We start from the raw sequence: 72,089 nt of genomic DNA, 5'->3' as shown, positions 1-72,089 counted from the left end.
TAATTTTATTCAATTACAATTTTATAAACCCATTATTTAATGTCATTAAAAAAAATTAATGCTAAAATTGTGTTTTATAATAATATGTTTTAAATATAATAATATATGATTATTAAATCAAAACCCCTCTTGGCGCTCATTGTTTATCCTCACCTGTTGGTTTCTTTGGAAATGGAGAAATGATTGCATTTTCCAGAACTCTAGATTGCCCCTTGATTTTATCCTGATCTCAATCACGGGCTATCTGCCTCCCGCAGATTAATCTCCAATCCAGCTCTGCTTCTAATACAACTTTTTGGACCATCTACTCTCAATTTTGGTGTATTTACAGATTTTGGCTTGCTGTCTCAGCACCTTCTGTATAAAAAACTTTAATGGCGATCCTGCTCCTTCCCCATGAAGCGTTAATTGTGGAGGTTTATGTTTCTCTCTTTCTCAATCTTTTTTAGAAAGGTCTGATCTCTCAAGAAGCGCCACGGTTGTTATGTTGATGGATCCTCATGCCTATATGTTGCGCTTTTTTGCTCATGCTGGGCTTTCTCATATTAGTAACAATATGTTATATGCTGCCTCATCAGACACACTATTGGATCAGCTGTTGTTTTTCCAGCTGTTTCTCATAGATTTTGATCATGTATACAGATCTTTATATTTTCTTAATATAATCTATTATGTTTTTTCTCTCTGAAAAATGATTATTATTATTTAAATTTTCCCAAAATATAAAAAATTAATATTAAAATTGTGTTTTATAATAATATGTTTTAAACAAAATAATATATGATTATTATTATTTAAATTTTTCTTAAAATATATTTTCGACCGATTTTTCTTACTCTTAAATGATATACTTTTAAATATTAGTTTATATATCATTTAAATATTAGTTTAATTAAACTTTTAAATATTAGTTTAATTATATTTGAAAATTAAGTTAAATAAATATTATATGTTATTATAATTTTGTTATAATAATTAAATGGGTTTTATAAATATTATAATACATTATAAATATTTTTTCCATTCAATATCATTTATACATATATTTATTTTTATTAAATATATATTTTATAAATTTATTAAAATTATATTAACGTATTTTATAATTGTAAAATATGTGATAAAATGAATAAGTAAGAAACTAATATAATTAATTTAGATTTCATCTTAACACCAGATTTATCAAACTTAGAGACAGATCAAATCTCTTGAAATGGAAACATTTTTTAGAGTGAAGAAATTTAATGTCTTGATGCTTTGTAGTTCAAGAGTTTAATTTCACCTTTTAAATAAACTATAATCTACATGAATTTGTTCTCATTACCATATTTTTATTATTAATGTTTTTTATAAATTTGTTTTATTTTGTTATTTTTACTTTCATTTTTTATTTTATTTGGACTCTCTTAAAATGTTTACATTACATTATATTAATCTTTTAATTTGAGAGTTGAGAATTTTTATGAGTAGTAATTTTGTCTTAGCATTTCTAAATTACACATCAATATATTAATGTAATGTCTCCACACCTAATTAATTTTTTTTATGGTATTTGTTTTATAGGAATTTCCATGACATATTTACAGTTATATACAAACTATTGAAAACTATACAGTTTTATCACTGCACACATTTTCATGCGGCATTTGATTTTATGTATCCCGACGTACTAGCTATAACAATTCATTTATTACACAGTTTTGGTTATTACGTATGTTTGTCCACGCAGCAAATGAACAGGTGGTAACTTTCCCCTTTTGCTTTTGCCATCACATGGCTTGCCTTATCTGCTACGGGTGAAATTAACACTGCCCGCTCTGTTCTATACGAGGCCAGGCAGGCAGACCAGTCTCATCGCTCACTTGGGTAATCCCGCCTCATCAATGGTGAGGATCATCCTTCGCTATCCGACGGTGGCTACAGTTCGCAGGTTTTCGACCTATACTCCCGGATGCATTGTGACGGTGCTCATTTGGATGGGCAGCTCCTTGCGGAGCCTGCTCTAGTTCAATCCATGCATTGCAGCTCCAGAGAGCCGACCTACCAGATCTTTACTCAAATTGCTGGCATAATTGGTACCCAAATCCTACAGGTAATCAGATGTTAGCAAAGTTTTCATTCTATTTCATTTAGCTGAGCGCTACTCCAATCCACTGCGTGAATTATGACTTGCTCATGGGGCTTCATGCTATCGACAGGTTGAATTGGTATTCGAGGGCTTCCTACAGTGCCAGAATGAGTTGCTCTTACAGTTGGTGACTCAACTCCTTCCGGGTAAGTCCTTGTCAAATTGAAGGTGATTTCTCCTAATTTTTTGCCGCAGTCTTCATTCATATCCACAGTTATCTAACCATGATCATCGTGGCTTGTCTTCATGCAGGTTGGCCGCCATTCCCTCATGTGGTTGCCTAGCCTTATCTAATGGAAACCCTCCTTCAGCGTGACCAAGGGTTCCAGGTATGAAATGTCTTCCAGGCCAAGGCCCTCAACTAAAGAGTTTTAGTTAAGCGTTTCAGAGGTCCTTTCTGTGCCCATCAAAGGGGTTGTCCTTCCAGGTTTTATATTCTATTTGAAATTTGTGTGGAGGGTGATGCGTCCCCTCATGAGCTCCGAGTTTCTATTAAATGGAATGTATAACTTCTGTTTATTATTTGTAATGGAATTTGGGCATCCAGTTTGAGTTTGTGTTATATTTGGCCTTTTTGATTAGGTTATCTCATAGCACAATTGTGCTTATTATGCTCGTGGCACCTTTTTCTCTTTACTGTTGTGATGTAATACCGTGAAGGTCTAATGGATAAATAGACACAATAGTTTTCATTCATGTCTATAGACTGTTTGCGCCTATGAACTCACCTGCGTTGGAAGTTAAATGTAATTTTCTTTTATGGTGAAATGGTCTCGGCCAGCGTTTGACTCTAAAATTGTATTTTGTTTAACATTTAAATATGAGTTCAGTTTTTTGGGTGACCTGTGCATTCCGCACTTGGGTTGGGTCATATTTCCACTGTTGCACACAATTCTGGTTGAGAAGGTCCATGACCTTTCCCTCAGAGTCGCAGCCTTAAGTTCCCTCCCGACAATTCTTATGTTCTATTTGTTTCTTTTTTTTTTTCTTAATATTGGAGGGTTGTATTACTAGAGGGTTTCAGACTCGACCCAACCAAGGGTTCACAGTCATGCTTCGAAATCCCAAGTCTCTTGGGTTCATTCGTAGCTCAAACCCTGATCACGGGGCAGACAACCTACTGCACCCCAGTTTTGTTGACGGCTCCAGCCCGTAATAGAGGCTCTAACCCTATCTTTGATAACAATAGGAGAGGCATGCATTGCAGTACCTTATGTTCTTGCAGTAAACTCTGTTTTCGGTTGGTGTCGTCTTTAAGGTTGCTTGCAGACGAGGCAACCAATAGCATCCTCTGCTTTGTTTTATTTCTGTTAAAATGCTTAGCCTTAGCATGATGCAAGCCATCTAATATTTGTTACTTGAATTAGCCCTGCGTAAGAGTAAATTTTCTGTTCTCTTTTATTTTCTCAGGACTGACTATAATGTGCACAGTTTTCCTACAGTATTGTTTTATTATTGTTCATTAGATCAGACAGCCTAATTCGATTGTCTCCCTAAGGTCTTATTTCTTTCATTCTCCTAATGCATGGAACTGGTTAATATAATTTTTATGTTCTCCTTGCGACAGAATCATTCTGCCAGCACCTTAACAATTGATGATACCGCAGGTGTTAACTAAAACGAGTCTCAGTTTCCAATCTGAAGAAAATTATCTAAAATAGAGATAGTTAAATTTAAACTCTAAACTGAGATTAACTCTCTTCTTGAAAACTTACCACCTTATACCCTTTCAGTATTAAAGATCCTAAATATGTAGAAATATCTTATTCCACTGTGTCCTCCTTTTGGTTATAATCCTAGGAAACTGTAGCTTGCAGAGATAAACACTTCTAATTTCAATTCAGATAGTGGTGCAGTCTTGGTTGGTGCCTCATACCTGTGTTGCTCCCAATAAGTATCTCCAGAGAAAGAGGTCACCTCTATTTTCTGCAGCTAGTCAACCACTCGACCATGAGATTGTCTTTCAGGACCAAATCTCCCCCCTAGCTTGCTCAAAGACAAACAGTCTTTTACAAGTTGCACACGCTCTGCGCCCTTACCATCTGATCATCACCAGACATAGTAAGCTCTTTTTCCCTTTCCTTACTGCCTGTCCTCTACAGCACAGTTTCCCCCCCTTTCCTTCCTTTTCCTGGAAGCCATCCACGGTTAGGGGGGCAGTTAGGGTTTTGCAACTGTTTTTTTTTTAATATTAACTTCCCTCCTCAGAAGTTACATGATATCCCTGTTACTAGGAAATCATTTCTCATTTTCATTCACTAATATAAAAATATTAATTTATGCAACAGATAATAATCATCATCCTTCAGTTTGTTTCTTTTCTTTTTTAACTATGGTAAATAAAGTATTTACAATATTCTGGGGATATTACATCTCCCCCTCCTGAAATTAGACATCGTCCTGATGTCCTTCAGTTATGAACAGCCCTGGGTAAGCCTGTTTCATGAGTTCTTCATCTTCCCAAGTGGCCTCATCAGGCCCAAAGTGCTGCCACTGCACTTTAACTTGGGTAATAGCCCGCTTCCGTAGCATTACTTCTCTCCGGTCGAGGATGTTCAGCGGTTCGACCAAGATTTCTCCTTCCGGTTCGACCTGCAACATGCAACATCCTAAGTTTCTTTTAAAAGAAAACATTTAGACTAATCTATCGGAGATAATTCTCACCTGTATATCCTGCCATCTGATTACATGTTTAGGGTCATAAACATATTTTTTTAACACGGAGACATGAAAGACATTGTGGACTCGTATGTGACTTGGCAGAGCGAGCTGGTAAGCCACCGACCCAATTCTTGCTAAGACCTGGAATGGTCCACAAAATCGAGGTGCCAACTTAGCGCACCCGCTCCATTGTAATGTGCTCTTTTTTGCTCGAATTCTCACATACACATGATCACCGACTTGATACTCCTTAAACCTCCTTTTCTAGTCAACAAAGTTCTTTTGCCTATCCTGAGCTGCCTTTAGATTAGAACATACCTTTTTAACCAGTTCCTCCATTTCCTTAAGCATTTCAGGACCTAACATCAATCTGTCTTCCGGTCCACCCCAGCTTGAGGGGGTGCGGCACTTCCGCCCATACAATACTTCAAATGGGCTCATTTGCAATGATGTGTGGTAGCCATTATTGTATGCGAACTCAACCAAGTGCAGGTAGTCCTCCCACTTGGTTGGTTGCTACATCACATATGCTCTTAACATGTCTTCCACCACCTGGTTCACCCGTTCAGTTTGCCCATCAGTTTGAGGGTGATAAGCCGTGCTGAAATTCAGCTGAGTCCCCAATTCTTCAAACAATGTTTTCCAAAAGACCGATGTAAATTTTACATCACGGTCTGAGATTATTGTCTTTGGTAACCCATGTAGCTTAAATATATTTTGCATGAAAACATGGGCGATCTGCATAGCTCTGTAAGTAGATTGCACCGGTATAAAATGTGCTGACTTACTTAACTTGTCCACCACCACCATGATGGAGTCGTTATTTTTCTTTGACTTAGGCAAACCCGTTATAAAATCCATAGAGATGGTTTCCCACTTCCATTCCGGGATGGGTAATGGTTGTAATAACCCTACAGGGTGTTGATGTTCTGCTTTAATTTGTTGGCATTCTAGACATCGTGCCAAATAACCAGCCACATCTTTCTTCATACCCAGCCAATAATATTCTTTTCGAAGTGCAGTGATCATTTTTTGATATCCTAGGTGTCCAGCGTAATGACTCTTATGATACTCATCCAATATCAGATTTTTAATGCTGTTCTGATTGGGCACGTACAGCCTTTTCTTGTAATACAACATTCCGGCAGCATCCAAAGCATAATCTGGTTGTTTTTCTTTGCTGGTTGGTTGTTGAATTTGTTGTTTTATTTGCTGATAAACAGTATCTTGTTCTGCTGCCCTTTTAATCATTTCTCCGAAGGGGCTTTTCCCTTCACTGCAAGAAATCTCGTATAGGCATTGCAATTTCCGACTCAAAGCGTCTGCCACCTGATTCTCTTTCCCTTTTAAATGCTTGATCTCAAAATCAAAACCACTTAAGAAATCCACCCACCGTGCTTGCCTTGCATTTAAGGTGGGCTGGCTAAAATAATTGGTCAGACTGTGGTGATCTGTCAATAATAGAAATTTTCTTCCCATAAGGTAATGTCGCCACATTTTTAGGGCATGAATGACGGCTGCCAACTCTAGATCATAAGCAGAATATTTCTGCTCATGCTCTTTTAATTTTCTTGATTCGTATGCTATCACTTTTCCTTCCTGCATTAACACACCTCCTACCCCTTCCTTACTTGCATCCGTGCACACCACATAATCTTTGCTAGGATCGGCTATGCTTAGAATGGGTGCCGTGGTGAGCAGATATTTAAGTTGTTCGAAACTTTTTTGACATTCAGGGGTCCACCTGAAGGTTCTTCCCTTTTTCTGTAAGGAAGTGATTGGATAAGCTACTCTCGAAAATCCTTCTACAAACCATCTGTAATAGCCTGCTAGCCCCATGAAAGATCGGATGTCTACCACATCTTTGGGTACCGGCCATTCCATTATGGTCCTTATCTTTTCGGGATCCACTGCGATCCCTTCTTTAGTGATTATATGCCCCAAATATTGTATTTGTTCTTTAAAGAATTCACATTTACTGAACTTAGCGTATAATTGGTGTTCTCGGAGGGTTTGCAATACTAATCTGAGGTGCTCCTGATGCTCCTCCATAGTCCGAGAGTAAATCAGTATATCGTCAATAAAGATCAGCACAAACTTATCCAAATACTGATGAAATACACTGTTCATCAGACACATAAATGTTGTGGGGGCATTTGTCAACCCAAAGGGTAACACCACAAACTCATAATGGCCATATCGTGTTCTAAAAGCTGTCTTAGCTATGTCTTCCTCTTTAATCCTGATTTGGTGATACCTTGATCGCAAATCAATCTTTGAGAAAATTGTTGCTCCTTTCACCTGGTCGAACAGTTCATCAATACGGGGTAGAGGATACTTATTCTTGATTGTCAATTTGTTCAATTGACGGTAGTCCATACACATGCAGACGGTCCCATCTTTTTTCTTAGCAAACAATACCGAGGCTCCCCAGGGAGACACACTGGGGCGAATATAGTTTTTGTCCAACAGTTCCTGTAATTGCATTTTTAGCTCCATCAATTCTGGTACGCTCATTCTGTAGGGTGCTCGGGATACCGGGGCTACCCCCAACACCAATTCGATGGTAAAATATATGTCTCTTTTGGGTGGTAGTCCAGGAATCTCTTCCAGAAACACATCAGCAAATTCTTGTATCACAAGAATGTTCTCCAATGTTGTTGTTTTATCTTTCGAGTTTGCATAACCCACTTGGACGGCATAAATATAACATCATTTCCTAATGCATTTTGCTAACTCTGAGGCAGTTATGGGCCGAATCTACACTGGCCGCTTAATTCCCTGCATCTCTTGTTTTATTCCAAGCTCGTTTTTATAGCAAATAGTCTTATTTATGGACCAGTGTTTTTCTAACCAGTCCATTCCAATGAGCACATCGTACGAACCAAGGGGAAGCACATTTAAATCTGCCGTCACTGGCAGTCCTGCTATATTTAAAGAGCAGTTTTTGACCTTAGGAAGTACCAGTCTCTTTGCCCCTGTTGCCAACTATACTAGCCAAGGGTCCTTAAATTTAACAGGTTGCAATTTGCAATTCTCCACAACCCTAGGACTAATATAACTTAATGTATCTCCAGGATCAATTAAAACAGTTACAGCAAGGTCTAAGAGTTTACCTTTGAATTCCACCATGGTCGGCTGGTACTCCACCTGACGATCTTCCAGAGCAGCATTAATCTTTGGTAGACTCCATCCTACATCGCCAACTATAGATGCTTCATAGACCTGGGAAACCTGTTCAGTTCCTTTTCGTTGAGGATAGTTTTTCACGTAATGGGGTCCACCACAGCCCCAACATTGCACTGGAGGCCTTGTTGTCCCTTCGTTGTCTATTTTCCCGGGTTGTTCATTGATTCTGGACTCAATGGGGGGCTTTAATCGAAGCGGATTCTTCTGTATGTTTCTATTGTTTTTCCCCTTGGCAAATCATTTGTTACCACCACCTCAATTACCTTTAGTATTTCCAACCAGTGTGCTGCTTTTCTTATCGACCCATTTCTTACCCAGAATTTCACCCTTCTGTTTGTTTTGCTGGTAGCAAATTCTGGCTTTACGTATGGCCTTGTCCATCATCTTTGGGTTGTCAAATTCGATTCTTTCCCTCATGCTCAAGGGTAAACTACTGACAAACCTCTGTACTTTAGCTTTTTCCTCTCGAATATAAGGCACATAACAGAGCAATGAAGTAAAACGAGTGATAAATTCATCCATAGTTTGTTGTCCCAACCGTAGGTCATGGAATTCCCTTGCCTTCTCGTCATAGAAGTGCTCAGTCAGGTACCTTTCCTTAAAGTATCTTTGAAATTTTTCCCAAGTGATATTCTGTTCACTTACTCCTCTTACCATCTTAACTTCTTCCCACCACAGGGTGGCCTTTCCCTGTAATTGGAAAATGGCCAACTGCGCCTTGAGGTTGTGATCGTATTCATATAGCTAGAAGTATTTGTTCATATTAATCAACCAGGCCTCGGCTGCTTCCTCCTGTTCTCCATCAAAGTGTGGCGGTTTGATTTTACGGAATTCCCCTTGCAACTCTATCCGTTGCCTTTTGGATGTTTGCTGTTTGGAAGCATTATCAGAGCGTTCCTCCTCCCTTCCTTCTAACTCTTCGGGTTCTGTGTGGTGATTCTGCTCTTCTGACATTCTTTGCTGCTCAGCGCTGGGATTCGGTGGCTGCTGATTCTGTTTGTCAGATAGGCTTTTTATAATCCTCTCATGTTCCATAGTTAACCTTGCGTTATCCTCCCGCAATCGAGCCATTTCATTTTTCAACTCTTGTACTGTCTCCAAAATTGCCAAATTTGTATTGCGAGCCTCCTCTCCAAGCTGTACCCATAATTCGGGGTTATTCTCAGGACCAGTTGCAGGTCCCTGACCCACCACAAACCTGCGTGACGCACTGTCTTCTCTTCTCATATTGTCAGTCTTCTACTTTTCCTATACTTAACATAAGACAAGTAACAGAAGAAGGGTCAACGCATTAACTATTTTTCTTTAACTGCTCAATAGAGATGAAAATAAATTGTATGTACTCTATCTGTCTGTCAGTTTCAATTCCCAGAGGCCACAGTTTTTGTAACTTGGCTCTGATACCACTTGTAATGACTCCACACCTAATTATTTTTTTTTATGGTATTTGTTTTACTGGAATTTACATGACATATTTACAGTTATATACAAACTATTGAAAACTATACAGTTTTATCACTGCACACATTTGCATGCAGCATCTGATTTTATGTAGCCCAACGTACTAGCTATAACAATTCATTTATTACACAGTTTTGGTTATTACGTATGTTTTCCCATGCGACAAACGAACAGGTGGTAACTTCCCCTTTTGCATTTGCCGTCACATGGCTTGCCTTATCCGTTACGGGTGTAATTAACACTGCCCACTCCGTTCTGTATGAGGCTAGGCAGGCAGACCAATCTCATCGCTCGCTTGGGTAATCCCGCCTCATCAACGGTGAGGATCGTCCTTCGCTATCCAATGGTGGCTACAGTTCACAGGTTTTTGACCTAATACTACCGGATGCATTGTGACGGTGCTCATTTGGATGGGCAGCTCCTTGTGGAGCCTGCTCTGGTTCGGTCCATGCATTGCAGCTCCAGAGAGCCGACCTACCAGACCTTTACTCATTGCTGGCATATTCGGTACCCAAATCCTACAGGTATTCAAATGTTAGCAGAGTTTTCATTATATTTCATTTAACTGAGCGCTACTTCAATTTACTGTGTGAATTATGACTCGCTCATGGGGCTTCATGCTATCGACAAGTTGAATTGGTATTCGAGGGCTTCCTGCAATGCCAAAATGAGCTGCTCTTATAGTTGGCGACTCAACTCCATCCGAGTAAGTCCCTGTCAAATTGAAGATGATTTCTCCTAATTTTTTGCCACAGTCTTCATACATATCCACAGTTATCTAACCATGATCATCGTGGCTTGTCTTCATGCAGGTTGGCCTCCATTCCCTCATGTGGTTGCCTAGCCTTATCTAATGGAAACCCTCCTTCAGCGTGACCAAGGGTTCCAGGTATGAAATGTCTTCTGGGCCGAAGCCCTCGACTGAAGAGTTTTAGTTAAGGGTTTCGGAGGTCTTTTCCGTGCCCATCGAAGGGACTATCCTTCCAGGATTTATATTCTATTTTAATTTGTGTGGAGGGTGATGCGTCCCCTCATGAGCTCAGAGCTTTCTATTAAATGGCATGTATAACTTCTGTTTATTATTTGTAATGGAAATTGGGCATCCAGTTTGAGATTATGTTATACTGCTCGGCCTTTGTGATTGGATTATCTTATAGCACAACTGTGCTTATTATGCTCACAGCACCTTTTCCTCTTTACTGTTGTGATGTAATACCGTGAAGGTCTAATGGATAAATAGACACAGTAGTTTTCATTCATGTCTATAGACTGTTTGCGCCCGTGAACTCACCTGCGTTGGAAGTTAAATGTAATTTTCTTTTATGGTGAAATGGTCTCGGCCAGCGTTTGACTCTATAATGGTATTTTGTTTAACATTTAAATAAGAGTTTAGTTTTTTGGGTGACCTGTGCATTTGGCACTTGGGTTGGGTCATATTTCCACTGTCGCACGCAATTCTGGTTGAGAAGGTCTGTGACCTTACCTTCAAAGTCGCAGCCCTAAGTTCCCTCCTGACAATTCTTATGTTCTATTTGTTTCTTTTTTTCTTAATATTGGAGGGTTGTATTACTGGAGGGTTTCAGACTTGACCCAACTGAGGGTTCACAGTCATGCTTCGAAATCCCAGGTATCTTGGATTCATTCGTAGCTCAAACCCTAATCATGGGACAGAAAACTTGCTGCACCCTAGTTTTGTTGACGACTCCAGCCCGTAATAGAGGCTTTAACCCTATCTTTGATAACAATAGGAGAGGCATGCATTGCAGCACTTTATGTTCTTGCGGTAAACTCTGTTTTCGGTTGGTGTCGTCTTTAAGGTTGCTCGCGAACGAGACAACCAATAACATCCTCTGCTTTGTTTTATTTCTGTTAAAATGCTTAGCCTTAGCATGATGCAAGTGCCATCTAATATTTGTTACTTGAATTAGCCCTGCGTAAGAGTAAATTTTCTGTTTTCTTTTATTTTCTCAGGACTGACTATAATGTGCACAGTTTTCCTACAATGTTGTTTTATTATTGTTCATTAGATCAAACAGCCTAATTTGATTGTCTCCCTAAGGTCTTATTTCTTTCATTCTCCTAATGCATGGAACTGGTTAATATAATTTGTATGTTCTCTTCGCGACAGAATCATTCTACCAGCACCTTAACAATTGTTGATAACGCAAGTGTTAACTAAAACGAGTCTCAGTTTCCAATCTGAAGAAAATTATCTAGAACAGAGACGGTTAAATTTAAACTCTAAACTGAGATTAACTCTCTTCTTGACAACTTGCCACTACTTATACCCTTCCAGAATTAAAGATCCTAAATATATAGAAATATCTGATCTCACTGTGTCCTTCTTTTGGTTATAATCCTAGGAAACTGTAGCTCACAGAAATAAACACTTCTAATTTCAATTCAGGTATTGGTGCAGTCTTGGTTAGTGCCTCATACCTGTGTTGCTTCCAATAAGTAACTCCAAAGAAAGAGGTCACCTCTGTTTTCTGCAGCTAGTCAAACCACCTGACCATGAGATTGTCTTTCGGGACCAAATCTCCCCCCTAGCTTGCTCAAAGACAAACAGTCTTTTACAAGTTGCTCGTGCTCTGCGCCCTTACCATCTGATCATCACTAGACATAGTAAGCTCTTTTTCCCTTTCCTTCTTGCCTGTCCTCTACAGCATAGTTTCCCCCCCCTTCCCTTCCTTTTCCTGGAAGCCATCCACGGTTAGGGGGGCAGTTAGGGTTTTGCAACTGTTTTTTTTTATATATATTAACTTCCCTCCTCAGAAGTTACATGATATCCCTGTTACTAGGAAATCATTTCTCATTTTCATTCACTAATATAAAAATATTAATTTATGCAACAGATAATAATCATCATCCTTCAGTTTGTTTCTTTTCTTTTTCAACTATGGTAAATAAAGTATTTACAATATTCTGGGGATATTACAATTTATGGTTGATGTTTTGAGCCAACTAAACATGGCTCATCCTCATCTTTATAATAAAAATAAAAAATTATACATACATTTTATATATTTTAAATTTTAATAAAATAAATATTTTATTACTTATTTTATTATAATTTTATTTAATTACAATTTTATAAGTCTATTATTCATGTCATTAAAAAAAATACTCTCAAATATTTTAATACTAAAGTTATGTTTTATAATAATATGTTTTAAATAAAATAATATGCGTTTATTATTATTTAATTTTTTCCCTAAATAGATTTTGAAATGATTTTTTTAATATTAAATGACATACTTTTAAATATTGATTTAATTATATTTGAAATTTTAGTTAAATAAATATTATATATTTTTAAATTTTAGTATATGTTATTATAATTATGTTTTAATGATTAAATGTGTTTTATAAATAATATTATTATTTCATTAAAAATTATATATATATATATATATATATATATATATATATATATATATATATATATATATATATTATTTGTTAAAATTATATTAATGTATTTTATAATTGTAAAATATATAATAAAATGAAAAAGTGTGAAATTAATATAACCAATCTAGATGTCATCTCAACACTAGATCTACTAAACTCACAAACATATCAAATTTCTTGAAATGGAAAACATTTTTTTTAGAGTGAAAAGAAATTTAATGTCTCTATATTTTATAGTTGAGGTTAAAATGTTTACATTACAATATATTAATCTTTTCATTTAATTTTTTATTTTATTTACTTAGATATTATGTTACATCTTTACCATACTAGGTTGGTTATATATAACCAACCTAGATTTCATCTTAATGCAGTATCTATCAAGGGTTGAGATGGATCAATTCTCTTGAAATGGAAATCTATTCTAAAAATATTTGATCTCTCTCGATATGTTGTAGTTCAAAAGTTAAGATGGATCTATTCTTGTTTAATATCACCCCTTAAATAAACAATATTCCACATGAACTCATTCTCAATAACATATTTTTATTTTGTTACCTTTACTTTAGTTTATATTAATCTTTTCATATATATATATATATATATATATATATATTAATGTACCCACCTACATGAAATAAACTTACCAAATAATTTTTTTTACATATAGTCAATCCCTATTCTACCTCATACGTGCTTATTAAATATTACATGTTAATCTTACTAAATTTCTTAATGCCACATACATCATTCTGGAAATATCAAAGGGTATTGTTTTTTTTTTCTTTTGCGTTATCGGAAAATCTCTCCGGTGGATAGTTTATTTGATGACGGCTTTCATGCTGTGCTGTCGACTCTTTACATCTGGCTTTGGAATTTAATGTCCACCGGCTCTGTCACGTGATGGGGTATGGTCAGAGTACACTCTGACTTCACGCCCTCGGGCTTCTCCCCTCATCGACGGTGTGGGTGTATGGATGCCCATCCGAGGGCTGTGCTGGTCCGATATGCTCCACCCTTGTTTATCCGGTAGCGTGGAGTTTCCCAAACCATTTGCACCAGGCATCGCTTCAGCTCTGTCTTACCTTCCTGGCGCCGAATCGTCCAGAACTCCTTCGCGTCGAATGAATGCAGTTGGTCCATGGACACCGCCGAGCTCCGGACTGAATTCGACCTGGTTATTACAGCATTCATCTTCTGGTAAGAGTTTTATCATGCAATTTTTAAGCTCATTGATTTCTTTTCCTCCATTCAGGTTTTCTTTAGTTTTTTTTTTGTCCAAATCTCTGATAGTTCTCTTGCTTGTCTTTGTTCTATGGTCGAGGGTCATGATGTCGGCCTCCAGCAATCACCCGAGGGTTCTGGATGATGCTCCCCAGGTTTTCCAGGTTCTACCTCTTCTGCGAATGGCTAACGGGTAATTTTCCTGGAAATACTTCCCCTGATGGTTGTCGATTCTCTGGATCTATTGACAGATTGCTCATTCTGATGTTGAAAGGAAAGGGTTCTTCCTTTTTATTTTAAAATGGCCCTCCGGCCCAAGTCTTTATGACTCCTATTTCGTTTATTGTATCAGATTTATGGCGAAGTCTATACGCCGGTCAGGGTTACTCTGCTCTTTTCAGGGTTTGTGAAATCTTGTTCTCAGAATTATTCCTCAGAACTGTAGCCCTGGTTATCCTGGCGCATTGTTAAATTTGACATGCCCTCGGGCTTGCTCTTAATTTGCTATTACGCTATGTATTATATTTATTTAAAGAGGACTGTTCTGGTTATAAACCCTGGGTTGAATCCCTTTGGCTTGCTACAGTTTTATTTATTAGCTAAGCACAATTTCGTATATTTATTTTCCAGTTTTCTGTTAAGGTCCTTGTGACCTGAGTATATGTTAAGTTTTTAAATGCATGCCATTTCTGCCACGCGTTGCGACTCCTTTTTATATTGCAATGTTCTAACCCCTTCAGGGTTCCTTGAGTTATAGAAATATTCCTATGGTTTATACAGTGTAATTTATATGTTCAGTTTTGAACCCATGGAACGCTATTGTGTTTGTACTGCGTGTTTTCATGAGATTCTGTGTAAGAAATCTCCAGCACGGTTAAATGTTTTATACCTAGCAGGTTTGTTGAATGTTGGCATTTGCTTTCGGGTCTAGCCCTATGATACTGCTAGTCTTCTGTGCGTAACACATTTACGTTTTCTCTTAAGCTTCAATTCGCTCCTCAGCGCTCTAGTTATGTTATTATCTAACTTTATCATGAATACTCGCCTTCGTATGTTTATATAGCTACAAGATTCGTTCTGCTGTCAATATTATATAGTTACATGATTTGCATTGTTGTCATTTAATAATATAGCTGCACGCATGTAAGGAAAGAAAGGGTTCTGGATTTGGATTCGTTATGCTTGCGGAAACTGTTTTGCCACTCAGCATTTTCTTTAAAATCTTTCATAAATGTCTCTCCGCTGGTTGTGCTCCGAGGGTTTGAATCTACTCTCTAGATTTTCCTGCATTTCTTTGTGTTCAGGCATAATTAAGGAAAGAGCTCCTAAACGGTCATTCTGTTAATTATTATATGGATCCTTGTCTACTACATGGACAATCTTTTGCTAGTTCTGAGTCTGCTATAAATTTTGAGCTTTCTGCTTTTAATTTATGGATAATTTTTCCTACAGACTTCTCTTGCAGTTATTTCCAATTCATAAATAAGAAGAAAGCTCTTCACAGACTACTAACTCTTACATTTGTAAAGATATTCTTAGGAGGACACCCATCTCTCCTCTCGTATTTCCTCTACTATTCACTGTAGAGAAAACCTTCCGCACCCCCTTTTAACAGAAATATGATACATTATAAAGTTCACACAGCAGCTTTCCCTCAAGGGTTTCTTTACGTACCTGGTTCTCTGGCTGGTAAAGATCTTCTTGAAGGCTCACCCGAACCTGGGGCTTCTGCTACCTCTCAACCGCCCGACCATGAGATTCATCTTTCAGGACCAGAATCTCCCCCCTTGCTTACTTGCTAGACAACAGTCTTCCGCAAGTTACTTGCACAATGTGCAGGGCTATCTGATCATCACCAGACTTAGCCTCCTTTATTTTCTCTTTTCTTTTTTTCTGCCTGTCCCTACAGCGCAGATTTTCCTCCCCTCCCCTCCTTTTCTCTGGAAACTCTTCCAGTTAGGGGAGGTAGTTAGGGTTGCCCTCACAGCAACTATCTTTTTACCTCAAGAGGACCACTTCCTCCTTGAGAAGTTACCAGCTTTTAAAAGAAACATTTCTTATCTCTCATAATGAAAACAAATATATTTAAATTTCAAACAGATAATAATATCAAGTTCAGTTTATATTTACCACAGTAAACCAAATTTATATTTGTTAAAATTATATTAATGCATTTTATAATTGTAAAATATATGATAAAATGAAGAAGTATGAAATTAATATAGGCAATCTAGATGTCATCTCAACACCAAATCTACTAAACTCACAGACACATCAAATTTCTTGAAATGGAAAACATCTTTTAGAGTAAAAAGAAATTTAATGTCTCGATATTTTGTAGTTGAGGTTAAAATGTTTACAGTACAATATATTAATCTTTTCATTTAATTTTTTATTTTATTTATTTAGATATTATGTTACATCTCTACCATACTAGGTTGGTTATATATAACCATCTCTCTATATGTTGTAGTTCCAAAATTAAGATGGATCTATTCTTGTTTATTTTCGCCCCTTAAATAAACTATATTCCACATGAAGTCATTCTCAATACCACATTTTTATTTTGTTATCTTTACTTTACTTTTTATTTTATTTTACGTTTACATTACTTTATATTAATCTTTTCATTTAATTTTTTATCTAGTTTATTTAGACATTATGTTACATCTCTACCAAATACATGGAAAAACATCTCTTAGTGTAAATGCACATAATACTAATATGCATAATAATAAATATTCAAATTTATTTTATTTTATCATTATGATTTAATAATCAAATTTGAATAATAAATATAATAACATATGTATTTTTTTAAATATATTTTATAATAAAACATAGTAATAATTAACCATTATATTGGTTTATTTTTATAATTAATATAGAAAAAATGTTGTAAAGTCAACTTTTATATATATATATATATATATATATATATATATATATATATATATAATTTTATATTATCAATTTAAAATAATATTTAATAATTAATTTAAAATAATAATTAATAATTATAAATGAATATTTTAATTTATTCATTTTATTATCAATTTAAAGTGATATTTAATAATTAATTTTAAATATTTTTTAATATATATAAATTAATATTTTAATTCATTTCATTTTATGACACTTTTATTAAATTGGTATATTTATATGTTTTTAAAATAATAATATTATTATTTAAATATTATTAAAAACCTATTTTAATATAATGAAGTTAATGTTATGCTTTATATAAATTACATACATTATATAGAAAGCTCTCTTGGTTTGGGATGTAAAATCTTTACTAACAGGGTCAACCAAGTGAGAGCCTATATGACCCCAAAAATGGTCTATCATTGGTATGAGACTAACCAACACACACCCACACAATCCATTACCAACGAGGCACAATCACTCACATGCATACATGCAGACAACAAACATAAGGTGCCCACAAACATTACACATTCACCCACGTTAACATGTTCACACACATGACACTTGCTCTGAACTTTAGAATTACTAGTGTTTTGTGCATGTGATTAAGATTGAGTACAACTACATTTATTTTGTAAGTTAATTGATACAATATTAAAATTGATAAGTATTTATTTTCTTTATTATATTTAAAACAATGATTATCATTAACAAAATTTTAAATTAATATGTTTTCCATATATTTATTAAATTGAAGTATTATGAAAAGAAAATTATTAATTATTGAAATTAATTAAACTTTTTAAAATAAATTTATTTACTGTATCGATTTTAATATTAAATAATTAATTAATGTGTTATTACAAATTGATATTAATTGAGGTGTACTAGTGGGCACTTTTTAATGTTATTGTAACATGTATATTATTTTTCATTTTAAAATGATAAATTAATATTATCATTATTTAAAATTTTGATTAAAAAATAAAAACAAAATAATAAAAATAGAAAAAATAAATAAAAATAGTAAAAAAGCGAAGATAATAATAATAATAATAATAGAAATTTTTCATAAATATTTTAACCAATGTATTTACAAGTTAATATTTAAACTAATTTATTTGTGAGTTAATACTCTAAATAATATGTTTATATATAAAATATTGATAGTGTATTTATAATCATATAAATAAATATTTAAAAAAATATATAATTACTTACAAATATAACAAAGAAAGATTCATACAAAGAATACAATTAAACATGACACATACAAATGTAGGAAAAAATAGATTCATACAAAGAATACAATTGAACATGACACATACAAATGTAAAAAAGAATAGATTCACACACAGAATAAATTCACACATACAAATAATACAATTAAACAAGACATATACAAATGTAGCAAAGAATAAGATTTGAACAAATGTAGAAAAGAATAAGATTTAAACATACATAAAGAAAACATTCATACACATACAAAGAATACAAATAAACAAAATATACAAATGTAACAAAGAATAAATTCATACACACATAAAGAATAGATCCATACACACAAAAATACAACCACACACATATAAAAAATACAAGTAAACCATACATGCAAATGTAGCAAAGAATAGGTCCATATACATATAAAGAACACATCCATACACATACAAAGAATAAAAGTAAACAAGACATGCAAATGTAGTAAATAATAGATCCATATACACATAAAGAATACATCCATACACACAAAAAATACATTCATACATATGCAAAGAATACAAGTAAACAAGACACATAAATGTAGCCAAAAATAGATTCACACACACAAAGAATACAAGTAAACAATACACATACAAATATAGCAAAAAAATAGATTCATACACACAAAGAATATATTCCTACACATACAAAGAATACAAGTAAACAAGACGCATACACATGTAGCAAAGGATAGGTCCATATACATATAAAGAACACACCCATACACATATAAAGAATAGAAGTAAACAAGACATGCAAATGTAGAAAATAATAAATCCATATACACATAAAGCATACATACAAAGAATAAAAGTAAACAAGACATGCAAATGTAGTAAATAATAGATCCATATACACATAAAGAATACATCCATACACACAAAGAATACATTCATACATATGCAAAAAATACAAGTAAACAAGACACATAAATGTAGCCAAAAATAGATTCATACACACACAAAGAATACAAGTAAAAAATACACATACAAATATAGCAAAAAATAGATTCATACACAAAGAATATATTCCTACACATACAAAGAATACAAGTAAACAAGACACATACACATGTACCAAAGAATAGGTCCATATACATATAAAGAACACACCCATACACATACAAAGAATAGAAGTAAACGAAACATGCAAATGTAGTAAATAATAAATCCATATACACATAAAGAATACATCCATACACATACAAAGAATACATTCATACATATACAAAGAATACAAGTAAACAAAACACATATAAATGTAGCCAAAAATAGATTCATACACACACAAAGAATACAAGTAAACAATACACATACAAATATAGCAAAAAAATAGATTCATACACACACAAAGAATATATTCCTACACATACAAAGAATACAAATAAACAAGACACATACACACGTAGCAAAGAATAGATCCACACACATAAAAATACATCCATACACATACAAAGAATATAAGTAAACGAGACATGCAAATGTAGTAAATAATAAATCCATATACACATAAAGAATACATCCATACACATACAAAGAATACATTCATACATATACAAATAATACAAGTAAACAAGACACATATAAATGTAGCCAAAAATAGATTCATATACACACAAAGAATACAAGTAAACAATACACATACAAATATAGCAAAAAATAGATTCATACACACACAAAGAATATATTCCTACACATACAAAGAATACAAATAAACAAGACACATACACACGTAGCAAAGAATAGATCCACACACATAAAAATACATCCATACATATACAAAGAATACAAATAAACAAAACACATACTAATGTAGCAAAAAATTGATCCATACACCTAAAAAATACATCCATACACATACAAAGAATACAGGTAAACAATACACATACAAATATAGCAAAAAATAGATTCATACACACACAAAGAATATATTCCTACACATACAAAGAATACAAATAAAAAAGACACATACACACGTAGCAAAGAATAGATCCACACACATAAAAATACATCCATACACATACAAAGAATACAAATAAACAAAACACATACTAATGTAGCAAAAAATTGATCCATACACCTAAAAAATACATCCATACACATACAATGAATACAAGATACAAACAATACAAGTGAACAAGACACATACAAATGTAGCAAAGAATAGATCCACACATAAAAAATACATTCATACACAGACAAAGCATACAGGTAAACAAGACACATACTAATGTAGCAAAGAATAAATCCATACACATACACAGAATACAAGTGAAGAAGGCACATACAAATGTAGCTAAAAATAGATCCATACACAAAGAATACATCCATACACATGCAAAGAATACAAGTAAAGAAGACACATACAAATTTAACAAAGAATAGATCCAGACGCACATAAAGAATACATCCATACAGATACAAAAAATACAAATAAAATAGACACATACAAATGTAGCAAAAAATAGATTCATACACATAAAGAATACAAGTAAATAATATACACACAAGTATAACAAATAATACATTGGCACATATCCAAAAAACAAGTAATTAATACACATACAAATACAATAAATAATACATTCATATACATACTAGTAAATAATATCCATACACAAGACTACTAAAATAATATACACAAGCAAATAATGAAGAAATATTCAAAATAATATAAGCAACTATTCAAAAAAATACATTTGTATATACACAAACAATGAAACCACCAAAAGCATGCAAAATGAGACATCCAAACGCACGTAGAGAATACATCCATACAGATATAAAGAATACAAGTGAAGTAGACACATAGAAATGTAGTAAAAAATAGATTCATACAAAGAATACAAATAACAAGACACATACTAATGTAGCAAAGAATAGATCCATACACATACACAAAATACACATGAAAAAGACACATACAAATGTAGCTAAAAATAAATCCATACACAAAGAATACATCCATACATATGCAAAGAATACAAGTAAACAAGACACATACAAATGTAGCAAAGAATAGATCCAAATACACAAAAAAATACATCTATACAGATACAACGAATACAAGTAAAGTAGACACATACAAATGTAGAAAAGAATAGATCCATGCACATAAAGAATACAAGTAAATAATATACACACAAGTATAACAAATAATACATTAACACATATCTAGAAAACAAGTAAATAATACACATACAAATACAACAAATAATACATTCATACACATACTAGTAAACAATATCCATACACAAGACTACTAAATTAATATACACAGGCAAATAATGAAGAAATATTGAAAAAAAAACTCAAAATAATATAAGCAACTATTCAAAAAAATACATGTATATACACACAAACAATGAAACCACCAAAACCATGCAAAATGAGACATCCAGACGCACATAAAGAATACATCCATACATATACAAAGATAACAAGTAAAGTAGACACATACAAATGTAGCAAAGAACAGATTCATACACATAAAAAATACAAGTAAATAATATACACACAAGTATAACAAATAATACATTGGCACGTATCCAGAAAACAAGCAAATACATATACAAAGAATACAAGTAAAATAGACACATACAAATGTAGCAAAGAATAGATTCATACACATAAAGAATACAAGTAAATAATATACACACAAGTATAACAAATAATACATTGGCACATATCCAAAAAACAAGTAAATAATACACATACAAATACAACAAATAATAATTCATACACATACTAATAAACACTATCCATATACAAGACTACTAAAATAATATACACAAGCAAATGATGAAGAAATATTGAAAAAAACTCAAAATAATATAAGCACTATTCAAAAAAATACATTTGTATACACACAAACAATGAAACCACCAAAAGCATGCAAAATGAGAAATTCATTAACGTAGAAGAATACACACTCCAAAAAAGTATATACACATACTAATAAACACTATCCATACACAAGACTACTAAAATAATATACACAAGCAAATGATGAAGAAATATTGAAAAAAAACTCAATAATATAAGCAACTATTCAAAAAAATACATTTGTATACACACAAACAATGAAACCACCAAAAGCATGCAAAATGAGACATTCATTAACATAGAAGAATACACACTCCAAAAAAGTATATACAAGTAATGTAAAAATTTCAATACACACATCATATAGAAGTAAATAGCCTATTCATTAATACATACCAAAATATAAACCTCAATCAATAAAGTCTATCTATCTAAATACAACTAATAAAATCACTATTTCATTTCTCAAAATAATACATTCTTATACATACAAAATAAAGAATCAAAAGCATAGCATACATAAACACTCCAAAAAAGTATATACAAGTAATGTAAAACTTTCAATAATACATGCACACACATCATATAGAAGTAAATAACCTATTCATTAATACATACCAAAATAAAAACCTCAATCAATAAAGTCTATCTATCTAAATACAACTAATAAAATCACTATTTCATTTCTCAAAATAATACATTCTTATACATACAAAATAAAGAATCCAAAGCATAGCATACATAAACACTCCAAAAAAGTATATACAAGTAATGTAAAAATTTCAATAATACATGCACACACATCATATAGAAGTAAATATCCTATTCATTAATACATACCAAAATAAAAACCTCAATCAATAAAGTCTATCTATCTAAATACAACTAATAAAATCACTATTTCATTTCTCAAAATAATACATTCTTATACATACAAAATAAAGAATCCAAAGCATAGCATACATTATAACCAAACATTCATTAACATAGAAGAATAAACACTCCAAAAAAATATATACAAGTATTGTAAATACTTTCAATAATACATACACACATCATATAGAAGTAAATATCATATTCATTAATACACCAAAATAAAAACCTCAATCAATAAATTCTATCTATCTAAATACAACTAATAAAATCACTATTTCATTTCTCAAAATAATACATACGAAATAAAGAATCCAAAGCATAGCATACATTATAACCAAACATTCATTAACATAGAAGAATAAACACTGCAAAAAAGTATATACAAGTACTGTAAATACTTTCAATAATACATTCACACACATCATATAGAAGTAAATATCATATTCATTAATACACCAAAATAAAAACCTCAATCAATAAATTCCATCTAATAGAATCACTATTTCATTTCTCAAAATAATTCATTATAGCAAAATGATATATATATATATATATATATATATATATATATATATATATATATATATATATATATATATATATATATATACTCAAAAATAATAAATAATAAAACCAATATGATAAAAGTATTTAAATATTTACCAACACTATATGAGGAAAAAAAATATAATATAAATATCTTAATAAGATATTTAAGATAAAAATCTATAATTAAATGAATAAAAAAAATCAAAAATCAAAATCAAACACAAAAAAATAGAAATTAAAAAGTATATATAAATATAGGTTACAATTATTATATAATTTATGTGAATAAGAGTGATTTTTTCATTTGTGTGTATATGGAGAAAATGTTTAAAACATTAAAAAAATGTTAAATAATTTATGTGAATAAATGTTAAATAATTTATTATAATAAAATAATATATTTGTGTTTGTGCATTTTGGAGTTACTCTAAACTAAATATCATGAAAACCATGAGCACAAGGAACACAACTCAAAGAAGGGTTACAATTTAACCTTCCTAAGAGCCTTTTGGAGGGGTTGAATGCCCCTCCACCAAAAATAAAGCCTACTCTTTTTATTAATGATAGTTTGCGTTCATGTACATTCTTTGATGGCCCATCTAAACAAAAATAACATAAATAGTTCTAATTACAACATTACAAAGCATAAAATAGATAATGTCTTCCACTCGAGATCAACTTTGGTAGTGGAAATCAACTTTGGTATTGATAAATTTTCTGCAACATTGAAATGATATTGTTAGTATACAAACCCTTCATAACAATTGTTAGCATACAAACTCTTCATAACCACTTGTAATATAATTAAATGCACAATTCATAAAGAAAATCTATAAAAATCTATATATATATATATTATCATAAACACACAATACATTAAGGAAAAAACATTAATACAATACTATTATGCAAAGCATTTTGGAGTTACTCTAAACTAAATATCATGAAAACCATGAGCACAAGGAACACAACTCAAAGGAGGGTTACAATTTAACCTTCCTAAGAGCCTTTTGGAGGAGTTGAATTCCCCCTCCACCAAAAATAAAGCCTACTCTTTTTAATAATGATAGTTTGCGTTCATGTACATTCTTTGATAGCCCATCTAAACAAAAACAATATAAATAGTTCTAATTACAACATTACAAAACATAAAATAGATAATGCCTTCCACTCGAGATCAACTTTAGTAGTGGAAATCAACTTTGGTATTGATAAATTTTCTGCAACATTGAGATGATATTGTTAGTATACAAACCCTTCATAACAATTGTTAGAATACAAACTCTTCATAACCACTTGTAATATAATTAAATGCACAATTCATAAAGAGAATATATAAATATATATATATATATATATATATATATATATAATCATAAACACACAATACATTAAGGAAAAAACATTAATTAATACAATACTATTATGCAAAACAATACAAGTATAATTTAACATAATAACAATGAATTTTAAGGAAGAGGGAAGATCCTTTGCATAACACTTATTTAACCATTTGAAAGTGGTTAACACTTATGTAGATTTGAAAGTGGTTTGACTAAAAGGTTATCTGAAATAATAATTAAATAGTTTCATTAGAGCAAATCCAGTAGTCAAGATGTAAAAGGATGTTTGAAATAATAATTAAATAGTTTCATTAGAGCAAATTTAGTAGTCAAGATGAAAGAGCATCTATAAATTGAAAAGATGCAAGTTTAGTGTAGAGTGTGAAGTGAAAGTCACTAACAAAAGGTGCAAGACAAGGAATATCTGCATAAGAATAAGTTAGTGATTTGAAATGAAGTGTGAGAGTTATTTGCAATGATGTGTGAAAGTGGTGAAGAGCTAGAACAATTTGCACAAGTGTGGATATGGTGAGAAAACCAAATATGGCCAATATAATTTGCAATGAAATGCATAGTGAACTTTTTTACTAATTCATATAAACAATAATTAAATTCATAATTATAAATACGATAAAAAATAAAATAATGTTATATTAAAAGTCCATCGAGATGCTCAAGCTCTCCCTCGGTAGAGTAGATACACCAATAAATTTATTGACCTCTCACTAATTTCCAATTATCGTGGGAACATGGAGTCCTATGTAATTAAACACAACACTGAAATAAACCGCCATGGTTACTTTTAAAATAATCGGTCACAAAACACATTTCCAACTTTAGAATTCTAACAAGACACCCAGTGATTTGAAATGAAGTGTGAGAGTTATTTGCAATGATGTGTTAAAGTGGTGAAGAGCTAGAACAATTTGCACTCAAGTGTGGATATGGTGAGAAAACCAAATATGGCCAATATAATTTGCAAAGAAATGCGAATAGTAAATTTTTTTACTAATTCATATAAACAACAATTAAATCCATAAATATAAATATGATAAAAATTTATATATGTTATATTAAAAGTCCATCAAGATGCTCAAGATCTCCCTCGGTAGAGTAGATACACCAATAAATCTATTGACCTCTCAATAATTTCCAGTTATCGTGGGAACATGGAGTCCTATGTAATTAAACACTATACTGAAATAAAACGCCACGGTTATTTTTAAAATAATCAGTTACAAAACACATTTCCAACTTCAGAATTCTAACAAGACACCCACTTCTCACCAAAAAACATCGTCCTCTCGAATGAGCTCTCCTCCCCCTTTTATCGAACTTCTTGGGGAACCCCATCTCTTATCATGCCCAGATGTTTTGATGACTCAAAAGCAAAATATCTGTCCTAAAAAGTTATCAAGATTCGGATGTGAATGGACAATTCACATTATCTCTTCCCTTCTCCTTTCGGAGAGCCATCTGGCATATGGGGACTGAATCAAGGATGATTCAATCTTATCAAATTACAAAGTAGATGCTTTTTACTCAAAAGCGTACGAGAAAAGAGAAATATACAAACGAATATTTCTTAATAAACAAACGAACGTCCTTGCACCAATGTCGGAAAGAAAAGACATGACATTCTAGAGTACGAAATGAGTGATCTGGGGATGTGTATAGTGTTGATGTCGGAATCTCTGCAAAAAATAATTTGTGAAATATCGTACATGCACTTCTTTTTCAGATTCACAAATCTCATTCTCGTGATCTTCTGGAGGTTGAAAAAAGTTATTGGATTCGAAAGGATTTTGTTCTAGATCAAATTGCCGATGGAATTCATTGTATTCCATTTGAGTCCCATCACCATTGGTTGCCAGCTTTCTTGCAGTAAACTCATTAGTCACAAACCAATGTGTATGTCCACATCTTCTTAGTGCGCTGAGAAAATCAGCATCTTCTATCATGATGATATCTTGGACGTGTTTGTACAAGATTCCTATTAGGTGTGCATTTGGTTCTGTGAATCCATCAATCTTTAGCCGACTTAAAGCATAAGGCTTTATTAGAAGTGCACTGAGCCCATATACTTTCCACCATCTTAGAAACCATTTTGGGAAAGGATCTTCATGGTTTATTCTTTCCATTGGCCAATCTTCATACCTGAAATCAAACTATAGATGATAAAAGAAATTAGAGGAAATATTTTGTAAGTTCATACATTGGAAAAAGGCAGTCTCCTGTCTTTCTGGACAAAAATCAGTTCTCCTAAGAGGATTATTAAATTGTCTGATAGTGAACCTGCAGTTTCCAATTCTATTGTCCTCTTCGTAAAAAAGCTCATAGGAAATGTTGCCGATATGGACCAAGTAATCTAGCTCACTGATAGCTAGATCATTTTCAACCTCCCAAGTCCAAAGATTGGGAACCCCTTCTCTCCAGCGGATTTCTGATAGTGGATACCATGTTTCATCATGATCCAGAAGACTTTTTCTCTGATCATACCAGACCCATCCTTGCTTGCTTTCTATTTCAACATAATCTTCGTTGCTTCTTATAAAATTGCAGGATAAGGAGTGAATAGAATTTTTCTCTAGAAATTCTCTTGACAACATGTCAGCAAAAGAATTTTTATGTCCAGGAATGAATTCTATTTCAAAATCATATTGACTAAGAGTCATTACCCATCTTACCATAGCAGCATCCTCAAATTCACATTTGTGAATGGCAAACTTTAAAGGCAATGTTTACCAAAAATTTTGTATAAACGACAAAATCTTTAAATTTTTCTATTCCCAAACAAACGGCTCTAAGTTCTTTCTTGAGATTAGCCCAATTTGTTTGGGATGTAAACCATAATCTAGAAGCATACTGGCATATTTCAAGTAAGTTTTTCTTTTTTGGATCCTCTTGACAAAGAATAGCTCCCCACCCAATATTGCTAGCGTCTGTCATTATTATTTTCTTCCATTGTTCTTGAATTAGACATAATGGTTGAATTCTGTGAATCCTTTCTTTGATTTTTCTGACAGCATTTGTACAATTTACATCCCACAGAATGGGATTTTTCTGCAATCTTTTATTCAAGAGTTTTCTCTCTTGTGAGCAGTGTTGAAAAAACTTGGATACATAATTCAAGCTCCCTAGAAACCTTTGCAATTGTGTCTTGTCGAAAATTTCACCAGGAAAATTATCTATGAAATCTAGACTTCTTTGGATCACCTGATATGAACCATATTGAATATTGTATCCAAGAAAGTCTATCATGGTTTTGAACAATTTCATTTTAGTTTCAGAGAGAACTATCCCTCTTTCCTTAATTCTTTGAAGAAATAGTTTCAGATGTTTGATGTGAGATGGTACATCATCTAAATGAACTAAAATGTCATCTATGTATTTCTTTAAAAAATCCTCCATACCTTCAAATGTCTCATCCATAATGCGCTGGAAGGCTGATGGAGCATTGATGAGTCCGAAAGGCATTATATTCCATTCAAAATGGCCTTCGGGAACAGAAAAAGTTGTTTTCCATTTGTTGGACTCCTTGATACCTACCTGCCAAAATCCTGATTTTAAATCAAACTTTGAGAATACTTTTGATTTGGAAATCTGTGTCAAGATTGTTGATGGTTTTGGAAGAGGATAAGCATCATAGTCTAATAAATTATTTAGTGGTTTGTAATTTACCACTAATCTTGGCTTACCTCTTGCAATCTCTGCATGCTTGTTTACATAAAAGGCAAAACAAGCTATTGGACTCTTACTTTTTCTTATCAAACCTTTCTGTAAGAGATCTTTGATTTCTTTCTTGCAGAGAATCATTTGTTCTTGATTCATTGGAATAGCTTTCGATCTTCTCAATTTACCACTGAAGTCATTTTTCAAAGGCAACTCGACTTCATGTTTATGTATATGCCAAAAGGAATTTGGATCTTGAGAGAAACATTCCAAAAATTTATTTTTCAGATTGGCTATTTCTCTTTCGAGCTTTCCTTGTTCAATATTTTCATCAATTTTCAAAATCTCTTTTTTCTTTTCCATTTTGGCTAATAGAGTTTCTAGTCTTTTGATCCTCTTTATTCTATTAGGAGAGTTGGAATTTATAAAAGGGAAAAACAACTATTTACCTTCCAGTTCAAGAAAATAGCCATATTTCTTTGTTTGCTAATCAAACTTGGCTCCATGTTTTTGGAAGTTCTAGAAGAAAGGAGTTCCCAAATACATAGCACAATCCATTCCTGTGACAATTGGACAAACCACATTTATTCCAATAGATTCAGTTAGGAAAATATCTACTGGAACCTCTGAAGTAGTGATGATGTCTCCACTGGCTGTTGTAACTTTCGGACAGGTAGTAGGTCTTCTGAGATGAGTATCTACTACTGTATTATTTACAATATTTAATCTCGAACCAGTGTCCATAAGGACTTTCCAGTATTCCACCTTGGAACCAATCCTTATTTTCAATTTAATGCAATACATAACATCTCCATTAATCTGATTGCATCCTAATCCTATTCTTTCATCATCATTTTCATCATCAGTTTTGGGTTCTTGAATTTGTATACCTGGAAAAGGTTTCTGATGAAACGTCCAATTCTGGGCCTGGGCAGAAGTTGAAGGTTGTTCTGCCTTCATTTTTCTAAGTTGGCAGTCTTGGTGGCTTTCAATACAGAGCCTTCTATTCTCTTTGACTGTCTTCCTTAGCTCCTTTATTGCTTGATGGATACTAGGCAAAGTCTGTGGAAGATCTTCACCAAAATCTTCTTGCCTGAATTGCCTAGTCAGAGCTTCTACTGAAAAAAGAGAAGCTGGAGGAACATATCCCTCGTTAGGATTGCTTTGTTTGTCTGCCTTAGAATTTAAATTATTGAACAACAATTCTTTGTACATTTCTTTCAATTGTGGATCTGTTGCTACCATCATCTGAGTGAATAGATTCCTAGTCTGCTCATCTGTCTCTGATGTTTTCATCATGTTCAGAGAATGACATTGACAGACATCTGGGTCACTGCATTCACAATTGTCTCTGAAACAATCTATACAATGTGGATCATTGCAGTATTCTTCTTCAGAATCAGAAGTATCAGAATTAAATTTGTTTATGTAATCTGATTCTTCTTCACTTGTAAGTTCTTCACAACTATCAGGAAGATTTAAACAATTTATTTTACCAGATTTATTTCTATAAAAGACTTTCTTCTTACCTTTTTCTGGTTTTTCCTTATTCTTTTCTTTCTCCAATTCTGGAAAATTTGGAGAAATGTGTCCTTTTTTGTTACAATGGTAACATTTAGCATCCTTTTTTCTTGAAAATAGTTGTGTCTTCTTGTAATCTTTTGGCTTCTTTTGGTGTATGATCTTTTTGCCTGAAAAATTCTTTGTTGTGTGCTTCTTTTTTTTGTAAGCACGCGTATCTCTCCCCTCTGAATTTTTTGGAGCAGATAGGTGCCATTGTTTGCACAGTTGTTGATATCCATGTGGCTTCTTTGGATTTGTGGTTGCTCTGGCGATCTTCATTTGGGAGCAAAGTTCAACAATTATTGCTTTTACTGCCTGCCTGATTACTCCAAATTTGTAATCACCAATACTTCCTGGCAATTTGGTGACTATTGTTGCTGACACCCATAATGGTAAAGATGAAACAAATATTTCTTTCCATTTAGGTTCAAGGATGAGTTCTGGAGACAAAGTATGCAGTCTGTGTAAAAACTCATTGAAATATTCATCAAAGTGTTGCATGTTATGTAGTTTCATAGCAACAAGAGTAATAGCTGTCAGATCATTATTGATTTGTGGAAAACCAATAAAATTAACAGTAATGCCATAAAGTAAACAACCAATCATATTGTTTACCGGAAGTGTAGTAGATGGATCCATGTAGGTACTACCATCGGCATTCTTCACTTGTGAATTTTCCCAAGTGGTTAGTAATAAGGGATCTTTGATTGTTTCTGCTTTTAACCAGGAATCTAAAGATCCTTCAAACCCACCAATAATTCTTCTTGTAGAATTTATGGGTCCAATGTCATCAGCCAGATAAGTTCTGTAACATACCAACATGGAGTGCATGACTGATAACACTTCTGCCTCTGTGCAGTTATCAATATTCCAAGAATATGTTGAGGAAGCTGACCAATCTTTGTGGTATTCGGATTTCATCATATCCCTTCTGTCTGGAGCAGGAGACCAAGTAGAATTCCATGTAGATCTGGATGTGGTTGCATGCACTGCTTCTTCATTTGGAATATTAAATTGAGCCTTATCTTGAGGGGAAAAATTCTGTACATATTCTTCAAGACTTTCAAGTGATGGCTCATCATTATTTACATCAAGTTTATTCAAACCTGTTTCTTTGTCTTCTTCTTCATTTTCATACCATTTTTCTTTCTTTGCTTCTTCTTCTTCTGAAATATTTTTCTTTATCCATTCAGTGAAGGAAGAGCTAGCTGCGGAATTTGCCATGGATGAAGTTGTTGGATTTGGTTTTAAGTGACCAAAGAAACTGGGTGCAGCAAAAGGTGAATAAGGATATGAAATCCCTGGCTTTGGAAACTCAATTTCTGTTGGCTGTCTTATGAGACTGGATACAGAAGAGGAAATGGTGTAAGGCATCTGGGAAAGGGGCTCACTAAAAAGAGTAGTGGCTTTGTATGAGTCTGTAGAAGGTTTCTTTTTGAGTGAATCAACAAAATTAGAAACGTTCAAGACTTGTCTCTTGATTATATCAAGACTAGAATTAACCTTAACAATTTCCCTTCCATGCACAATCGTTACATCCTGAATTTTCTTTTCTGTGGATAACTTAAGTTTATCCAAACTTTCAGCTATGTGTTTGTCATTTTCTGCAAGAGTTTTAACATTCTCATTCAAACACACAATAGCATAGTCTTGTTTTTGAAGCATCCTAATCATCATTTCTTTCAGAATGCTATTCATTTCTTCAATAGAATTATGCTATGATCTCAAAAATCTTTCTAAACTGGAAAGGGCAAGATTTGTCCAGTTTGTAACTAGAACAAATTCTTTGGTAGAATCTTCTGTCTAGATTGGAAAAAGTTTATAAATTTTTCCATCTTGTTGTTTGATAACAAAATTTTTCCATGGGAGAAAATCATAATCTGTTTGATAGATCTATCCATCAAAAAGTTCCCATTTATGTTTTGGAGGGGACTCAGATTTTATCATATTTACCTGCAGACCGTTGCAGATTTCTTTTACCATTTTTTCTCCTTTTATCCTTATAACCTGCAGATTTTTGGGCAAGTTAGGTTTAGACAACATTTTCTGTATTTTTGGAGAAAAATCAGGGATTACTAAGGGAGATGGAATGATGACAGTATTAGATTCCATCTTTTCTTCAATAAAATTGTCAACATCAAGAATCCTTTTCTGTCTTGCCTGATTCTTGAACTGTTTTCTCAAGGATTCTTCAATCTGATTTGAGGAAGGGTAATACCATTCATAAAAAGAAATCCATTGATTATTGGATTTCATCCAATTTTTCCACTCCTCATTCTTTTGGTTGTTGAAGCTTTTCTTCTCAGATTTGGGAATAAGCTTTAACTCTTCAACATACCTATTTTCTAACTTGTGTGTGAAAATGTCCCAACGTCATTTTCTCCTTCCATACGTCTTATAAATTATATGCACTGATTCCTTTGAAGATTTTCAGGAAAGCAGTGATCTCACTGTCCGAAGGAATTTCCACATTTTTTGGAATCTTATTCTTAGGATTTCTTCTGTATGATGGAATTTCAGATCCATCATTAAATCCTAGACCTTTATGAGTGTTCTGCTGTGTTGACTGTATGATTATCTCTTCATGAATATTGAAGAGACGAGTTTTGGTATAATCCTCTTCTGACTTACTTTTATCAGGTATAAAAGTAATCATGTTTATTCTATTTCTGTCATTTTGATTATCACCATGTGGGGTAGGTGGCTGTGAAGAAAACTGACAGTAAGATTTGGAACAATGAGGATGATCACAAACAGCAGCTAAAGGATTGTTGGAGGAAGCAACATGATTGATAAACAAATTTTTAAATGTTTCTAAAAATGTAGGGTCTACTGAGTAGGTAGGAGGAGAAGTATTCACAGAGGTAGAAATAGATATAGAAGGTCCACCACGCTCAGCTCGTGACTCTGGAAAGATGGTATGAACATTTCCATCTTTGGAAGTAAAAATAGTGGAGGAATTGACAGGTGATGGCCTTATAGGTTTTCTGATAGATTCCCATTTAGTAACCCATTCTGCAGGGGGTTTTAGTTCTGCTCTAGGGATCATTTGAGGTGCTATAAGGTTCATTCCATAATCATGGGTGATCAGTGTAGTAAATTCAGACTGTGATGAAACTGATTTAACTACTGAGGGAGTAGTTTTCTTGTAAAATTTTACTACAGAGGACCACCAGATAGCAATATTTTTGCTATCGTCATCAAAGTCATCATATCCATGTGTTTGTAATCCAAGCATTAAAGAATTTATTGCATTAGGATCTGTTAGAGCTATAGAAAAGTCAGGGACACAAGACCATGATGCAGGGCCATAGGCAAGAGTGCCTTGGCAACCACCGATGAGAGCTTTGGGAAAAGCTCTCCATCTTCTATCAAATATACAAGAGAAAAATGCAACATCTTGTCCTTTCCTGTGCAGGGGCTGAATGCCTACTTGGACATGTCCAAAATGGGCGAAATTGTATCCTGCTTTCCTAGCAGCGTCAAACTCAGCTTGGTTGATAATGTTTAAAGAATGAAGGATATTATTATTAGAGGTAGTTTGCAAAACTTCCTCTTTTACCTTATATCTCCAAAACTGGATGGTGTCTAGTAATCCTAAATTCTTATAAACATTTTTTGGATCTATCTTGGGAAGAGACCAAGATCCTGAGGCAACAAGTTCTGAAAATAAATTAATTGACCTCTCTTGTATGACAGATGCATGTGCAAGGGAATTTTGTTTTTCAAGATTTACATCTTCATGTTCTTTTAGAAGTTCTTCAAATGATTTATCACCAAATTCATGACGAGAACTAGAGGAAGGGCGAGAATCCATAATAACAATAATGCGATAAGAAGAAATATACATAGTGCTAATTTATGCAACAGATCTAAATTCAAATTCAACAAAATACTGAAATTTTCTTCAAAAATGAGTACCGATTATCGCTAGAAATATGATCAAAATAGAGCTAGTTTTGCGGCTTCCTCTTAGAACAAAAGTTCAAGTTCTACATCCAAGTCCTTTAACGTCCTCAAGCACCTTCCACACAGCATAACAGACTACAGACCTATTCAGGATATCAACGAACTCAAAGAAATATGATCAAACAAAATACAACATGCCTTTAATACCATTCTTTATTACCAAACACATAATCGATTACAAAACACATTTCTAACTTCAAAATTCTAACAAGACACCCACTTCTCACCAAAAAACACCCTCCTCTCGAATGAGCTCTCCTCCCTCTTACCTATGGCCCTGATGCAATATGATCAAAACAGAGTTAGTTTTGCGGCTTCCTATTAGAACAAAAGTTCAAGTTCTACATCCAAGTCCTTTAACGTCCTCAAGCACCTTCCACACAGCATAACGGACTACAAACCTATTCAGGATATCAACGAACTCAAAGAGATATGCTCAAACAAAATACAACATGGCTTTGATACCATTCTTTATTACCAAACACATAATCGATTACAACACACATTTCCAACTTCAGAATTCTAACAAGACACCCACTTCTCACCAAAAAACACCCTCCTCTCGAATGAGCTCTCCTCCCTCTTGCCTATGGCCCTGCATCATGGTCTTGTGTCCCTGACTTTTCTATAGCTCTAACAGATCCTAATGCAATAAATTATTTGATGCTTGGATTACAAACACATGGATACGATGACTTTGATGACGATAGCAAAAATATTGTTATCTGGTGGTCCTCTGTAGTAAACTTTTACAAGAAAACTACTCCCTCAGTAGTTAAATTAGTTTTATCACAGTCTAAATTTACTACAATGATTACCCATGACTATGGAATGAACCTTATAGCACCTCAAATGATTCTTAGAGCAGAACTAAAACCCCCTACAGAATGGGTTACTAAATGGGAATCTATAAGAAAACCTATAAGGCCATCACCTGTCAATTCCTCCACTATTTTTACTTCCAAATATAGAAGTGTTCATACCATCTTTCCAGAGTCACGAGATGAGCGTGGTGGACCTTTTATATCTATTCCTACCTCTGTGAATACTTCTCCTCCTACCTACTCAGTAGACCCTACATTTTTAGAAACATTTAAAAATTTGTTTATCAATCATGTTGCTTCCTCCAGCAACCCTTTAGTTGTTGTTTGTGATCATCCTCATTGTTCCAAAACTTACTGTCAGTTTTCTTCACAGCCACCTACCCCACATGGTGATAATCAGAATGACAGAAATAGAATAAACATGATTACTTTTATACCTGATAAAAGTAAGTCAGAAGAGGATTATACCAAAACTCGTCTCTTCAATATTCATGAAGAGATAATCATACAGTCAACACAACAGAACACTCATAAAGGTCTAGGATTTAATGATGGATCTAAAATTCCATCATACAGAAGAACTTCTAAGAATAAGATTCCAAAAAATGTGAGATCACTGCTTTCCTGAAAATCTTCAAAGGAATTAGTCCATATGATCCAAAAGACATATGGAAGAAGAAAATGTTTAATTGGGACATTTTCACACACAAGTTAGAAAACAGGTATGTTGAAGAGCTAAAGCTTATTCCCAAATCTGAGAAGAAAAGCTTCAACAACCAAAAGAATGAGGAGTGGAAAAATTAGATGAAATCCAATAATCAATGGATTTCTTTTTATGAATGGTATTACCCTTCCTCAAATCAGATTGAAGAATCCTTGAGAAAACAGTTCAAGAATCAGGCAAGACAGAAAAGGATTCTTGATGTTGACAATTTTATTGAAGAAAAGATGGAATCTAATACTGTCATCATTCCATCTCCCTTAGTAATCCCTGATTTTTCTCCAAAAATACAGAAAATGTTGTCTAAACCTAACCTGTCCAAAAATCTGCAGGTTATAAGGATAAAAGGAGAAAAATTGGTAAAAGAAATCTGCAGCGGTCTGCAGGTAAATATGATAAGATCTGAGTCCCCTCCAAAACATAAATGGGAACTTTTTGATGGACAGATCTATCAAACAGATAATGATTTTCCCCCATGGAAAAACTTTGTCATCAGACAACAAGATGGAAAAATTTATAAACTCTTTCCAATCCAGACAGAAGATTCTACCAAAGAATCTGTTCTAGCTACAAACTGGACAAATCTTGCTCTTTCCAGTTTAGAAAGATTTTTGAGATCACAGCATAAGTCTATTGAAGAAATGAATAGCATTCTGAAAGAAATGATGATTAGGATGCTTCAAAAACAAGACTATGCTATTGTGTGTTTGAATGAGAATGTTAAAACTCTTGCAGAAAATGACAAACACATAGCTGAAAGTTTGGATAAACTTAAGTTATCCACAAAAAAGAAAATTCAAGATGTAACGATTGTGCATGGAAGGGAAATTGTTAAGGTTAATTCTAGTCTTGATATAATCAAGAGACAAGTCTTGAACGTTTCTAATTCTGTTGATTCACTCAAAAAGAAACCTTCTACAAACTCATACAAAGCCACTACTCTTTTTAGTGAGCCCCTTTCCCAGATGCCTTACACCATTTCCTCTTCTGTATCCAGTCTCATAAGACAGCCAACAAAAATTGAGTTTCCAAAACCAGGGATTTCATATTCTTATTCACCTTTTGCTGCACCCAGTTTCTTTGGTCACTTAAAACCAAATCCAATAAAACCAAATCCAACAACTTCATCCATGGCAAATTCCACAACAAGCTCTTCCTTCACTGAATGAATAAAGAAAAATATTTCAGAAGAAGAAGAAGCAAAGAAAGAAAAATGGTATGAAAATGAAGAAGAAGACAAAGAAACAAGTTTAAATAAACTTGATGTAAATAATGATGAGCCATCACTTGAAACTCTTGAAGAATATGTATAGAATTTTTTCCCTCAAGATAAGGCTCAATTTAATATTCCAAATGAAGAATCAGTGCATGCAACCACATCCAAATCTACATGGAATTCTACCTTGTCTCCTACTCCAGACATAAGGGATATGATGAAATCAGAATACCACAAAGATTGGTCAGCTTCCTCAACTTATTCTTGGAATATTGATAACTACACAAAGGCAGAAGTGTTATCAGTTATGCACTCCATGTTGGTATGTTACAGGACTTGTCTCGCTGATGACATTGGACCCATAAATTCTACAAGAAGAATTATTGGTGGGTTTGAAGGATCTTTAGATTCCTGGTTGAAAGCAGAAACAATCAAAGATCCCTTATTACTAACCACTTAATAAAATTCACAAGTGAAGAATAACGATGGTAGTACCACATGGATCCATCTACTACACTTCCGGTAAACAATATGATTGATTGTTTACTTTATGGCATTACTGCTAATTTTATTGGTTTTCCACAAATCAATAATGATTTGACAGCTATTACTCTTTTTGCTATGAAACTACATAACATGCAGCACTTTGATGAATATCTCAATGAGTTTTTACACAGATTGCATACTTTGTCTCCAGAACTCATCCTTGAACCTAAATGGAAAGAAATATTTGTTTCATCTTTACCATTATGGGTATCAACCACAATAGTCACAAATTGCTAGGGAATATTGGTGATTATAAATTTGGAGTAATCAGCTGTAAAAGCAATAATTGTTGAACTTTGCTCCCAAATGAAGATCGCCAGAGCAGCCACAAATCCAAAGAAGCCACATGGATATCAACAACTGTGCAAACAATGGCACCTATCTACTCCAAAAAATTCAGAGGGGAGAGATACGCGTGCTTACAGAAAAAAGAAGCACACAACAAAGAATTTTTCAGGCAAAAAGATCATACACCAAAAGAAGCCGAAAGATTACAAGAAGACACAACTATTTTCAAGAAAAAAGGAAGTTCAATGTTACCACTGTAACAAAAAAGGACACATTTCTCCAAATTGTCCAGAATTGGAGAAAGAAAGGAAGAAGGAAAAACCAGAGAAAGGTAAGAAGAAAGTCTTTTATAGAAATAAATCTGGTAAAGTAAATTGTTTAAATCTTCCTGATAGTTGTGAAGAACTTACAAGTGAAGAAGAATCAGATTACATAAACAAATTTAATTCTGATACTTCTGATTCTGAAGAAGAATAATGCAATGATCCACATTGTATAGATTGTTTTAGAGACAATTGTGAATGCAGTGACCCAGATGTTTGTCAATGTCATTCCCTGAACATGATGAAAACATCAGAGACAGATGAGCAAACTAGGAATCTATTCACTCAGATGATGGCAGCAACAGATCCACAATTGAAAGAAATGTACAAAGAATTGTTGTTCAATAATTTAAATTCTAAGCCAGCCAGACAAAGCAATCCTAACAAAGGATATGTTCCTCCAGCTTCTCTTTTTTCAGTAGAAGCTCTGACCAGGCAATTTAGGCAAGAAGATTTTGGAGAAGATCTTCCACAGACTTTGCCTGGTATCCATCAAGCAATAAAAGAGATAAGGAAGACAGTCAAAGAGAATAGAAGGCTCTGTACTGAAAGCCACCAACACTGCCAAGTCAGAAAAATGAAGGCAGAACAACCTTCAACTTTTTCCCAAGCCCAGAATTGGATGGTTCATCAGAAATCTTTTCCAGGTATACAAATTCAAGAACCCAAAACTGATGATGAAAGAATAGGATTAGGATGCAATCAGATTAATGGAGATGTTATGTATTGCATTAAATTGAAAATAAGGATTGGTTCCAAGGTGGAATACTAGAAAGTCCTTATGGACATTGGTTCGAGATTAAATATTGTAAATAATACAGTAGTAGATACTCATCTCAGAAGACCTACTACCTGTCTGAAAGTTACAATAGCCAGTGGAGACATCATCACTACTTCAAAGGTTCCAGTAGATATTTTCCTAACTGAATCTATTGGAATAAATGTGGTTTGTCCAATTGTCATAGGAATGGATTGTGCTATGTATTTGGGAACTCCTTTCTTCCAGAACTTCCAAAAACATGGAGCCAAGTTTGATCAGCAAACAAAGAAATATGGCTATTTTCTTGAACTGGAAGGTAAAGAGTTGTTTTTCCCTTTTATAAATTCCAGCTCTCCTAATAGAATAAAGAGGATCGAAAGACTAGAAACTCTATTAGCCAAAATGGAAAAGAAAAAGGAGATTTTGAGAATTGATGAAAATATTGAACAGGGAAAGTTCGAAAGAGAAATAGCCAATCTGAAAAATAAATTTTTGGAATGTTGCTCTGAAGATCCAAATGCCTTTTGGCATATACATAAACATGAAGTCAAGTTGCCTTTGAAAAAGGACTTCAACGGTAAATTAAGAAGATCGAAAGCTATTCCAATGAATCAAGAACAGTTGATTCTCTGCAAGAAAGAAATCAAAGATCTCTTACAGAAAGTTTTGATAAGAAAAAGTAAAAGTCCAATAGCTTGTTTTGCCTTTTATGTAAACAAGCATGCAGAGATTGCTAGAGGAAAGCCAAGATTAGTGGTAAATTACAAACCACTAAATAATTTATTAGACTATGATGCTTATCCTCTTCCAAAACCGTCAACAATCCTGACACAGATTTCCAAATCAAAAGTATTCTCAAAGTTTGATTTAAAATCAGGATTTTGGCAAGTAGGTATCAAAGAGTCCGACAAATGGAAAACAACTTTTTCTGTTCTCGAAGGCCATTTTGAATGGCATATAATGCCTTTCAGACTCATCAATGTTCCATCAGCCTTCCAGCGCATTATGGATGAGACATTTGACGGTATGGAGGATTTTATAAAGAAATACATAGATGACATTTTAGTTCATTCAGATGATGTACCATCTCACATCAAACATCTGAAACTATTTCTTCAAAGAGTGAAAGAAAAAGGGATAGTTCTCTCTGAAACTAAAATGAAATTGTTCAAAACCATGATAGACTTTCTTGGATACAATATTCAGTATGGTTCATATCAGGTGATCCAAAGAAGTCTAGATTTCATAGATAATTTTCCTGATGAAATTTTAGACAAGGCACAATTGCAGAGGTTTCTAGGGAGCCTGAATTATGTATCCAAGTTTCTTCAGCACTGTACACAAGAGAGAAAACTCTTGAATAAAAGATTGCAGAAAAATCCCATTCCCTGGGATGTAAATTGTACAAATGTTGTCAGAAAAATCAAAGAAAGGATTTGCAGAATTCAACCATTATGTCTAATTCAAGAAAAATGGAAGAAGATAATAATGACAGATGCCCGAAATATTGGGTGGGGAGCTATTCTTTGTCAACAGGATCCGAATAAGTAATATGCCAATATGCTTCTGGATTATGGTCTACATCCCAAACAAATTGGGCTAGTCTCAAGAAAGAACTTAGAGCCATTTGTTTGGGAATAGAAAAATTTAAAGATTTTGTCATTTATACAAAAAAAATTGGTAAAAACTGATTGTCAGGCTTTCAAGTTTGCCATTCACAAATGTGAATTTGAGGATAAGATGGGTAATGACTCTCAGTCAATATGATTTTGAAATAGAATTCATTCCTGGACATAAAAATTCTTTTGTCGACATGTTGTCAAGGGAATTTCTAGAGAAAAATTCTATTCACTCCTTATCCTGCAATTTTATAAGAAGCAACGAAGACTATGTTGAAATAGAAATCAAGCAAGGATGGGTCAAGTATGATAAGAGAAAATGTCTTTTGGATCATGATGAAACATGGTATCCACTATCAGAAATCCGCTGGAGAGAAGGGGTTCCCAATATTTGGACTTGGGAGGATCAAGAGATTGAAAATGATCTAGCTATCAGTGAGCTAGATTACTTGGTCCATATCGGCAACATTTCCTATGAGCTTTTTTACGAAGAGGACAACAGAATTGGAAACTACAGGCTCACTATCAAACAATTTAATAATCCTCTTAGGAGAACTGATTTTTGTCCAGAAAGACAAGAGACTGCCTTTTTCCAATGTATGAACTTAGAAAATATTTCCTCTAATTTCTTTTATCATCTACAGTTTGATTTCAGGTATGAAGATTGGCCAACAGAAAGAATAAACCATGAAGATCCTTTCCCAGAATGGTTTCTAAGATGGTGGAAAATATATGGGCTCAGTGCACTTCTAATAAATCCATATGCTTTAAGTCGGCTAAAGATTGATGGATTCACAAAACCAAATGCACACCTCACAGGAATCTTGTACAAACACGTCCAAGATATCATCATGATAGAAGATGCTGATTTTCTCAGCGCACTAAGAAGATGTGGACATACACATTGGTTTGTCACTCATGAGTTTACTGCAAGAAAGCTGGCAACCAATGGTGATGGGACTCAAATGGAATACAATGAATTCCATTGGCAATCTGATCCAGAACAAAATCCTTTCGAATCCATTAACTTTTTTCAACCTCCAAAAGATCACGAGAATGAGATTTGGGAATCAGAAAAAGAAGTGCATGTACAATATTTCACAAATTATCTTTTGCAAAGATTCTGACATCAGCACTATACACATCCCCAGATCACTCATTTCGTACTCTAGAATGTCATGTCTTTTCTTGCCGACAGTGGTGCAAGGACGTTTGTTTATATATTTCTTCGAAAAAAAATATTCGTCTATATATTTCTCTTTTCTCGTAGGCTTTTGAGTAAAAAGCATCTACTTTGTAATTTGATAAGATTGAGTCGTCCTTGATTCGATCCCCATATGCCAAATGGCTCTCCAAAAAGAGAAGGGACGAGATATTATCCGAATCTGGATAATCTTTTAGGATAGATATTTTGCTTTTGAGTCATCAAAACATCTTGTCATGATAAGAGATGGGGTTCCCCAAGAAGTTTGATAAAAGGGGACGAGAGCTCATTCGAGAGGAGGGTGTTTTTTAGTGAGAAGTGGGTGTCTTGTTAGAATTCTGAAGTTGGAAATGTGTTTTGTAACCGATTATGTGTTTGGTGATAAAGAATGGTATCAAAGCACTCTGTATATTTCTTCTATATGATCGAATTTCAGATCCATCATTAAATCCTAGGCCTTTATGAGTGTTCTGTTGTGTTGATTATATGATTATCTCTTCATGGATATTGAAGAGACGAGTTTTGGTGTAATCCTCTTCTAACATACTTTTATCAGATATAAAAGTAATCATGTTTATTATATTTCTATCATTCTGATTATCACCATGTGGGGTAGGTGGTTGTGAAGAAAACTAACAGTAAGTTTTGGAACAATGAGGATGATCACAAACAACAGCTAAAGGGTTGCTATAAATATTTAAGAGACGCTTTCGCTTTTCTTAGGCACCTAATGTGTATTTGTGAAAAAATAATCATTACCTCATCTTTGATGGGCATGCTTACTCAGCGTTAATTCAAAAGCATGAAATACTCTTGAGGATGATCACAAACAACAGCTAAAGGGTTGCTATAAATATTTAAGAGACGCTTTCGCTTTTCTTAGGCACCTAATGTGTATTTGTGAAAAAATAATCATTACCTCATCTTTGATGGGCATGCTTACTCAGCGTTAATTCAAAAGCATGAAATACTCTACTCTACCAGATTATAGGCATTACTTTTTTGGTACACATCCCTGCACGTAAAAGTAATATGGTGGCTTTTTTTTTGGCATAGGTAACTGCTAGACCTAATCTAAGGAAGACCCACGATCAATTCCCACGTTGCACTTAAAAGTAATATCGTAGCTTTTTTTTTAGGCACAAGGTGAATCGGTAATTACCTGACCTAATCTAAGGAAGACCCGGGATCAATTCCTGTAGCTGCCATTATAACACCAAAAGTACATCCAACAACCTGAAAGCAGATATACTAATTTCTTATAATTTTGGCAAGAGCCGAGACTCACGGATAAGGGGAGTCTACTCCTTGAGCCGCACACCATAGCACGATAATATACTCAATGTGATTTGACCCCTGACCTCGTGGGTTTCACCCAACGAACTCAATTGCCACACCAGACATCACTGTAATATCGTAGCTTTTGAAATACTCCACCAGATTATAGGTATTACTCTTTTGGTACATAGCCCTGCACGTAAAAGTAATATCGTACAAAATAAATTTCTGTATTTTTAATCATAAGTATTATTAATATTATAAGTATATTTTTTAATCATACTTCACGTATTATTAATATTATAAATATATTATGAATATTATATAGGAAAAATTGCAAACTTAAAAGCTGGTGAGAAATGGGGAGCAATATCATAGAGGAAAATTTTCATACATAAAAGCTTGGGGGAAAATCATTCTCAAGTAGAATAATAATAAGAAATTACAGCGTCATGGCATCAAAACCAAACAAAACAGGGTTGTGCTTCCTTAATTCTACTAGTCCACTATAGTCTGAACTGGATAGTGAAGTGAATTTTTTAGTTAAAGTAAAAAAAAGGTTATAACAAATAAAGCTCCGATAAAATTAAAAAGTTGTTTTATGTTGGGCTTCACGACAGTTACCTATCCTTTGGAATCTTCCTGGATATAGCCTGCAGGTTTCTACAGTGATCCGGGATTAAAAGGATTAAAAGACTGGACGCTGAGGCATCACATTATATGCAGGCTCCTATAGCGATCCGGGATTAATGAGTTAAAAACAAAGACAAAATTCCATAAAGATGGGAGAGTAGAGTTAATATAGAGATAATATATCATTGAAATATATATAAATATATAATTAATGCTTTTGATGGTGTGCAGTTGTAAGAATTAAATAGATGAATTTGGAATTTCTTTTCTTATTTATTAGCCATCACAATCCACAATCTAATTAGCAAACTAAAATATATTATTTTCCATATTTAAAATAATAATAATAATAATACTTAAAATCCAGAATCAAATAGTTAAAAGCAACAAAGCCATGTATTCTGTTTGATAGCTATATGAGCATTAGGTGCATCACGATTTGTATGTTTGGGATCTCTGGATTTTAACTTGAGCAGACATGACACATGCAGTACATCACGATTTGTATGTTTGGGATCTCTGGATTTTAACTTGAGCAGACATGACACATGCAGTACAAGTGAAGGGAGGGAAATTGTGCAGAAGCACAAAATCCAATAATTGCTTGACCAATGGGAAACTCATATTGCATTTTATAATTTGTGGTGGAATTTTGATTTGTATTGGTTAAATTTTTTGACTGTATATGTGGATTCAGCACTCTGAAAAATTGTGGTCTAACCTGGATTTGTATTGTTTAAACTAGTTTTTTTATTGTAGAAGTGGATTCACTACCCTGAAAAACTGTGGTATAATTTTGATTCGTATGATTTAAACTAGTTTTTTACTATATATAGATTCAACAACCTGAAAATATATGTGCATTCAACAACTTGAAAAACCCATGAGATACTTCCAATATACCTGGTCAAATCTATGATTTCAATTAAAAAATTCTAAAATTTTAAAATAAATCTGAACACTTAAAATAAGAAATAGTGTGGTCCATAGATACTGTTTAACTGTTTTATGATTACACTGTTCAATGGATACTGTTCACCCTGATTAATTAAACCTCTGAACAGAATGCATCGATGCGTATCTATGGATAAGAGTTAATAGAGTTAATGTGCAACCTTACCGCTATGATCAAACCGATTTCAACGGTGCCAAAAACAACGCCCAATAAGCCTCCCAAGAAGACGAAGAAGTCGATCTTGTCCAACTTCCACAGATGAATAGGGGAATGAATGTCGATTAGACCCAGCATTGCCTAAGCACGAAACCCAACAATTGCTTGACGAAACTAAAATGTCATACGGCACCGTTTGCCAGACGACTGGGAAAGTTCTCAGTGTATATAGAGACAATTTATTTCTATAATAGTGTATCACACTGCATACAATAAACTAAAAATAGAAAATGAAAAGTTGGCTTTGTTCATTAAAGATATCAAAGGCTTTGTTCATTAAAGATGTCAGAGGCTTTCTTCATTAATGGGAAACTCATATTGCACCGTTTGCCAGAGGAATGGGAAAGTTCTGAGTGTATATAGACAATTTATTTCTATAATGGTCTATCACACTGCATACAATATTGAATAAACTAAACATAGAAAATGAAAAGTTGGATTTATTCATTAAAGATGTCACTCCCATGATCCCAGCTTGCTCTGATATTTTTTTAATTTTGATTGACACGTCAACTTCAATCCTAAAGCCGTACTCTAACTAGTCGGAGGAATTGCCCGGAAGGTTATGGAAATTCCCTTCATAATTAAAGAAAATCTGGCAAAGATTTTTGTAAATCCAAGTTATAGTTGTTAAACTTCAAAATTTTAGGTGCCTTAGATGTTTTTGATGGTGTTGAATCCATTTCCACCATCAAAAACACGATTCAAACACTGCCTCTACAACAATTTTTGAAAAAATTTTACCCAGATTCTGACCACTTTTGGCCGTCCGGGCAATTCCTCGGCCTCATTAGACGACTCCAATCCTAAATCCCTACAAATTACAGGGGAGATAGTGACATGGTCTGCAAGTACATTTCATAGGGAAGAAGTTAGCACTTTATAGCTTATATTCGGACTTGAAGGGATCGCATCAACTTCAGCAGTTTAGAAATAAACTATCAATCAAATCACATCACATGCGGTGGGGGATATCTGAGATCAATATTATTTTCAATATTTCAAATAGACTGTTGTACAGAGGGTACAGAGTTTGAATTTGCTGAACTGAAATAGTCAATTCATGCGGGGATATCCGAGATCAAATATTATTTTGAATATTTCAAATCAACTGATGTACAGAGGGGTACAAAGTTCGAATTCACTGAATTGAATTGAAGTAGTTACTTCAGCTCGCGCTGGGAGAGGAGTTGGGTGCATTAATATAGTTGTTCAATTATTCGTACTCCTCTCGAACACCCGAACACCCTGGGAAACTATGAGTTACATAATTTCAATTCTGGATGTTAATTCTCTTCCCCAGTAGGTTTATTCTCTCTGCATGAAATCCCTTTATTTTCTACCTTAAATATCTCTTTATTTTGTCAAATTAATATTGATATCTGATATCAATATTATTTTCAATATTTCAAATAGACTGTTGTACAGAGGGTACAGAGTTTGAATTTGCTGAACTGAAATAGTCAATTCATGCGGGGATATCTGAGATCAATATTATTTTGAATATTTCAAATCAACTTGATGTACAGAGAGGTACAAAGTTCAAATTCACTGAATTGAATTGAAATAGCCACTTCTGCTCGCCCTGGGAGAGGAGTTGGGTGCATTAATATAATTGTTGAATTATTCATACTCCTCTCCAACACCCAAACACCCTGGGAAACTATGAGTTACATAATTTCAATTCTGGATGTAATTCTCTTCCCCAGTAGGTTTATTCTCTCTGCAGGAAAGAGACCTCTCTCCGCATGAAATTCCTTTATTTTCTACCTTAAATATCTCTTTATTTTGTCAAATTGACAGGACTAAGTCGAATACTAGAGTTTTAAAGAAAAATCGAAGAGGAATAGAGAAGAATTGCGGTATTTATTTAGTGAAAAATGTGTGAAGTCTCAGTAACATTCAGACTGCATAGGGTCAGAGATATGGATCTTGGACGTGCAAGGATCATTGCGTAGTTACTTGCGTATAAAGGAACACATCAAACCCTAAACGCTCGAATAAATTAAATCACTTACCATCGCCATCCTTGTCAAAGAGGCTGAAGGCCTACTTGAACTCAGAAATCTGCTCTTCGGTTAATTTCACCCCGATAGTATTCGATCGAACTCTTCTCAGATGACTAAAGCTATTTCTATTCCTATAGCTGAGATCCACCCGGTTAAGAATCATGCAGAGAGAAAGGAGAACTCCTGCCTATTCCTCCTAAGAAGCAAAACTATTTGGACTTACGATGCCAAAACATGGAGAAATATATATAGGGGTAAGGATTCGAGCCCTAAAATCTGGGTCTTGAGCGGGAGGTTTGACCGTTGGATGCTCAGTGGAGATGATCGAACCGCTTAGATGCGATATACCCTGGGATTGGAGGGGAGCCTCAATGGGAAGTTGCAGGTGAGAGCTTATTTAACCTTACCCACTACAAAATTAAATGGAATGCATTTAGCCTAACTAAGGAGTCCTACATGATATTTTAGTTATAATTGGCAGATGCTGGATTCTTCTGGGAATGGACTGGATTGGTTGTTAATAATGTCTAATAAAAAAACTTATGTTATCTGAATTTATACAGGTGACACTTATCCTTTGGGATGCGCTTTCAGTGAAACCATTGTTCACCACGAGGTAATGTATATCTAGCTTCTCTCTTCATTTTGCAACTTGGTATTTTTCTGAAACATTGTTCTTGGTCCATCGCAGAGTATATGATATTGTTGTGTGGTTTTTGAAGGAAAATCCCTATTTTCACAGCACAAAATACGGGGTGTACTCTGAAAAATGTGGACTGGACAACGTTCTTATGTCATGGGGTCACGATGAGTACATGTACCTGGTAATATACTTTCAGAAAATAAGCCAACATATCATTTCATTTCATGCCTACATAGAATGTTTGATTGTTTTATTCATTGATGGATGGAACAGGTGGCTAAAATGAATAACACAACATTACCTCCTGCAGCTCTCTTCATCATAAGATTTCACTCTTTCTACCGTAAGCAAAACTTCATAAGATTTCACTCTTTCTCCGGTAAGCAAAACAAATTTGCATTTGCTCTGGAAACCTGAAAAATTATGATTTGACTGGACTAACTCTGAATTGGGTCTCTTGTTGTTGTTTTGTGCAGTACTTCCCTCCCAAATTAAGATGGTGATTACCTCATGAATGATGGATTGGATGAGAATGGAATGGCTCTGATTTTTATTAGATTATTGTGTACTGAGTGGACTAGGGACTAGTTTGGTCTGCTACATGGCTATGTGTGCAGAACCAAGTTGACATAGAACATCTAGAGTTCTGGCTGATGCAAAAGGAACTAATTTGATCTGCCACATGTGATGTAATGGTATTCAATTGTGTGGTGTGAGGATAGAAAATAAGTTCAGTCGTTTGCTGCCATGCTAGCAAATAAGTTCAGTCGTTTGGTGCCATGCTAGCAAATAGGTTCAGTTGCGTGGTGGCAAGCTGGCAAAAGTTTGAATTCTTCAGTCGATCTAGGTTAAATCTAAGGATTTCTTGGAGTACTTTTTGTTCATAGAATATTTTGTGCTTTCAAATCCATTTATCTAGTAATTTGTGTTGTTATTTTAATTTTCTAGCCTAATTTGTTTGTGCAATTTTTGTTAAGGAACATGAAAAGTTTCATTTAGTGATAAGATTTGATTTTTGAACTTTGAGTTTTTGTATTGGATTCCTTTTTTAAAAGAAGATTTGTTTCCAGAGAACTATTGAAAGGCCAGAATTAGCCATTCAGATGTGGAGATTTGTATATGGGATCTTTAACACTCGAAAATTAGACGCATGGGCTCCAAAGACAACAAAAACCAAGAAAAACTCATGGAATTAAAGACTAAATTGGTGCATATAAGGAACTCATTGAATTAAAGACTAAATTGGCGCATATAAGGTCCTTTGACACAACATCCCAACTCCATAACCAAGAAAGAAGGCATGTACTTCAGATATGCACAAACTGTGAAGAGATTTCTGTGCTCTCAAATCACTGATCTGGGGATTGAAGTTGGCACAAGTTTGAAAAGGAAGAGAATTAAACCAGATTAGAAGCTTATAAACTAATTTATCCATTTCCATTCATTTCATAGGTCTTGACTCCACGTGCTTTTTTCACTTATATCTTGCTTGGTGGTAAATGGACTTCCCTCCTAAAATCAACGGCTCACTCTATCAGCTCATTTCTACCGATCCCACTAAATATACACATGTACTCTGCCACGTTATTTCGGTACATGAATACCCTCCACTAAATCCGATTAGAGTTGCATATTTCATAAAAACTATGAGTTGCATATTTCAATTCTCGATCTTAATTCTCTTCCCTAGGCTTATTCTGGATGAAAATTCTTCCCCCCCTGCTTGGTTCGCACCGGCTGGGGCATTGAGGCATCCATTGGCGGCTTCTCAACACCGCTAAGGAAATTACCAAGAAACACAGTTACCCACCTCAGGGTGCGCACACTACACTCTATGCTACTAACAAAATTAGCAAGAAATTCTTGCACCAGCAGGGCATTGAGGTATACATTGGCGGCTTGTCAACGTCACTAAGGAAATTAACAAGAAACACAGTTACCCACCTCAGGCCGCTAAGGAAATTAACAAGAAACACAGTTATCAACCTCAGGTTGCGCACACTATACTCTATGCTAACGAAATTGCCAAGAAATGCAGTTACCCACCTCAGGTTGGGCACACTAAACGCTATGCTAAGGAAATTAGCAAGAAACAGAGTTACGCACTTCAACTAATTAATAATTTACAATAAAGATTTGTAAATTCATCTCATCACATCTGCAGATTTTATAGCCGTTTATCCGAAAGCCAGGGAGAACCTTGATGTAACTCTGAAGAAACCTGCTCTTACCATGAGCGTGAGAGATCTATAGATTTAATTCTACTGGATGGTTTTAACCATCCTCTAAATGTGGGTTGAGTCCATAAGCAATGCAGTGAAAAAAATAAGCAGTGTAATCTCCTTATTGAATCCACCGAGCTAGCTAAAAGCAGCGACAGGGTAACCATGTCCAACGGGGGATAAATTGAATTAATGTGGGAGAGCAAGAGGCAGCGATACAAGGCAACTTAAACCCATAAATATGTGGGTTACAGTGATTAATGACAAAATGTAATAAATAGGGCAGATACATACACTAGGGTCAAGCTGGTTAAGCCAGAGGCAGAGCCCCATCCATACATAACCCTCTTAAACCAATTAATGAGAATCTAGCCATGACTGACCAATGGTTTTAGCCTATATTCTAGCAATGTTGGAAATGCCAGTTAAATGGTTTTTTAATCCTAATGAACTAAACGGCAAAAACAGAGATAATAGATGTGTGTTGAACCAGTACACAAAGCAGTGAGTGGAAGAAACGCGGGTTTTAATGCATCCACCAGAGACAAATCCATTAATACATACCTGGATTCCATCTTTTTGTCCCTTGACGGTTTAAAGAATAGCAACAACAACGCCCTTCTCCTTCTGTTCTTCCATGAATTAGGATTTTATGGCTGAAGCACTGAAAGAAAACAAAATAATGAGTAAAGCCAGCGCAGAGTAAAGATTAATCAGAGGAAATGCTAAAATGAAAAGAAAGTACACTAATACCTAGAGATCATTCATTTATATCAATACTGGGATATGATTCATCTCAATGGGCAAAAAAAACTGAGAGAGCTCACTCACCCAACAACCGTTGAACAACCTTTTTTTCTGAAAAATGTTTGCACCTGCCAGGAATGATCGAGCGCCTCCCTTGCAAAAATATGATGCAGGTGACTGTAATCTAAGCCAACCTCCTACTCCATCACGCATTGACAGCACCAACTCAGACTCAGACTCGTCCCTACACTGACTCAGACTCACCCAGACCATCCAAACAGACACAAACCTGCAATCACTACACCGACTCAGACTCACCCAGACCATGCAAACAGACACAAACCAACAATCACACAGACATATCAGCGCAGAGACACAAACCAGCCATCACTGACATTATCAATGCAGATGATGAAAGGAGGAGGAAGATAAATGTTGCAACAGTGTTAGACTATATATATATATATAGATATACACCACAACTTTCACCGACCTCCAACGGATCCATAATCTCTAGAGTCCCCCTAGAATCATCCTTCCCTTAACGCATTACTCATGCTTTTATGAATGCTTTTGAAATTTAAGTAACTAATTGCTTTTTCACGCTTTTATGAATGCTTTTGAAGTTTAATTAAATCATTGCTTTTTCAAATATATTTCCTTGACCCTTTTTATTACAAATTAATATATGCCTTTAGGACAGAGACTCTAAGTCTCTTTTATTTATTTTTTTAAATAATTTTTATTATTAAAATATATATATTTTTAAATATATTTTAATTTAATGTTTTATCCGGACAGCTAATGTAATTTGTATTAACATAAATAATGTTTCGGTATCTCTGTTTTTCTTTTTTATTTATAGTCATTTTTGAAAAAGTTAAATGTTAAGTAAGTATTTCATTTTAATTAAGAGCTATATGTGAATATATTTTATAGTTAAAAATATGGAAAAATAATAATCTATATAATTTATAAATAAAATATTTAGAAAAAATAAGTTAATTGATAATATTATAATTCTTGTGAAATATATTTAATTTAATTTTTTTTATGAAAACTATATATACATATTTTTCATAGTTTTTAACTCACAATACTTTTACAACTTTAAACCAATCTTTTAATTGTCATTCTTTAAACTAATATTTTAATTACCATTTAACATGAGTCAATGATATTAGAAACGGCCCTTCAATGTGTTTTTAAGTTTTCTTTTTTTAAATGAAAAACATTCTTTCAAATTTGCAGATATAAGATAAATATATTAAATATCTAATATTTTTTCATTTTAAAATAGTAATCTAAAATATAATGATAAATTAATAAAAATAATAAAAATAATGATAATGGTAGCTTACATAACAAAAATAATGATGATTTGTAATAATGATACTAAAAATATAATAATGATCATTATTACATTAAATAATAATAATTAAAATAAGAATATAATAGTGATAATAAAAATAGTTATTATTCTACTTTTTGTATTTTATTATTATTATTATTATTTAAAATATAGTAATAAATTAATAAAAATAATGATAATTGTAGTTTACATAGAAAAACTACCTAATACTATACAACTATAATAATAATATAAAAACTTCCACATAATTATAATTTTTCCAATGGATTTAAAACAGTGTGTATGTTTATAATGTTGAATGCCTTACAAGACAATAGTAGTGATCTTGTTCTTTATGGAGATATAAAACACATATGGGGTTGGGATGGATTAGAATAGGAGGTATTAGAAAATTTTCTCATTCCAAACTAATCAACTTCTAAAACCAAAGTGATTGTACCTAAATTTTAGCAATAACAATGTTATACTCTTATAATATTCATGTAGTTCTCCTTCATCTCACATTTGTACATGTTTGAACACACTCACACCATAATCTTCTCCAAATCATTCTTGCCTACAAGTAAGGTTGAAATAATATCCATTTCATCAAGTAATTACAACCCACCTTTCCATGTGTATCTTGCTACTTTGCTTTACATTGTAAACCATCTTCCCTATGCAAAGTGTATGTCTTGATGTGAGTGGTCATAAGCAAGATAACTAATTTGTATTGGATGACTTCCGCTTCGTACTTGGTCATCCATCCATTCTTGGTAGCTATAATCTTGCTTCATGCATTAGTATGTGATGGTTTACAACTACCTATCCATTTTTATTAGTTGTCATCTTGGCCCATGTGTTAGCTTAGGATTGTTTTGTAGCTATTGATACTTATAAATGTCATCATGAAACTAGCTTGCTTAAAGCAAACACTTTATTTCCAATCAACCAAGTTCATTTTCACTTGAAAAATATGCAAGGGAACACCAACTACCCTTATATTGCTAGAAACATAGCAATCCACGTTGCACGTAGAGTTAAAAGCACAAAATCATAAGTCTCTTCACAACTACTTAATACTGAGAGTTTTTAAAAATGAGCAGAGAAGTAGGATTCATTATACATACCTAAGTGGGTGTTTCTTATATTGGATCAAAAAACCATATTCTCCTATTATATATTCCTGTAGTGGATCTCTTTAGAGACAATTGATTCTTTGTTGTGGCACATTATGGATGCATGTGCATTGCAGAAACAACATGATGGAAAGTACAGTGAAATCCTCCATCACTAGAAGTAAGTTGGATAGTCACTTGCGATGAAGGATGTTTCTCTATTTTTGTACCACGTCTACTATATGGAATTTTCGGCTCAAATGAAGTCTACGCAATAGAGATATCCCATGTAAAAAATTATCTCTTAACCTAAATGATGGACTTTGAATCTATTGAAAAATACAAATAAATACATAGTGGCACTCAAATTCAATCATTGTTTTACATTAAAGGCATTGTGGGACATTTTGAAGGAAAGCGATCAGTTTAAGAATATAGGATCCCAGGGTCAAGTGGCATGGGAAAGAAATATAGTGAGAATCTTAAGTAAAATATGTAATCGTAGTGGTGCACATAGGTCACCCTAATTAGTTAACCTTTTCTTAAATAATTGGTGTTGAATTGACATTGGTAATGGAACATGTGCCATATTGACAAAATAATAAAATAATGATATGGGCAATGGGCATGCTAGCCACATTGATTGAGCATTATTTAGTGATACATGACCTATGTAATGGAGGGTCATTAGAATCTCAAACACTGGAAGAAGTAAATTCAATTGGCCAAAATTATGAGGGGGCCCGAGGTAGATGTACATGAATCCCAAAACAAACAAAAAGAAATTTTACACACTTTACATCAAATAACATAAATTTTATGAGGAGTGAAAAAAATAGTGTGTTAATAGCGGAGTGGGGCTTCTCTATTGTAGAAGATAAGGTTCACCCTCACCGGCCACTTCTCATCCTTCGCACTCAGAGATTTGTGGATGGTTGAAACCTCTTTTGTTATTGTATTGTCTCATTCCTCTTTATCCATCAAAGAGGCTGATCTACACAGATTTTTCGGCTTCCATGGCAACCAAAAACTTGAACTCTTCTACTATAGGTGGATTATGAAAATATTTCTTTACAATGTAAAGCTTGTTACAAAACAGGGAATTCCTTTAAAAATTGTCCCAAATCTTGGAAGATCAAAGCTAGAAAAATCGCGGCAAACCAAAATAGGGGGAAGGCGCCAAGTCAAAACAATATATGATATTTAAATTTGAACTCCCTTTCTAGATCACAACAATGAGGAAATCAACAAGAGACATTAGAATCCAAGAAATACTCCTACCAAGTTCATTGAATCTCAACAACAAGCCATGTTGAGGTGGAATGTATAAAGGAGACCTATTGAAATCCTGAGAACTTTGGTTCCCCAAATGTTTCTCTTGAAAATAATTATGAAAAAATACTTCTTGGGCTAATCTTCCAAAAGTGGCCATGGATAAGACAAATGTTTTTTTTTATTCCTCCGTCTCTTCAGAAAATAAGACAAATAAACTCACTTCTTGGGAAGATCTAACAAAAGAGGAAGAACCGCATAGGAATCCTAAAGGTGTAGACAAAATTCGAGATAACAAATAGAAGAATGTTTCTCTAGTTACCACAGGGTCAAGAAGGAATTTTTAAAAAATTACGAGGACACTGAGGATTTTTAAAAACTTACCACAGGGTCAAGAAGGAATTTTTTTGGGATGGCATTAAATCTGATATTAAAATGTCTGTGGCAAAATGTTTGGTTTGCCAACAAAATAAAGTTGAGACAATTAAGACCAAGGGTATGTTACTACATTTAGCCATTCCAAGCCATCATTGGGAGGAGGTCTCAATGGATTTTATCATAAGTTTACCCATGTCTGAAGGAAAGAGTGTCATCATGGTGGTAGTTGATAGACTTACCAAGTATGCACACTTTTGTGCATTATCTGATCCTTTTAAAGCCAATACAGTTGTTATTGCATTTATGGAAACAATTCAAAAGCTACATGGAAACCCAAAGATTATTGTAAGTGACAGAGATCACATTTTCACTAGAAATTTTTCGACAGAATTATTTTCTTGTCTTGGTACGCAATTAACACTTATCTCATCTTATCATCCTTAATCTGACGGGAAAAATGAGATAGTGAAAAAATGTTTGGAAGGATATCTTTGTTGCTTTGTATTTGATAAACAAACACAATGGGTCAAGTGGTTACCTCTAGCAGAATGGTGGTATAACACTTCCTTCCATACTATAGCAAAAATGACCCCATTTATGGAATTTTATGGATATCATCCACCGTCCATCACATCATCTTTAAGAGAAAATTCTAAGGTTCAAGCAGTAGAAGATCACATCGAGCATCAACAATAAGTTCTCCAACTCTTAAAGGATAACCTCACTTTGGTGCGGAATTAAATGAAACAATAGGCATATCAACATCACAGTGAAAAATGTTTTTATGTGGGTGACTAGCTATTTTTATGGCTACAACCATATAAAAGAATTTCCATCAAGCAAGCTAAGACGGATAATAAAGTATCACCCAAGTACTATGGTCCTTATAAGGTGTTGCAAAAGATTGGTACTATGGCATACAAATTGGAGTTGCCTGTAACTTCCTGAGTACACCCAGTTTTCCATGTTTCATGCTTAAATAAGGTTATCAGTGACAAGATCCCAATTCAAACATTGTTGTCAAAACTTGATGAAGAAGGAAAAATCATATTTGAGCCTAAAGCAGTCACAGAAACAAGAATCTGACAACTACAGAATCAATTAATTTCATAGTATTTCATTAAGTGGAAGAACTTACCTGTTGAAGATTCCATATGGGAGGATGAGAATTTTATACATAAGCATCTGAAACTACTCAAGCGTTGAGGAAAACACTTTTTTAAAGGAGAGGGGAATGTTAGGTCCCTATAATATTAGTGTACTCCCCTTATTATTATTGTTAGTATAGGCCCCTATTGTTATTATTGTGTCCATGTATTCCCCATGTTGTTATTGTTGTGCCCCATAGAATCCCACTATTTTTTGTCGTTGTGTCCTTAAATAAATATTGTTATGTAGGCTTTGATTATATTGTGACCCCTTAGACTCCTATATATACCAAGGAGGTCTTATCATTTGTATCATCCAATAATTATTCATTTATGTGATATAAAGGAGGTTTCCCCCTCGAAGAGGCTATTTCTCAAGTCCTTGATCTATTTCTTCTTCTATTTTATGAGTTGGTTGCATAACAGTAGAAAATCATAAAGACCTATGTTAGAGAATCTCAATTCATAGAGTGGATGTAACACTCTCTAAGATTGTCTAGCATAATAATGTTGCTAAGCAGTCTTTCAACTTCCTCTACAGACTAGATTAAAGGATGAAAATTAGCATTTGTAACTTGTATTAGAAGATTTGTTTATCTATTTAGAGATTTATGCATGTATTGTCAAGCATAATGGTGGTTTTCTATTGCATTTTTTGTTGGAATGTTACTGTAAAATGCCAATTTCAAGTGTTTGTTGACATGACATTCTCATGATAATTTAAGATAATTGTTTCCTTTATATGTATTGAATCTCATTGTTTATGATACATATTCTATTTTTTTTACATTATAGAAAGGCCTATGTAGAAACAAATATCATAGCCTATTTTATATCACAATATGTTTCTCAAGAAAAGGCTCAAGCTATGCCTTTGAATCAATTATCTGATTTTCATTTTCATATAGTATCATTTGAAGTATATAGTTATGGCTTAAAATTGATCTGTATGGTTAACATATAAATCCATCTCTTCACTTTATTAGTGATATTGATTTGTACTCAAAACCCTCACAAACCCTCCCCTAATCTATGTTAATGGCATAATATTAACCTCCATAGTGAATTTGTATATGCATAGTATGCTAATATCTTATAGGAGGAACAATAAAAACATGAACACAAAATGTGAAAGAAAAGTGCATAACCAAATTAATGAAAGGAAGCTAACAAAGAATGTTCAGGTGGAGATTATATTAAGAAAATGAATCCATGTAGAATGAGAATGATTTGTAACCCCCCGAGTAGAAGTGGATATATCAGATTTATTGCAAACAAAATGTATAGCATAGTCTTTCAATAAATGGAATTTGCTAAGTGGCTTTATCTAACTTTAGTGAATCGTGATTTCTCATCTTCACAAGTCTCCTTAACTAATCATGCTATCAATTTTGAAATTGCACTATCTCATACAATAGATATATTTATTAGGATGATACAATAAAGTATAGGTGGGAGTGGGATATTTTCTCATCCTATCCAATCTTGGGATAGGCTTACCAAGTATACATGCTTTTGTGCATTATCTCATCCTTTAAAGCCAGTACAATTACTACTGGATTTATGGAAACAATTCAAAAGCTACATGGAAACCCAAAGATTGTTGTAAATGACAGAGATCCCATTTTCACTAGAAACTTTTGGATAGAATTATTTTCTTGTCCTCGTACACAATTAACACATATCTCATCTTATCATCCTCAATCTGACAGGAAAAATGAGATAGTGAACAAATGTTTGGAAGGATATCTTCGTTGATTTGTATCTGATAAAAAAACACAATGGGCAAGTGGTTACCTCTAGCAGAATGGTGGTATATCACTTCCTTACATATTGCAGCAAAAATCACCCCATTTATGGAACTTTATGGATACCATCCACCATCCATCACATCATATTTAAGAGAAAATTCTAAGGTTCAAGCAGTGGAAGATCACATCGAGCATCAACAACAAGTTCTCCAACTTTTAAAGGATAACCTCACCTTGGTGCAAAATTGAATGAAACAACAGGCATATCAACATCACAGTGAAAGAAGTTTTGATGTGGGTGACTGGGTATTCTTATGGCTACAATCATATAAACAAATATCTCACAAGCAAGCCAAGAAGGATAATAAATTATCACCCAAGTAATATGGTCCATATAAGGTGTTGTAATAGATTGGTACGATGGCATACAAATTGGAGTTTCCTATAACTTCACGAGTACACCCAGTTTTCCATGTTTCATGCTTAAAAAAGGTTATCGGTGACAAGATCCCAGTTCAAACAGTGTTACCAGAATGTGACAAAGAAGGAAAAATCATATTTGAGCCTAAATTAGTCACCTCACAACTACATAAATCAATTAATTTCAGAGTATCTCATTAAGTGGAAGAACTTACCTATTGAAGATTTCATATGGGAGGATAAGAATTTTATACATAAGAATCTGAAACTACTCAAGCGTTGAGGACACCACTTTTTTGAAGGAGAGGGGAATGTTAGGTCCCTATAATATTAGTGTACTCCCCTTATTATTATTGTTAGTATATCCCCCTATTGTTATTATTGTGTCCATGTATTCCCCATGTTGTTATTGTTGTGCCCCATAGAAGCCCACTATTTTTTGTTTTTGTGCCCTTAAATAAATATTGTTATGTAGGCTTTGATTATATTGTGACCCCTTGGACTCTTATATATACCAAGGAAGTCTTATCATTTGTATCATCCAAGAATTATTCATTTATGTGATATAAAGGAGGTTTCCCCCTCGAAGAGGCTATTTCTCAAGTCCTTTATCTATTTCTTCTTCTATTTTATGAGTTGGTTGCATAACAGTAGAAAATCATAAAGACCTATGTTAGAGAATATCAATTCATAGAGTGGATGTAACACTCTCTAAGATTGTCAAGCATAATAATGTTGCTAAGCAGTCTATCAACTTCCTCTACAGACTAGATTCAAAGATGAAAATTAGCATTTGTAACTTGTATTAGAAGATTTGTTGATCTATTTAGAGATTTATGCATGTATTGTCAAGAATAATGGTGGTTTTCTATTGCATTTTTGTTGGAATGTTACTGTGAAATTCCAATTTCAAGTGTTTGTTGACATGACATTCTCACGACAATTTAAGATAAGTGTTTCCTTTATATGTATTGAATCTTATTGTTTATGATACATTTTCTATTTTTTTTTACATTATAGAAAGGCCTATGTAGAAACAAATATCATAGCCTATTTTATATCACAATATGTTTCTCAAGAAAAGGCTCAAGTTAGGACTTTGAATCAATTATCTCATTTTCATTTTCATATAGTAGCATTTGAGTATATAGTTATGACTTAAAATTGATATGTATGGATAACATGTAAATCCATCTCTTCACTTTATTAGTAATACTGATTTGTACTCAAAACCCTCACAAACCCTCCCCTAATCTATGTTAATGGCATAATATTAACCTCGATAGTGAATTTTTATATGCATAGTATGCTAATATCTTATAGGAGGAACAATAAAAACATGAACAAAAAATGTGAAAGAAAAGTGCATAACTTAATTAATGAAAGGAAGCTAACAAAGAATGTTCAAGTGGAGAGTATATTTAGAAAATAAATCCATGTAAAATGATAATGATTTATAACTCCCCGAGTAGAAGTGGATATATTAGATTTCTTGCCAACAAAATGTATAACATAGTCTTTCAATAAATGGAATCGGGTAAGTGGCTTTATCTAGCTTTAGTGAATCGTGATTTCTCATCTTCACAAGTCCCCTTCACTAATCATGGTATCAATTTTGAAATTGCACTATCTCATAAATAGATATATTTATTAGGATGATACAATAAAATATAGGTGGGAGTGGGATATTTTCTCATCCTATCCAATCTTGGGATAGACTTACCAAGTATGCACAATTTTGTGCATTATATCATCCTTTTAAAGCCAGTACAGTTGCTACTGCATTTATGGAAACAATTCAAAAGCTACATGGAAATCCAAATATTATTATAAGTGACAGAGATCCCATTTTCACTGGAAATTTTTGGACGAAATTATTTTCTTGTCTTGGTACACAATTAACACATATCTCATCTTATCATCCTCAATCTGACGAGAAAAATGAGATAGTGAACAAATGTTTGGAAGGATATCTTCGTTTCTTTGTATCTTATAAACGAACACAATGGGTCAAGTGGTTACCTCTAAGAGAATGGTGGTATAACACTTCCTTCCATACTGCAACAAAAATCACCCCATTTATGGAACTTTATGGATACCATCCACCATCCATCACATCATCTTTAACCATTTAATGTTGTAATATTCCATTTTGAATTAATAATATGAGCAACGATTGATAAGTTAGTGTGTTGATCAATTTCTTAGTTTTGTAAGTCTTCAATATTTCCTTGGTAGCTCCACAAGGGCCCACCAAAGCCATCAAGGAATTTCTCATTTTAGGTATTATATAGTTTAGAAGTGTTTTAGAGTTTGATGCAATTCTAGTCTTGTTTTATGTAAGTAATTTTTGAGTGACAATTCCTTAGTTTTTGTGAATGAAAATTATATTTTCTTAAGCTACATATTTAATTGTTGATTGCTATCTTGAAGAGCAGGAAGGCCAATATTAGAGCATGGAAAATTTTAGGGGTTAATATCCGCAGGTGAGCTAAATTTCCATGATTTTTACAAAAAAGAAGATTCGCCAATTTCCATTTTTTATAAAAATTATCCACCCAAATTTTACAATATAAATTATTTTACCTTAAAAATCGCCAAAAATATATAGAGAGTATATATAAAATCATTATAAATTTGAATAATTTTACAAATACATCAATAAACATTTTATAGTTTGCATATCGTGGACTAGTGAGATTCGCCAATGTTTTTAAACTTCAAGATAATTTTACATCCTTAAAATTTTCCCTGAATTAGAGATCTCACCATTCACGTACATGTGTCAATAGTGAAGACTCTTCTCATACATTTCCTATACTAGAATACAAAGTTTTCTTTGGAACTAGTTCTAGTTTCCTTGTTTAATGTTTGAATGCAATGAATTGATTCTAGTATAGTGATTAAGATCAGCTGATACAGGAAACAGAGTCAAATCCATCTTTCCATTTCATGAGCCTATAAATGGATAAACTTGTTACCTGATCAAAACATTTAGTTTACAGTTTTGTCAAGTTTTTTTTATGAGTTTTTCCTTTTAAATTGTGTGATGAAGTCAAGTTAAAGTTTGTGGAATGAAGTATTAGTTTTTAAAGTACTCCCTATCTAGGCTATACTCAACAGACATAGGTACTCATCCGTTACCGGCACATATAGTGCATCATCTCCACTGATTATAAATCCCTGGTTGATAATTAAATATTGTGGTGATTATATATATATATATATATATATATATATATATATATATATATATATATATATATATATAGATATAGATATTATTCACATAATTGCCCCAACATTTTTGGCGTTGTTGCCGGGGAGCTGTAAATGGTAATAGATTTGTTTTATGGTTTGTGAATAATATTGAGGACGATCTAAGGGTAGAGAGAAGACGATAAGACAAGAGGTAAGAACCTGCGCATCCACTTTGGTGGGGTCGATCCAAAGTTAAGGTATCCTCTCTTTTGATAAGTAGTTAAAGTTCAATGTTTTTGTTTTTGTGAAAAGAGTTAGAGATAGGAAAGGTAGGTTTGTTTCATCAAAAGCTTCAGAAAACATATATGGTCCCAAAATTGTTAATCCAACTAATTCTGCTAATCACTATGCATGGTAAACTCTAGATGAGAAAATTCTGGTGGCAATAGCAGAAGGGACATCAGTAAAGCAACTTGGAGCAAGAACAAAGAAAGTGGCAAAAGATTTTCAACCTACATTGGAGATAGTACCTTGGAATGTTGCAGATAACCTAGTGACTGAACCATTATCTCCTAAAGGAGAGACATATCCTATTTCCACAAATTCCAAGTTGTGGGAAAAGAGAATGGAAGGAGGAGGAAGAGTAGAAAATCTAGAAAACAATGAAGCCAACAATGAGCCAAAAACGTTTGGATTTCCAATTCTAGACATTACTAGGAATGTCACCATGAAGAACATTCCTTTGTCATCATTACCTCACTTCAGCGGTATGTCATCCGAAGACCCTGACTCATTTTTATTCGAATTTGATATATTGTGTAGGAGTTATAATTATACTGATAATGCTTAGAAGTTAAAGATTTTTCTAGCCACCTTAAAAAACTTAGCATTAAGATGGTTCATGAGTCTAGGGGAACACACTATTACCTCTTGGGATGATATGAAAGCATCCTTTCTTCAAAAATACTAGGACTATTGTAAACGTAGGGATGCCAAAAGTGAAATTTTTAAAATGTAGTGGGCTGAAGAAGAAAGCCTAGAAGACTACCTGGAAAGATTCCTCTACAACTACCAAAAAACCAAACAAGTTTCTCCTCACTAAGCCACAGTTAGAACCATTTTTCTAAAAGGAGTACGGTATGATTGTATGGAAGTACTTAATCTCATGAGCTCTGGTGATGTTTATCAAAAACCATTTGTTGAAATTGTGGAATACTACAAAAAGTACTCCAGTAGTCAAGCTAAAGTTGTGAAAAGCCTAAGAGAACTTACAAGTCGAGTTGTCAAACCCACCACAAGTGGTGTCACTAGGGTAGAATTGGGAAACCCGTTGGAAAATTTCAAAACTGATATCCTTAGTACAATTGGCAACCAGTTAGACACCCTCAATAGTAAGAGGAAACATGAAGACAAAAATGTTGCCTTAGCTATTTTTTGTTCTTGTTGTAGGAAGAAACATCTTGAGAAATAATGTCATTTCAAGGCCATAGAGGTTTGTGGAATTTTCACAGTTGGACACCCAACCGATGAGTTTCCTTCATTACTTGGGTTACAAGCTATATACAAAGGGGGAACAGAACCACAAGATCCATCTTATCCCCCTAGAAGATCGTGGAGGCAACAAAACCCCTCCATGTCCCAAGACCCTTACATGCAGTTTACACAACAACAGTGGATTCCTCAAATGCCTTACTCTCAATGGGGACCTCAACCATCACAAGGACATTCTTGGCAACAGGGATGGAGGGGGAATATCCCTCCACAACCATATCAAAAACCTTCCTACACACAATATCCTCCAAATATTTCTCAACTATTGCCAAGGTTTAATCCACCTCTACTACCTTCATTCCCTCAACAACAATTTCCCATGAACCCAAGTTCACAATAACTTGCTCTACCTATGAATCCATTTCCTCAAAAATCGCTACCTATGAACCCAAGCCCACGATAACCTACTCTACCCATGAATCTGAGTCAACAACAAGTACCACCAAATCCAAATCCCCCTTGACCTACTCAATTTCCTGCATAACCCATTCCAAACCCTAATAATAAACCAACTCAACCTGTGCAGAATATGGAACTGCAACCTTTCCCTACTTACACCATCACTTCAGTTCCAATTAATGAGATTCGATTAAGGTCTGGGAAGTCTTAAACAAAATAGGACATGCAATCATCATTCAAGAAGAACAACCAACAAACTCACCTCTTGAAAATGAAGAGGAAGAAAACCCTCCTATAAATAAAAAATTTTCTACACAACCCAAACCATCTCAGGAGGTTACTCAACCACCCTATCTAGAGAGTTTACTCGTTAAAAAGCCTGAGGTCCCACCAGAATATGACTTAGAGGCTGAACTATGAAATCTTTGTGTAAAGGTACCCTTGCTACAAGCTATCAAATACATTCCCATCTATGCCAAGATTGTAAGGGATCTTTGCATCAAAAATCCAGGAAGAAAAAGGAAGGATCCCCCTGTTATAAAAGTAGTTGGCCAATTATCGGAAACCATGTTAGGGATGCCTTCTAAATACACTGATCCTGGGGACCTAGTAGTGACCATATAGATCAATGGTATATCTTTACCAAATAATCTTGTCGGCCTAGGTGCAGCAATAAATGTCATGACTATGATATTATGCAACAACTGGAGTTAGAAGGCTTGAGGCCAACCCAAACACTATTGTAATTGGCAGACAAATCCATCCTTAAAGCTGCGGGAAGCCTGGATGACATAACAGTTGTATTAGCCTCCTGGAAATATCATGTATACTTTTTGTAATCCATCCAAAATCCTCCAAACCTGGACATCCAATAGTACTAGTCTAACCTTGGCTAGCCACTGTTGATGCCTTTATTGGATGCAGGTCTAGAGAGATGACAATTTCCAATGGATATCAAAGTAAAAAAATTACCTTATTTCCTCCTGCCCATCCTACTATATAAATTCCCTTATGGATAGAAAAACCATATGGAGAGGAGGAATGTATTGAACCTTTGTTTACATTTGAACAATCTAAATGCATTCAAAAATAAACCGAAGATCGAGTTTTGAACTTGTTCTTAACGAGACATATTGATTTTCCACAATGTGAATTCTATATGGATGACTTCACAGTATAAGGGGAAAATTTCCAACAAGCTTTAGACAACCTAGAGAAAGTTTTAATCAGATGCCAAGAGACCAACCTTTTCCTTAGAAATGAAAAATCTAGAATGATGCTTACTAAAGGTATTGTGCTAGGCCACCATATTTTTGGGACTCGGATAAGAGTAGATCCTGGTAAGATTGAAATAATTGCTTAAATCAAAACTTTGAGTTCTCAAAAAGAAGTTAGAAGCTTTCTAGGGAATGCTAGATATTATAGAAGATTTATTCAAAATTTTACAACAATAGTCGCCCCCATGTTCAAACGTTTAACCAAAGATGCAGATTTTCAGTGGAATTCTCAATGTCAAAATGCCCTTGAAACTCATAAGAAAAAACTGTCAACTGCTCCAATTTTGAGAGGACCAAATTGGAACTTCCCTTTTCACAGTTGTACCAATGCCTCAAACACAACTTTGGGAGCTTTTTTGGGAGAAAGAGAGAATCAAATTCCCTATGCCATCTATTTTGTGAGAAAAAATCTCTCTCTTATATAACTAAACTACATAGTCACCAAGAAATAATTTTTGTCAGTAGTTCATGCCATCAATAAATTTAGGCATTATATAATTGGGTATGAAGTTTTTGTACACACATACCATTTATCCATTAGATTCTTAATGAATAAACCTATCACTAATGCCTGTGTCACTAGATGGTTGTTACTACTGCAAGAATTTAACATTACTATTGTTGATAGGCTAGGAAGAGATAATCTTGTTGTTGATTTCTTGTCTAGACTTGTTCATACAGGTGATAGTGCACCAGTTGCTGATGATTTTCCGAATGAGAATTTATTTTCTATTTCTACTTATACTCCTTAGTATGCAGATGTAGCTAACTACCTGGTTACAAGGAAGCTACCACAAAATTTGTCTTCAAGAGAAAAATAGAGAATCATACAACTTAGTGCTAACTATATGTGGCATGAGGATTGTTTATACCATACTGGACCAGATCTAGTGATTAGAAGATGTGTGCGAGAAGATGAAATGGAAGACATTCTAAAAGCTTTCCATAATGAGCCATGTGGTGGAAATTTCACCGACAAAAGGATTGCATATAAAGTGTTACAATCTGGGTATTATTGGCCCACTATTTTTAAGGACGCAAATAAATATGTGGCCAACTGTGATGATTGTCAAAGGATGGGGAAACCTACCCCAACAAATGAAATGCCTCTTCAAGCTCAGGTAGTCATCGAACCTTTTGATAAATGGGCATTAGAATTTGTTGGTCCAATTTCTCCTATGTCTAAAAAGAAGAAATATATTCTGGTATGTACGGATTATGTAACCAAATGGGTGGAAGCAAAAGCACTATATTCTGCTAATGAACAATTTGTTGTTGATTTCTTATTTGAAGAGATATTTACCCGTTTTGGTGTACCAAGGGAAATAGTAACTAATCAAGGAACCCAATTTACCTCTAAGTTGGTCAAAACTATTACTGAGCAATATCAAATCAGGCACCAAAAATCTACACCGTACCATCCACAGGAAAATGGGCAGGTAGAATCCACTAATAAAGTCATCGAAACCATTCTCACAAAAATAGTACAGCTGCATCATAAAGACTGGGCTGACAGGTTACTTGAAGCTTTGTGGGCCTATAGGACAACCTGGAGAAACACAACAGGACACTCCCCTTATGAGTTGGTTTACGGGAAACATGTACTCCTTCCTATAGAATTCCAAGTTAAAACCTTCAGAACAACCATGCAGCTAGGAATGGATTTGGATGAGGCACAAAAACAAAGGCTAATGGAATTGAATGCATTGGATGAGATTAGACAAGATGCTCTTCAAAGGATGATGCTCGTTTAGGATCAGAGAGCTAAATGGCATGACAAGTTCATTAAGAAGAAATTTTTTCAACCAAGTGACTGGGCTTTGTTGTATGATAATAGGTTTAAAAATTTCAAGGGGAAGCTGTCAAAGTGATGGTTGGGACCTTATGAGGTAGATATAGTATATGACAATGGCTCGGTCAAGATAAAAACTATTGATGTAGATCAAACCTCTTTTTTTGTGAATGGACATCGGTTAAAAGTTTATCATAAGCCACCGTCGAAAGAGGATTTTACTAAACATATTCTTCAAAATTCTGAAATACAATTGGTCGAAAAGGGGAACTCTCCTCTTTCTGATCCACGACTGTAATTTTTGTTTCATAGTTTAATTTCATTTTGTACATATATGTATATAAGTGTGTTGATGTATAATGATTTTGATGTTACTAACAAAAGCAAAAGTTGATTGTGTTCTCATGTAGATAAGAAATAAAGAGGACATCTTCCAGGTGTAAGTTTATTCCTTTATCCAGCCCTGGTAGATTATTTATGGAAAAGGAGCCTAATGGATTTTTCTTTAAGTTTTTTAGACTCCTAAAAATGTAAAACACCAGCGACCATGAACTAGCCTGGGCTCGAGAAAAATACACGAGAAAGTGAATGGAGTTTTCTTTAACCTTTTCAGACTCCTAAAAATTGAAAATACCAGTGAGCATGAACTAGCCTGGTCTCGAGAAAAATCCATGGGAGAGTGAATGGAGTTTTCTTTAAGTTTTTCAGACTCCTAAAAATTGAAAATACCGACGAGCATTAACTGATTTGGGCTCGAGAAAAATCCACAAAACAATAGTAGTAATTAGGGTCATTTGTTAATAAAATGGAAGTGGCAACAGAAATAGAGGTCAACATAGTTCCAAAAGAGGAGGATATATAGAATTCCTTCTAGTTGCAGAAACCTTGGAGCTTGATCATTGCCTTCTTTTATCTCATTTTCTGACATGTCCACTGCAATTTCAGAATTCCTGTACCAGTGTGTGTTTTTTGTAATTTTCCAATAGAATAAATTCACATCTAGCATCAGTAATCATTACCATCTACTCCAACTTGACCTTTATAATATGATAAGCTACAAGGGGAAGCCTACAAGATCTCAATTTGAAGACTATACACTTGGGTACCTTACTAAAATATCATCCGGTACTGAAGAAAATTTCTTTTTTGTCATCCGGTACTGAAGAAAAGTTCTCTGTGTTCATTCGGTACTGAATAAAATTTCTCTGTGGTCATCCAGTACTGAAGAAGCATTCTTTGTGTTCATATGATACTGAAGAAAAAAAATTGTGGTCATCCGATGTTGAAAAAAATTTATGTGTGATCCGGTAATGGAGGTATGAGATCAATGTTTTATTTTCTACTATTAAGATTCATATTAATTTTGTAATGAATATATATAATTATCCTCATAAGAATTTTATTACCATCACTGTTAAGCCCCTATCCCAATCCTAAAGTACTTCCCTTCATTCTCGAGAAAATCGTTTTTTTAGTATGATTGAATGAGGTGACTATGGGTGTGATTGGGTGAATGTCGATCATAATCTAAGCAAATGTATGATATGTAAATATCTTATGATCAAGATTCCACCTCTATGGGTTGCTTAAATAGTGATGATACCACAATTACATAACCATAAAGTTCAATGATGGCAACGAATGATTACCAGAACCTTGATATGGACCGTCTTGTACTCCTGTGCTCGACCACATTCTATGCATCATGTTTAACACTCATTTCCATACACTCGATGTCATTAACATGAATGATTTATGAATGAGCTCCGCACACAATGTATTGCCATCATTCCATGTGAACTCACCTACTAATCATGTAAGCAAAGTGACCGTTACCATTCCCTTTCGAATTATAAATGCTCCTTTGGATGGCTTCACCATCCAGATGAGTATTATTTCTTTCTTGCCTATCCTTCGGCCTCCAGTTCACGAACCCTCACTGATTCATCCGGTACTCCGTAACACCAATTCTGGCACTCTCTCAAACATTTCCGATACTCTTTGTCGACCACTTCCAGTACTCTATATCCCCACTTCCGGTATTATTTTACCAACTCTGGTACTCAGCCACCTCCAGTACCAAACCCTTCTCAAGTCTGAGGCGCACTCTTAAAGCCAACATGGGGGTAGATCGACATGAACCAAAGTTTTAATCTTATAGAGAAATAGAGGAATATCAGTTGTGTAAGGAGAAGTTTAAGCAATCTGGTTGGATTCCATTCCTCAAGAAGTTCAAAGGGTACCATGAGGGCATTTCTCTTGCCTTCACTCAAAGTTATGAGGTCTACAGTTGAAAATCACAGAGGCCACCATAGCAGAGGCCATGGGATTACTGCCCACAGGGGAGAAATACTTCAAGGGTGCGAGCATCAATAAATAACTTTGTCAAAAATTCTTAACTCCTAAACATTTGAACCTTGATTGGACTAAATGCATCCCCAGAAATTGGGTCAAAGAGGAATATAGATTAATGCTCAACAGTTTGCAAAGGTTCTTGACTTGTGAAGGCAGGTATGTAGTCACCTTTCTCTACCATTTAAGGCTCTTGTTACATTTCGAGGGAGGTCCTGAGATAAACTTTCCATATTTCTCTGGATGAGTTTAAACAAGATGGCAAGAGGAGTTAAATCGACCTCTAAAAATATTGAAACTAGTATCTTCCATCATGGGTTGATAAAATTGTTAGTTGTTCATGAGATAAAGAAGCAGGGTAGCAATTGGAATACATTCCTCTCACAACATTTTTCTCAAGGAGAATGTTCCAAGAACATGGAGGAAAGCATGTCAGGAGATAGCACTAAGGACCTCGATAGAAAACAAGAGAGTAGTAAGAAGTAGCAAAAGTCCAAATATAAAAAAGGGGTTCATATCCCTACTCCATCAAGTTCCGTTAATAAATTGGACAAGTGTAGGACAGTACAAGAGAAAGAAACTCCTACACCAATAGTAAAGTGACCATCAAAGGGTAAGAGACCCCCTCTTGATTCACCCACTCCAAGCAAAGTTTGAAAAAGTGAGAAGAAGAAGAAGAAGAAAAATCTAACTAACAGTGAAAAAGCAGAGTTCACAAGCACTACTTTAGAAGTAGCCATTGAGTTACTTCAGGAAGAGACTCATGAACTAACTGTTAAGAAGGTAAATAATCCTAGAACTAGTGAAAGGAGTGGCGCGACACAAACTTCTGATAATAAGGCGAGACATGCATGGAAAGAAGAAGTCACAGGGTCCATGTCACAAACAAAAGGGAAGAAGAGAAGATTTTTTCAAGATAGTGAGTCATCAACACCTCTATGCTGAACTACTAGAAGCATGGAAAAATCGGTAATGACTACTCATACTCCTTCTCTTCCAGAAAATCCAATAGATGTATCTACCTTTATTGGAAAGAGAACATGTATAAGAAGAAACACTTAATGAAAAAGAACATATACAAGAAGAAAAACTCAATGAAACAAAGGAATTAGTTACAGAGACTTTGAAAGAATTAAGAAGAGAAGTTGAAGATGAAAGGAGACTTTCCAAACAGGAAACAATTGAACCTGCTAGTTCTTTAACTAGACAACAGATGATGACCAAAATTGAGAAACTCCAGAAGAAAAATGAGAAACTAAGGGAAGCGATGAAAGAGTACAAGGTGTTGGATGAATACCTCAAGAAAGAGAATGAGAAGCTAAGGGAGAACAACCAAAGGTTTCAAGAGGATTACAATGAGGCCTCCACTAAGCTGAAGAAGTTTCTTTGCCTTGTACACTATACCAAGGTCATTAAAAGGGAACTTAAAGAGGAGGTCTTGAGAGTGAAGGTCTTAGATCCAAGCAACTGATACTCAGATAAGAAGGCCCCATTTTTGAAATTTTGAGGAAGGGTTCAACACTTTTTCTATGAGGAAATGCAACTACTTGAGCATTGGGGACTATCGGGCCTCCTTTTTTATGCCTTCAAATACCCCTTATCGTCCTCTGATGTTGACTAATTTTACCTCGAAACTAGTCATTATTTACTCATTTACCTCCGGAACATACCTTTTGTCCTTCTTATGTCTATATGAGGTAATTTATATGTCAAAACACAATTTTTATGTTTTCTTGTAGTAGAAATATAATTATTTGATTTCTTATACTCTCTGATTAATTTGATTGGCTCACATAGATGTCTAGATCGTGCTCCTACTCATCTAGTACCCGTGAAACAGTCTGATACCTGTTCTCCTACTCATTCGGTACCTGTGTAGTGATCTGGTACTTGTACTCCTACGCATCTGGTACCAATGTTAGCAATCCAGTACTCGGGTTCTCATTTAGTACTTGTATATTCGTTGATCAGTTGCCCATGTTTTTTCCACCGTGTACCTATGTTCACCATACTCATCCACTCATTCAACACCAACAACAACACTTGTGTGATTCCGGTACCCACATTCTAGTGACTATGTGATTCCAGTACCCACGTTCAAGTGACTGTGTGATTCTGGTACATGTGTTCTGGTACCTGTATTATTTCGATACCAGACCCTATCCTCTAGGATTGGTGATTGAGCGAACGGTTTTCAATGGAACTAATGCAATTGTTCGTCAAAGGCATCCTCCTTACATAGAAAATCGAGATATACTTCCTCCTCATTCACTTCATGTCATGAGGATGAAGCCGTATATGTAAATTGAGCTAAATGATTTCATATTCTTATGTAAAATTGGTTGTAACGATCATTTCTCTATAAGAGAGGGCCTGTAGATGATAGCCAGCTAGCGAGTTGGAGAGAATTAAAAAAACAGTGAAGCAGAGACATTGAGTTTGACTCAGATTTTCATAGCAATGTTATGTTGAGATGTGATTGAACCATAAAAATGTTGTAATCTTCCTTTTTGAATTAATAATATGAGCAACAATTGATAAGTTAGTGTGTTAATCAATTTCTTAGTTCTGTAAGTCTTCAATATTTCCTTGGTAGCTCAGCAAGGGCCCACCGAAGCCATCAAGGAAAGTTATCATTCTAGTTATTATATAGTTTAGAAGTGTTTTAGAGTTTGATGCAATTCCAATCTTGTTTTATGAAAGTAATTTTTAAGTGAAAATTCCTTAGTTTTTGTGAATGCAAATTGTATTTTCTTAAGCTAAATATTAATTTTTGATTGCTATGTTGAAGAATAGGAAGGCCAAGATTAGAGATCTCACCATTCACCTACATGTGCCAATAGTGAAGACTCTTCTCATACATTTCCTGTACTAGAATACAAAGTTTTCTTTGGAACTAGTTCTAGTTGGCTTGTTTAATGTTTGAATGAATTGATTCTAGTATAGTGATTAAGATTAGCTAATATAGGAAACAAAGTCAATTCCTTCTTTCCATTTCTTGACCCTATAAATGGATAAACTTGTTACCTGATCAAAACATTTAGTTTACTGTTTTGTCAAGTTTTGTTTATGAGTTTTTCCTTTTAAATTGTATGATGAAGTCGAGTTAAAGTTTGTGGAATGAATTATTAGTTTTTAAAGTACTCCCTATCTAGGATATACTCAACATACATAGGTACTCATCTATTACCAACACATATAGTGCATCATCTCTACTGATTACAAATCCCTGGTTGATAATTAAATATTGTGGATATATATATATATATATATATATATATATATATATATTATTCATATAATTTCCCCAATAGTATATATTCTTGTGATTATTATCATTTTCATTCTTTACCATCATTATAATCATTATTTATATGTGTGGAAAAATCCATGGTCAATTTTCTTATTCCTCTAAACTTTTACTTTTAAAGGAGGTTTCTGCCTATGCACAACTATTCAATATCATATATTTAAATAATGTTATTATCACAGAGATTATATAATAAACAACCCTTTCAAGATTTATTTCCATTGAAGATTTTATTGACATTGGATATTTTATCTAATATACCACCAAATTCATGCAATAATATTCAATTAGATTTATCTTAGATGGCTAGAGGAATGATTATCATCCTCCCTATTAGGGTCCTATAATTTATAGGATCAATTGATGATTATCTATTGATTTTCTCCAATGAGATGTTGTAAATAATTATTACATTCTGAAAATTATTTTCAAAAGTTCAAAGAAATAAGAAAAGTAAAAAATATGATATAAAAAAAAAAAGAGAAAGAAAAATGAAAAAGA

At 34.0% G+C, this 72,089-nt stretch overlaps 1 protein-coding gene across 2 annotated transcripts; it reads right to left on the bottom strand.

Moving 5' to 3' along the window:
- Positions 1 to 24,075: 24,075 nt before the first annotated feature.
- LOC149220586 (uncharacterized) lies at positions 24,076 to 50,714 on the bottom strand. Of its 2 annotated transcripts, none has more exons than XM_089382831.1 (3): positions 50,353 to 50,714; positions 50,086 to 50,185; positions 24,076 to 24,234 (listed from the first exon to the last, which is right to left on the bottom strand). In XM_089382831.1, the coding sequence occupies exons 1-3, from the start codon at positions 50,593 to 50,595 to the stop codon at positions 24,146 to 24,148; spliced, it is 432 nt and encodes a 143-aa protein (XP_089238957.1). In that variant the 5' UTR covers positions 50,596 to 50,714; the 3' UTR covers positions 24,076 to 24,145. The 2 variants fall into 2 exon arrangements, 1 of the variants encoding a protein (XP_089238957.1); XR_016248756.1 differs by lacking the exon at positions 24,076 to 24,234 and adding an exon at positions 24,596 to 24,737 and having other exon boundaries at positions 50,353 to 50,713.
- Between the last annotated feature and the right edge of the window lie 21,375 nt (positions 50,715 to 72,089).

This window comes from Pinus tabuliformis, chromosome Q, assembly GCF_031772625.1.
Source record: "Pinus tabuliformis cultivar Carrire ecotype Pingquan chromosome Q, CPIR1, whole genome shotgun sequence".
In the NCBI taxonomy this organism is placed as follows: domain Eukaryota; kingdom Viridiplantae; phylum Streptophyta; class Pinopsida; order Pinales; family Pinaceae; genus Pinus; species Pinus tabuliformis.
This window is presented reverse-complemented; position numbering and strand designations above follow the sequence as displayed.

Bases quoted from the DNA above. Each gene is read 5' to 3' on its own strand.
- LOC149220586 (XM_089382831.1), bottom strand. From the start codon at position 50,595: ATGGTCTGGGTGAGTCTGAGTCGGTGTAGTGATTGCAGGTTTGTGTCT. The intron at 50,186-50,352 runs GTGAGTGAGCTC...GTTTTCTTTCAG, and splicing joins GGTTGTTCAACGGTTGTTGG to TGCTTCAGCCATAAAATCCT. The intron at 24,235-50,085 runs GTATGTATTAAT...TCAATGTTGCAG, and splicing joins GACAAAAAGATGGAATCCAG to AAAATTTATCAATACCAAAG.